The following is a 72,089-nucleotide window of genomic DNA, read 5'->3' as shown; positions in this document are numbered from 1 at the left end:
TACAGTAGACTATTCTGATAAAGTCCGCATTAGGCTATCACTTGCTCAAGCTGTTTGAAGTTGTACTTATTTGTCACATCATGACATTGGTTAAGCACTGGACATGAATCGTGACTCGCAATTTCGAAAACAAAATAGGTTAATGGATATCGAGCAACAAACTCAGCTGCAATGTTTACGTACACAATGCAGCATGGACAACGGATTTGTTTCTGCAACGCAAATCAAGAAAGTATGGATTATTAATGCTGTATGTCTACTTTGTTGCAAACGAATAGTTTCTGAACAAAATCTTGGATAAATTACATAGGCTCGTTTGCGTATTTGAGGTGAATAAAAAGTAATACAATTGGGAAATCAAATAGGAATTACTGTGCCAATCCATGGTCAGTTGTGTACTTTCCTCATCATAGCCTTGTTTTGAAATTGACTCTAGATGATATGTAATACTTGGACCCTTTCATCAATTGGGCATTCTAATAGAAATCGATGTTCAAAATATGAAAAAGATATATTCAACTTTAAAATGTCTGTTATTTATCCAGGATAAAATAAATGTTTTTCATGAGGTAAAAAGATCCCTTTTTTCATAGAAATTTAAGGTGCATGTAAATGATACACTGACAGTATACAAGTCAAACAAAAGGCCTTATGGGCCTGTATCATTCACTTGACATTTATCTCAGAAGTGGGTTTAAGGTGAAATGTTTATTTGTTAAATATCGTGAGTTCAGATTGTAAAGTGAAAGTCATTGATGATAGGTTGTCGTGGTGTTTATTTCCAGACATACTGTATATAGGATAACATGCATTGACGTTTGGTTTATAAGAAGAAATAGTTTTAAACATCTTACACTTCTGTGACCTTGAAAACACATTAAGGTTGTTCATTAGAATATCAACACCCACGGTTGGTAGGCAATCATTCCAGCATATCACAGACACTGGCTAAATGTCATCACTCTAAAGACTTTTGGCATGAGCTTTAAGAAGAACTTGTTTCATTGTTTTTAAAATATTTTACCCTTGTGATATGATTTAAGGTCATTCATTTGAACAAATCTGGTAGTTCGTCATCCAGGCATGGTACATATCCAACATAAAACCTCGATCTGGGCCTCTTGGTTATCAAGAAGACAGTTGAAGACTTAAGCACATTTGACCTCTGTGACCTTGGGCCTATTGGCTATTGAGAAGAAATTGTCTTAAAAAGTTTATTTTTTGCATATTTGACCACTGTGACCTTGAATGTAGGTCAAAGTAATTCATTTAACAATACGTGGTAACCCTTTACCACAGTATGCTACAGGCTCAATATCAGGTCTCTGGGCCTTTTGGTTATTGAGAAGAATTTGTTTTCAAGTTCTTTTGCAGATTTGACCCCTGTGACCTTGAATGTGGGTCAAGGTAATTTATTTGTAAAAAAACTTGGTACCCTTTACTCAAACATACTACAAACCCAATATCAGGTCTCTGGGCCTCTTGGGTTCTAGAAAAGAAATGATATGAATGAAAAGTTGACGGTGGTTGGGCGAAGGGACCATGGACAACAGAGAACGGATGCCGCACTACGACATAAACTCACATGGCCAAAAGGGCCAGGTGAGCTTAAGATGATGGACCTAACATATCTAAAGCAACCAAGTCTCATCACCATTTCTCAAATTAAACCATAATTTATTTACACAGTTTAGAAAATATTCTGATGGCAATCATAACAAATCTCACCTCTGGTTGCTTCCATCAATTAACAATTTTCGTTACCATAAACACAGACACTGCTTTCCTTGGAATGGTTTTTCTCTGATGGATTCTTACTTCCTTCACAAAAGCTAGGGTATAACAAGATTCCTGGTTTACCTTTTGGCACATATTGCAATCCTAGTGTTAGTAGCTGTTTTATTGATCCCAGAACAGGAATAAAGAAGTATACATGTATGTAGTAGTTTTGATGGTATGTGACAAAGTGTAGGGTCTGGGGAACGTTTGTCTGTGGTAGTATGTGACAAAGTGTGGTGTGGTCAGGGGGACATCTCTATGTGGTGGTATGTGACAATGTGTGGGGTGGTCAGGGGGACATCTCTATGTAGTGGTATGTGACAAAGTGTGGTGTGGTCAGGGGGACATCTCTATGTGGTGGTTATGACAATGTGTGGTGTGGTCAGGGGGACATCTCTATGTGGTGGTATGTGACAATGTGTGGTGTGATCAGGGGGACATCTCTATGTGGTGGTATGTGACAACGTGTGGGGTTGTCAGGGGGACATTTCTATGTGGTGGTATGCGACAAACTGTGGTGTGGTCAGGGGGACATTTCTATGTGGTGGTATGCGACAAACTGTGGTGTGGTCAGGGGGACATCTCTATGTGGTGGTATGTGACAAACTGTGGTGTGGTCAGGGGGACATCTCTATGTGGTGGTATGTGACAAAGTGTGGTGTGGTCAGGGGGACATTTCTATGTGGTGGTATGTGACAATGTGTGGTGTGGTCAGGGGGACATCTCTATGTGGTGGTATGTGACAATGTGTGGTGTGGTCAGGGGGACATCTCTATGTGGTGGTATGTGACAAACTGTGGTGTGGTCAGGGGGACATCTCTATGTGGTAGTATGTGACAATGTGTGGTGTGGTCAGGGGGACATCTCTATGTGGTAGTATGTGACAATGTGTGGTGTGGTCAGGGGGACATCTCTATGTGGTGGTATGTGACAAAGTGTGGGGTTGTCAGGGGGACATCTCTATGTAGTGGTATGTGACAAACTGTGGTGTGTCAGGGGGACATTTCTATGTGGTGGTATGTGACAATGTGTGGGGTGGTCAGGGGGACATCTCTATGTGGTGGTATGTGACAATGTGTGGGGTTGCCAGGGGGGACATCTCTATGTGGTGGTATGTGACAATGTGTGGCGTGGTCAAGGGGACATCTCTATGTGGTGGTATGTGACAATGTGTGGTGTGGTCGGGGGGGGGGGACATCTCTATGTGGTGGTATGTGACAATGTGTGGTGTGGTCAGGGGGACATTTCTATGTGGTGGTATGTGACAATGTGTGGTGTGGTCAGGGGGACATCTCTATGTGGTGGTATGTGACAATGTGTGGTGTGGTCAGGGGGACATCTCTATGTGGTGGTATGTTACAAACTGTGGTGTGGTCAGGGGGACATTTCTATGTGGTGGTATGCGACAAACTGTGGTGTGGTCAGGGGGACATCTCTATGTGGTGGTATGTGACAAAGTGTGGTGTGGTCAGGGGGACATTTCTATGTGGTGGTATGTGACAATGTGTGGGGTGGTCAGGGGGACATCTCTATGTGGTGGTATGTGACAATGTGTGGTGTGGTCAGGGGGACATCTCTATGTGGTGGTATGTGACAATGTGTGGTGTGGTCAGGGGGACATCTCTATGTGGTGGTATGTGACAATGTGTGGTGTGGTCAGGGGGACATCTCTATGTGGTGGTATGTGACAATGTGTGGGGTTGTCAGGGGGGACATCTCTATGTGGTGGTATGTGACAAAGTGTGGTGTGGTCAGGGGGGACATCTCTATGTGGTGGTATGTGACAAACTGTGGTGTGGTCAGGGAGACATCTCTATGTGGTGGTATGTGACAATGTGTGGGGTTGTCAGGGGGGACATCTCTATGTGGTGGTATGTGACAAAGTGTGGGGTTGTCGGGGGGACATCTCTATGTGGTGGTATGTGACAAACTGTGGTGTGGTCAGGGGGACATCTCTATGTGGTGGTATGTGACAATGTGTGGTGTGGTCAGGGGGACATCTCTGTGTGGTGGTATGTGACAATGTGTCGGCTAACGAGGGAAACATTTGTATATGAAAGTATGTGACAAAGTCCAGTTGCGTGCAAAACATTTATTTGTGGTAATATGTGACAAAGCGGGATGGGGAGAGGAACAATTTTTCCATAACAAGATCCTGCTTACTTAATGCACTGAGGAATGATTCTGTAGTGTATTTACTGAAAACCCAATGACATAATTCTAGTAGTGACTGGAATAGTTGAGAGTAAGAATCTATAAATAGACAGGATCAGCTGATCTGTATCTGATCAATAGATCCAGTCCCACCTGTTTGTACAGGTGAGTAATTAATGGTTTGTGGCGATGGTACATGCGTTATATTTAGATGGCTGCTGGCAGATCTTTGTATACTAAACTTCATCATGTCATTACAAAAAACCAATTGAGGAGAATTCCGATATTTTGTCTGAGAAAATGTGTTCACACCTAATGTTGCCCAGCTACAAATAAACATTTACTCTTACAATCTGAATCCGATCTGAATTCCACTGGTAACTATGTAAATTTCTTAACCATTCCAGACACAGCATACTGTTTATGATGGCAACTTTTCATTCAGGTGATATCACTTACCTTCAGAAAATTAAATGGAGAAAAGAAATTCTTTGCAAAACCTAAATGAATATTTTCGTATCACATATCCACAAATCTATATAGTAAATTTAGGACAAATAGGAGTCCATTGAATACTCCTTCCTTTTACCTCTTCATTTCATCATTGAATGACAAACATAAATGTAATGATTGTTTGCTGTTCAATGATGGAGTAAAAGGAAGGAGTATTCAAAAATACCCTGCCTCTGCTGGGACTCGAACTAGGGACCTTGCACTCTCTAAGCAGACATTCTGTACATCTATACTAAAGGAAAATTCACTTTATTTTCAGTCAGTAGTATGGCGACCTTATACTCTCCACTTTTGGAAACAAGTTTTACTGATGTTATTACCATAACAATTTCATGCATTAAATAAGTAAACTATAATAATGGTTTTTACTAAGAAATAAAAATCTGTCATGGTAAATCTCTCAATTTGATATCCAGAGGAAGGAGATCTCCTAGATCTCTAGAGAGGATAGCAACCCTGTACCTCTGTAACAGACATGCTATACCTGTAAAAGTACTACTATCTATATTACGTATCGGTGACATTAGCCCATCATTATAAAAGGACAAATCCCGAGTAAATAAGTCTGTCTGAAAGCCTGACATATTTGGAGAAATAACCATTACCTTACGCTGAAAAATATCTTATCAGGATTTATTCGAAACAGTCTCATAAGGGGGATAATATTCATACCCTGGGAGTTTCGCCAATTATCACTACAGTGGGTTCGGGTAAAATTTACAGGAAAAACACATTATCAGCCAATCACAGTGATGCAAATTGCCCCCAAACGTACATTTACATAAAAACAGGATTAGAATGACTTGGGAGTGTAGGAATACCAGAATTACCACTGATTCCATTTATCACCCACTATTGTGCAACCAGTACACATGGCGGAAAAAGAACGTCATCTGTGCTGGCAAAACGTCAGTGGAACTGGCCAATATTCTCAACAGCAATCACGACAACCACGTCAATCATAACTACTAAACACATTATGAAAGACACAAGCAGTCGCTGTCTATTAGCATGTGTTGTGTGTGATTTATCACGAATCACGCTTCATTTACAGGCATCGGAAAAAAGTTTTCGCATTATTGCATGGGTTAAAACAAACGTACCCGTGCAAATACCTGGGTCTGTAGCACGATTATGTTCTAATCCAACATATAAAACATGATATATTATTAAAGATAAAATCATGAATATCATATAAGGATAAAGTCATGGGATCTACAATATTCATGTGAAAAATATAAGTCCATTTTTTAGGAAAATGACTCTCATTAGGTGAATGAATAGATTTAGAACATACTTTACATTGTTTTATTTTTACTATCATAATCAAAGCTAAGAAGATACTGACGATTGCTTTCCGCCAAATCATTAATTTCGTACAGATAATTACTTACCGATTTTCAACATACAAAATTCGCATTTCTCACGTAATATTAAAAGTAAAAGAAAGTTTCATACATTTTTTCATTAAACAATACATGTATATATATAGTTATATAATTTAAAACCAGCAATGTTTTCTGTGAGGAAATGTCGGTCAGAGATATCCTATGCCTTTAAAAGTAGTTGTAAGACATTAATAGACTCAATAGATATATATTATATTTGTGACTCAACCTCAACAGCTGTTTCTGTACCATTATCATAGTAACTGATCTATACAGTTATGAACTGATACAGTCAAATTAGCCATACAATTACAGTAATTTACTGCAGACAATTAACCCTTTGTAATAAGATGACCCTACCCACCTAATATCATATCATCATCAATAACCCTATATTTATTGTATACTATCTGGTACTTGGTTGTAAACAGCTGTCATATTGTAAGTAAATACATCCAGCTTTAGAAATAGCTGAGTACCTTTGTAATGCCAATTATCACTTAACTAATCTATGTTCATGTTTCACATCTAAATAAAGCTTTGGTTGTTTTTTAAGGCCACAATTGTTTTGTTTTTTTATATATTTGAATCATAAGATTTAGTAATTAGTACTATTAATAATAAATATCCTTGTCCGCCTTCATGAGAGAGAGAGCTAGATTTTTGTCAAATCTTTGTTCAATTTGTTTGAGAACACAGTTTGATGCGCAAAACAGAATATCAGACCGGCAAGTAAGCAGATTAATTATGATCAACAAAGATGTGTAAAAACCAGTAAGTTTCTCCCCTTTATATATTTTATAAAAGTCGTGGCACGTAAAACTGCTGTGAATGAAGTATACTCTAGAAGTATCTGCACCGAAGAGATATATTTGTTCAGTAAGACATTCCTTTCTTATTTTTTTATTAGAGATTTAATCATAGCTCAGGGAGGATCAGACATTTGATCTGTGATCTTCACAATGAACTCTAATACCTATATCGTACCACAGTAAACATATCAATCCAAGTAAGAAATCAACAGGAAGAGGATCAGCCACAATAACACCCACACCACAGCCATCAACAAGTCAACTGACTGAATATCAGTCCGTCCATATATCAAAGTTTAATTGTCAGTTTCATGGGTTCATTTTGTTGCTACCATAATTTTTTTTGTCAGTATATCTTCAAAATACAAGGGTTAAGCTCTTTAAACACACCTTTGAATATGCAATAACAAAATGGGAGACATTGATTATACTCTTCCCTGTGATGATTCAGAATCATCATGTCAGGACAACAATGAATTTGAACATTAATTTTGATATTGGTGTTTGTCTTTCATCTTCAAATGATACCGATATCAACCAAATGTATTAATGGTCAGCTTCTTATGTCTGAAATCAAGTAGATTTTGGGTGTTCAATTTTGCCACAAAAAATTATCAACATTTCATGTGTACAAATTTAAGGGTCTGAATCCTTGTATTTTGAAGATATACCTTGGGTAGCTTTTGTAGTTTAAGAAACCTTCGGGTTTTTTGAAGATGTACGGTAGTACCTTTGGTAGTTTTTACACTTTATGGAACCCTTGGGTTTTGAAGATGTACCTTGAGAAAGTTTTGTAGGTTATAAAACCCTTGGGTAATGAACCTTGGGTAGCCTTTAAAGTTTATGAAACCCTCAGGTTTTGAAGATGTTCCTTGGGTAGCTTTTGTAATTGATGGAACCCTTCAGTTTTGTTTTGAAGATTTAACTTGGCTATCTTCTATACTTTATGGAACCCTCGGGTTTTAAAGATGTACCTTGGGTACCATTTGTAGTTTATCAGGACTGAAAATATATTTTGTAGTTTAGTAATACATACATGCATCATGAATATTGTGAGCTAACAAAAAAGGAATTGTATTGCAGTTCATTTTAAATACCACTTAATCTTTTATCAGCATTCACTGCCAAAGTTAATAGTACTTACACATGATGTTAAGTGCCCCCTTGCCAAGTCACCATACACAGATTAATCAGACACCAATATACAAACATGACAAGTAAACTAAAGCAGTCCTGTTTCAAACCTGGAACCTTTAAACCTTGATTGGACCATTACTAATCTATCTGGTCAGCAATACTCGACCTGAATAGTACATATAAACCTTTATATAAAACTTGTAAAAGTGCTTTAAACCTGAAGGCATAACCTTCACCAACACTAGCATAACATCATGAAATATTCAGTTCACAGTAGAGATTGTGAGAATAACTACAGTTTGGCATGCAATCTGGTGCCATGCCCCATGAATGGGTTACACTCGCATGTTGACCAATCTGGTGCCATATGCCCCATGAATGGGTTACACTCGCATGTTGACCAATCTGGTGCCATGCCCCATGAATGGGTTACACTCGCATGTTGACCAATCTGGTGCCATATGCCCCATGAATGGGTTACACTCGCATGTTGACCAATCTGGTGCCATGCCCCATGAATGGGTTACACTCGCATGTTGACCAATCTGGTGCCATGCCCCATGAATGGGTTACACTCGCATGTTGACCAATCTGATGCCCATTTGTCATCCCTCCTGTTGTTGTCTGAAATCTACCCAGATGTTTAAACCAATTAAAGTTGTCACAATTAGCTGCAGTCCCCCAACACTTAACTGACATCCAATATACAACACAGGTTCAGGTTCCTCGGCCATAGTGTCCAATATATTACTATAAGACTAGAGTTGGTCCCTAAGACCATCCCTTGTATTACTCAAACAGGAGATGGAAAATCCATGGTGCCAGATCTGGACTCGAACCCGAGACCTCCAACCATTAGACAGACACTCTACCTCACTATAACACATATACATATGGGATGAAGTCTTAAGGCAACGAAACAAATATTAGTGTATACAAATAAAAAAAAAAATTAAGAAAATGCCTAGGATGAAAGAAATTTACATAAAACAATTAAAGAAATCATGCAATGAACATCCTGGTTTATGTACCTGACAAAAGGATAGAAATGTGCCTTTGTTTTTATCTCATACATTATAAATACTTTAGACAAGAGTCCAACATGCTATACTTGGTTGGGAATACCTGTCTTTAATCTTTATATACCTTTCATAAGTTGTTTCCCCTATAATGTTAGAAAAGACAAAAGAAGTGTTTGTTGATTTGTTTACTGGGTTTTCTTGTCCAGTCAACAGCCAGGGTCATTTTCAGGCATAGCCTTTTCGTAGTAGCTGGTGGCTACCTCAGTGAACATCATACAGGAGACTCTATATGGACAGCTAACAAATATGCAACAGGAAAGCAAATAGTGTGCTTCCATCAAGGATGGAACCTGTGCCTGTGGATTTGCCAGTCCACTGTTCTAGTGACTGAACTAAAGGGAAATTCCCCCTAGAGCCAAACTAGACGGTGACTATATTACTAGGTACACTATTTACGATTAAAATCTGTCACACTTTTCTTACTTCTCAAATGTGTTTGGCCCCAAACACTCATCAACCAAGGTTCTATCTCCAACAAAGCCTCTCATTCAAGTAGTTTGCATTTGGTGTGGTCAAAAGCACTTAATGTGTTATGAAAGTGGGAAACCAGGGATCAATCTCAAATATATAATATGCAGGAGGGAGATTTAGAGAATTTCTCATCTTCAAAAAAAAGAAAAAATCTCATTGGAATTTGAAAAGTCTGTTCCATCTATCCCAAAAAACCTTGTTACTGGTAACGGAAAATTCACCTCCTTGTGACTTTGACTTGCCAGAGGTATAACCAAGCATTGTATTTAAGTAAAGTGATTAATATCCAAGTTCAACACGAGACCTGGTTTATCATTGACAGGTGCTAACAATATTCAGCTCTATATTCTTCAACACAGAATATGGTTCTAACTTCCAAAGTCATATTAAGGTCAGAGTATTTTACATCTGGTATACCAGTAACTCTATACAGACCTGGCACAAAAACTACGCACAAATCAATTCCTGATCCCGAGATACTCTGGTGAAGACCACTGAATGGCCAACCTGTATGAAACTGAACACAAGCAATGGCAACCAAGCCTCATAAATCTGATTTTTATTGATAATAATTAGGACTGCCAGGATAAGGACATGTTACCAAGTGATGAGGAGAAAATGATCCCATGTGGGTAAAGGATGATACACCATCCCTACAGGAAATACATCAAAGGGAAACTTGTGATCAGGGACTGATGCATACACTGTGCATTAGTGAAATATCCCACAGGGGCATGGAGCTCATAGGACTTTCTGTACTTATCAACTCCGGTGATTAGGATATTTACCATTTCTATCAGTTCTACAACATTCTTGTTTGGTAAAATTCTTGTATAGTTTGGACTTCACTCAATGCGCTACATATATACTTCACACAAACAGTATAACTAAACTGATCTATATTGTTCAAGTTGCGTTCAATTGGTTGCTCAAAAAGATCAGATGCAAAAATATGCCAAATGAGAAATTAAACCTATACAACAATAACACCATTGTTTTGCATGTATCAATTTCTTACACAAAATGAGACAGAATGGCCCCACTCCAATCTGTGGGGAAAAATCCCCTAGTATATAAGTTTTTTTGTTTCTATCAAGCATGCAGTTTTGGATAAGCAATTAATCTATCAGTGTACAGGTGCTCTGGAGAGCAAATCCTTCAGCGCTGCTGTTTGTGCAGTATGCAATAAGTTAGCCAAGTACATCTTGAACCTGAAAGATTGCTTGTAGCCACACCTTCTTAAGTATTAAACAGCTCTTAATTATTATGGTACAGTATCACCAGATTACTTTTGCCTGCAACCAGGGAAAAAAAAAAAATCCTCCGTCAAGCTAATAAACATGAACAAGCAATTTTGTAACGTCATGCATATTTCAAACGTTCTGATGATGCACAAGGCTCAGAAATGACCTTGAATCAGTTACGACCATGGTGCCGTGCTACTAATGAATATTGTCTCCATTGTCTTTGGCTGTCTTTGATTGCTCTTAAAATCTATCTATCAACAAATATATTACCGTGAAAAAAAGTATGAAACATGCAATATAAGTTTTTTCATGTTTGATTCATAAAGGTGACAAAACACTTGAAAAGAAATGGTAGGGTATATTTTCTTAGAATTTTTCTATACAGTATATAAATTGGAAATTAATTCATACTTGAAAGACTATGTATATATATCGATAACAATTTAATGTAGAAATGAAAACTTGCATCAAGTAAAATAGGATCAATATCAAAGAACCATTTATCAGCTATATCACATCTGCCTCTTTAAAAAAATTAAATGGTTTGGTAAATATGTAAGTATATACATGTTGACATGCCGTAGATCCATGCCTCCAGACAGCTGCTGACAATCAAATTTGTCCCCAGCCATCACCGAAAAGATTTACCAATCACGTCTGTCATCTATGCAGCGGAAATAGAAAAGTTGGATAGTTATTAATTCTTTAAAGGTTTTGTCTCCACGGATTTCCATGGAAAGCTTCTCATTGGGAACAAGCCAGAGTTTGTCCGACAGATTGTGACGTGGGTTCCAGCTGTACAAGGCCATCCGCTTGCCCAATACATCACAGATACATGTCCAACATTGGCTCTGTGACAGAGGACTGATGGAACAGACTTTGATTGACATGTGTTCTTCCGCAGTCAATAATCTCATACCACACAGAAAATAAACGTGTGTTAAATATTTATATCTAGCCAGCAATAAATTCCTTATAGAAATGTCAACCTTCAGATTACCAGCTAAATGTTACGTAATGCTTTCTCTGAATATTGCCTTTCTGTTAAAGACGAACATCTGAATAGGGAAAATCTTTAAGCCTCATTCAAAGATCCAGCATTATTTTTGAGGCACAGTATGATAACCTCACAAATTAACTTTCAGTTCCTTCATTATCTGCTTTTCTCCGATTGTGATGTGTCTTTGATATGTAAATTGAAATTGATTTGTCAACATTTTTATTCTTTATACAAACTTGGAAAATATTTCACAAATACTTGTATCAAAACAAACAATAACACAATTACAAATTCTTTCTTATTATCAGCAATCAAAAGATGGTTCCACTAATTACAAAATAGAATAATTATCATTTTTTAGTACCAGTGACAAAATCAAAGGATTCATTTTGGCAATGCAAGGTGTATTCTCACTTAATTTGTAACCAGAAACTATACATCTATTAAACCAACTAGACTGAATAAGTTTTATAATGAAAACCAAAATGATTCCTCTCTGAATTTCCTTTTCAAGTGATGTATATTGCTGTAATGTTATTGTTATACTGTAACATCTATAACATCTATTAAACCAACTAGACTGAATAAGTTTTATAATGAAAACCAAAATGATTCCTCTCTGAATTTCCTTTTCAAGTGATGTATATTGCTGTAATGTTATTGTTATACTGTCCCCCCCCCCCCCCCCCCCCCCCCCCCCCCCCCCCCCCCCAAACAACCAACAATAAACCCCCCCATTGACCCATCGAACCTCAACCACCTCCCCAAATTACAGAATACGGAAACCATGTACCTGTTGCCCCTAACAAGTTCAACCCAAAAACCTACATGTATATCATTTAATATCTTTTCCATTCAACATGACCACAAAACCACATCCGCCATCCATGCTCAACAAACAGCACCGAAATAAACTTGAGATCCCATCAGGAAAAATAATCAATCGTGAATGACAAAGTCGGTGCTTTTAAGACAGTTATTTTTCCAAATTGTGTTAATTAATTTTACAAGGCTATTTTACAAGGTTGCTGCTTTTAAATACCAATTTCAAATTTTATAGCAGTTTGTCTTAATTTGGGGCTTCATCCATCAAACATATTTTATTGCAGATGGTGACAAACTGAATCATGAAGAAGCCAATTGGTGCACGAAACAGATCGAGGCGCCATCCTAGCACACAAAGCAGATCGAGGCCCCATCCTAGCTAGCACACAAAGAAGATCGAGGCCCCATCCTAGTACACGGAAGCGGATCGGGGCCCCATCCTAGCACACAAAGAAGATCGAGGCTCCATCCTAGCACACAAAGCAGATCGGGGTGCCATCCTAGAACACAAAGCAGATCGAGGCCCCATCCTAGAACACAAAGCAGATCGAGGCCCCATATCCTAGCACACAAAGCAGATCGGGGTGCCATCCTAGAACACAAAGCAGATTGAGGCCCCATCCTAGAACACAAAGCAGATCGAGGCCCCATATCCTAGCACACAAAGCAGATCGGGGTGCCATCCTAGAACACAAAGCAGATTGAGGCCCAATATCCTAGCACACAAAGTAGATCAGGGTGCCATCCTAGAACACAAAGCAGATCGAGGCCCCATCCTAGAACACAAAGCAGATCAAGGCCCCATCCCAGAACACAAAGCAGATCGAGGCCCCATCCTAGAACACAAAGCAGATCAAGGCTCCATCCCAGAACACAAAGCAGATCAAGGCTCCATCCTAGAACACAAAGCAGATCGAGGCCCCATCCCAGAACACAAAGCAGATTGAGGCCCCATCCTAGAACACAAAGCAGATCGAGGCCCCATCCCAGAACACAAAGCAGATCAAGGCCCAATCCTAGAACACAAAGCAGATCGAGGCCCCATCCCAGAAAACAAAGCAGATCGAGGCCCCATCCCAGAACACAAAGCAGATCAAGACCGCATCCTAGAACACAAAGCAGATCGAGGCCCCATCCCAGAACACAAAGCAGATCAAGGCCCCATCCTAGAACACAAAGCAGATCAAGGCCCCATCCTAGAACACAAAGCAGATCAAGGCTCCATCCTAGAACACAAAGCAGATCGAGGCCCCATCCTAGAACACAAAGCAGATCGAGGCCCCATCCCAGAACACAAAGCAGATCAAGGCCCCATCCTAGAACACAAAGCAGATCGAGGCCCCATCCCAGAACACAAAGCAGATCAAGGCCGCATCCTAGAACACAAAGCAGATCGAGGCCCCATCCCAGAACACAAAGCAGATCAAGGCCCCATCCCAGAACACAAAGCAGATCGAGGCCCCATCCCAGAACACAAAGCAGATCGAGGCCCCATCCCAGAACACAAAGCAGATCGAGGCCCCATCCCAGAACACAAAGCAGATCAAGGCCCCATCCTAGAACACAAAGCAGATCAAGGCTCCATCCTAGGCACCATCATGGCACACAAAGCAGACTGAGGTGCAATCCTAGCAAAACTACTTTTAAATTTTTCATTGACACAAATTTTATTTTGCATCACATGCTTATCATTATCAAAAGCATTAAAAACTTCACACATTAATAATATCTTATGCATTTTTACATCACTTTTACCTGTGTGATCAGATCATGACATCTCTGGTATAAAATTACTTTAAATATTATTCGACAAATACAAAAAGTGTTTTGTCTTGACAGAGTTAATAGTTTTATGAACCCCTGTGAACACAAGTTAGAACATAGTACATTGCAAACCACATATATGTATATAAACTGTTCACAAACTAGGTACATCAACATCAACATGTGCATATCTGAAGGCTGGGTATAACCTGCTGTTTTACACTCCTAACTGTGGGCTTGAAGCACTATAAAACCCACATTTATGATATTGGATACTGTTGACACAACATGTGACAAGAATTTATTTCTTAAAATTTACCGATCCTTTGACATAAGCAGATTGCTATAAATTAATTCTTAACAGCAATTTTCCCATGCATATTTGCTGACAGGATACGATTTTTTAATGAGTGCTTATCACAGTAGTGGAATGAAACTGAAGACCATCACCATGCAACACTGTGCCATATCAATACTGATGCCTCTCTAGTTTTCATCAAAAGAGCAAAATTTATTTGGAATGTTGAAAACCTACACCACTAAATGTAAGCATTAAACTTTTGTAACAAAATTTTGGTACATTGTCTTTCAAAGAAACTTCAGCTTATCACATTGGAAATAAATTATTTCTGGTTATTTCACAATTCATTTCAAAGTAATTTAATTGTATATCTTGTGTACTGTATTCTGTAAAAACCATTTCCTGGGAACTGTCTCTAAATACTTTATAATTTCTTTTGTAATTTTGAAATATTAAAGCACAATCATTTTTTAGGTCAAGGTCAATGTATTCAAGGAAACTTCAATGTATAGCACTCTAGTCTATCCTAGATACTTGCTGACTAAATACACTGTTTCTACATGCCCTTAAATTCAGTGTCTGACTTATCAATCTAGAGAATATTCTCAAATCTTTTTGTTTAGTATTGGCTTAAGTTATCAAGTTAACCTTTGACCTAGAAGACAAATACTTAATTTTGACCTCTGACCTGAACTGAAAAATGAAGAAAATATCACAAAAATGGTCTAACCAGATATAAACCCTAAATCTGAAAGTTGTTGTTTATAAAATATTTGACCTGTTACTATTTAAGTAGGTCAAGGACATTTATATGAAGAAACTTCTGTCAGTCTTCTAACTTCTACCTGTTCACAGTGAAAGGTTGTTGACCGGACAACAGAAGATGAAGGATGATGCACCATACCGTAAGTTCAGTGGCTCTTTGTGCCATGTGAGCTAATAATCAATTAACAACCAGCATCTGACATCACAATATCGGAGTGAGTGAGAAAAATCTCAAGGTTCCTGTCACATCATGCCAGCCTGGTATTACTGTTACTGCCAGGCTGTCATGTTGCCAGGGAATCAGCTTTTAATTGGCTGATCATAGGCCACTGGATGTGTGTCTGACAATCATAACCTTGACTACTCACAGCCATCTTCACCATGTTCATGTCTTGGAACCATGATGTAGTCCTCGAGCAAATTTTGAATGTTGACCTCATGAAATAGACTATGTTTATGTTAGATACATACATGCTTTAAATGGCTATAAAATTCAAACCTGATATTGAATTTCCAATTAAAACAGCATTTATATTTCGGACCAACTCTTATATATTTTTTATTATTCCTTGGCCTGATTAGAGCTTGAGGATGCTTTACACAATGTTACTGGGAGGCTTGAGTATTTCTTGATCTCTAAGAAGGTAAGAGAACCGACATTCCTTAAGATCACAAAAATCAGTCTTCTTGGATGGATACGTTAAAGTATTCAATAGAAATCATTTTTATGTGGTTGACATTGACATAACATTTAGAAATAAACGTTTCTCAACATCCATGAACAGGTATCTTTTTTCTTCTGGTCTAGATATCACTGACATGTTTCAACTGCAAGGTGACTGGGCCTTTACACCTATCAACTGTGACCATCGATCTTGAGCTGCCATAGTAATTCAGGGCACGCGCAGGGCTCGAACTTAAAGGTAGTCCCGATAGTCTGGGACTAGTAGATTTTCTACCCGGGCTAGTGGTTTGAAATTCTGGTAGCCCGACTGACTAGTGGAAATCTTGTAGAACTTTATTTGATTAAAATGTCGGGCTAGTAAAAATCACAGTGTCACATGCCCGACAATATTTCAATAAACAACTCACATACCTATGTGTATTATTAATATTTATTCGTATGTTCGCTGGAAAAACGATCCTCCACTTTCCGTTTTCACTCGACATGTTGCCGTGTGTATACATTAGTAAGCGCCCGAGAGTTCCGAAAGCATTATGATCACAATGAAGTCCGAGGATTACAATGTTGAGCACATGGTAAGTCTTGGTCATGTTTGCGTTTGTATCGAAAGAATTATAAACGGCACACTCAGGTTCGTTTTTGACAGCTTGTTTTTTGACACATGGTAAAAGCGTTCGTAGTAACTGATGATGGACCGCGGCTACATTCAACGTCTTAGGAAACAGAAAGTGGGTGATCGTGATTCTGATGATAATGAGGATGAAAGCAATAAAAAAGAGAAAAAGATCACAAACGAGAACGGAAGTTCAAAGAACAGCGGCAACAAGAATGTCCCGTGGGTCGAAATAAGACACCACAGGACAATCCATGGTATGCAAGGCCTATCCAGAGATAAGTGATCGTAAGAGTGCCTTTGTAAAGGGTTGTTTTAATATGAGAAAAGGCATACTAACTTCTTATGCATTGACAGTTCAATGTCTGACAAACGGGGTCAAAAGTTAAATCCTACTGTAAGTGCGTTCTATGTTGCAAAGCATGGTCGACCATATTCTGCCGTTTCTCCAAATTCCAAAACTCCTTTATTTATTTTATTAATTTAAGTTATGATGTTATTAATATCACAGTTTAAATCCTGATTATTATCACAACAGATTAGTTAAGTATTTACTGCTGATCTGTTACACATGAGGACACATACATGTACAATATCATGAAATACATGATAATAAATATGTCACAATTTCACATCGATATTCATTGTTATATTTCCAATATTTTCGGGCTAGCAACTTTCAATTTTACTAGCCCGACTGGGCTAGTGAAATTTACATTTGGACTAGTAAAATTTGGAATGGCTAGCCCGACTGTCTAGTGGTTTTGAAAATAAAGTTCTAGCCCTGATGCGAAATTCTGGTTCTATGCTTTAATATGTGACCGGGTGTGGTGTCCTGCTGGATGTCTCTAACAGTAAGCTTCAGTGAGGTAGCACTATAAAGTCAGCATCAGTTCCGCACTATCATTGGCCAAAAAGAGTAACATACTGCAGTCTCTCAAAACACCTCTCACACACAACCGAGGCCATCCTTGAACGACCTTAGCTGTTGATAGGACTTAAACAATATTCTACACCAAACCAAACTATCTTAATTGAAGCTAACAGGGCACCTGACCTTGACCCATTTTACATTTTTCTGATGTCATCACAATATAAACCGTCAACCATCAGGTTCAGGCCTGTTCTGTATGGAAAACCACACAAACTGGTGTTTTGTTATTTATGGACAAAAGAGAAATTTTTACAATGGTTTGATGAAGGCAAAAAACAGCAACAGATTTATACCACCCTTCAAATGAAATGCCAATGCTGACATTGAAGCTAATTAATACTGAAGCTCTCTCTTCATCCTGTGGTGCATTTTGACCAGCTCTAAATATAAAGAACATTGATCACTAGATAAATAATCCAAGGCAAGCCAGAATGTTATTATCAAAGGGCACAGAAAACATCTTGATAATATTAATTCCTAAACACTCTGTCATTAATTACTGGCTTGACTTTGATGCAGATTTACACCAAAGGAATTAGTAGCACTTTCACCTTTGATTAGCCCAATTAGAGCAGAGCACAGACAAAACACTTTAGACTACAGTAAAAGTTTTACTGACCCTGGAATGCATCCAATACTCTAATACAAGGTCACTAATACACTACACAATGCTGTACCTGTCATTCCAATCACCTCAATGCTCTAGATCAGCCGGGTTTGAAAGTCAAATAACATCATAACACATAACCTTGACCACAAATCACCTAAAAAACTTGAAAATGTCTGTAAGACATAAATTTCATGGCGGGGGCATAAAAATAGGCATGACCTTGACCTTATATCTAAAAGAAATACTTCACTAAATAACAGTACCAATTTGTATATTATGCTAATACTAGCATTCTTTACTCAATACAACTGTATTAACCGACTATTTCAATATATGTATCAAATATATGTTGTATATTACAGTAAGGAACTAATGACCTCTTTGCTCTCTTAGCAAACACAACAGTCTGAAAGGCAATTTCTAACCTGTCAAAACTACGATAGATCTATCTATACTAGGAGGACTTGTAATCTCATCTTTTCATCATTTACACTATTCCCTTTTTCTCAAAGAAGTTTTATACCCCCAAGACAACCACATGTGAGATTCTTCAGCTTCAACAAATCCTCCCAATAGACTATTGTTGAAGTAAATATGGCACCAAATCCTCCCTCATCCAAGACCATGATAGAGGAAAGCAATGATTTATGAAAAAGAATATCCTGCCCGCAATGGGACTTGTGATTTCTCAATCTTTTTGTTAACATCTTACCACACATTGGCTAAAGGGAAATTCCCTCCTTCCAAAAAATAGGCTAAAGGGAAATTCCCTCCTTCCAAAAAGTAAGATAAGTCGTATTCTCAATTTTACACATAAACCTATGCATGTATACTAGCACTGTGGAGTGAATAAAAAGTTTTCACTAACTACCAAAATCACTGTCTATAGATCACATTTTCCTTTCACATTCTTTTAGAAAATTCCTAATGTTAAATTATGTCTGGTTAATGCCTCAAATACAAAAAATGAAAAATAATAATCATAGAATCAATCAAAATTCCCGACTGTACAATATATGATGGTTGATTCTCTGAAGTTGTTTAGACAAGATTGCAATGCTTAAAGTACAACCAGGTTCTGATAAGATAAGAAAAGAACTGTACCCTAGCGAGCTTGTATTACTCTCTCACTGATGCTACAATCTACCATCTACCATAGCCAAAAGCATCAGAGTTTTATTTTTCACAGACAGACATTTTGAAGCTGATAACGGACCCCATTCCCAATTAAAATTGATAGCTATGCTTATGTTAATTTCATAAAAAAAAATACTTTTCAATTGGATCAATTTCTTCCAAGAATAATTTGGAGAAACAGAAAGTGGCCTACTGTACATCAATGGATATGACTGTACACCATCAACAGCCAATATCATGTCTTAAAAAGATATGTATTGTCGATGTATTGATTTTCCATATACATTTATATATGCACGTTTTTAACTTCTAAAAAGATATAATCCTGACGATCATGAATTAATATTTAATTTGTTTCTCGGAAACCTCTCACGGAATAACAATAGGAGACATATTGACAATACGATTGGAACAATGATGTCATCTTCCTATTGTTGAAAATGACACTAAATCTATAACTCATTGTTATTTCTCATCATTATTGAATGGCAATCAGGAAGATCCAGTAAAAAAGGTATTCTGATACTAGCTTTGTGGTACAATGTTCTTTACCATACACACAAGCACACATGTGATTAAGGTCTACATCATTTGGACAGGAAATACATGTTGAAGATTTATTTTGATTCCATGGGAACAATTTGTCACAACAAAACAAAGTGTTTCTCTTTCATGGAAATGAAATAGAATTCTTTAACTCTTCCATCTTAAGTATGTTTTAGATTCTGATCACAGGCAAAAATAATATGAACATTGGTGATGTACACCAACACCTGTACCTTAATTACGAAAGCTAGAGTATTTTATCTCATTTATTCATTTACAAAAATCGCGAAGCAAAACAAGTTATACCATGTGATGCTAATTGCTGATGTTGGCATGGATCAAAGTGCACAACGAGACTAACCGAAAAAATCGGGAGTAAGCGGAGAAAGCCAGTCGAGTCACATAGTCACATCCGATTGGGGAATCGAACCCCGGTCACCTAGGTTAGAGGCAAGTTCTTTACCACTGTGATCACATATATAGGTGTAATGTAATATTGATATGGCTTAAAGGTGTACATGTTAAGTCTTTATTTACATGTAGGAGATGTAGAATGACATCTGAACCCTTCCTAGGTGTAATATTTGTACAACAATCATTAGACCAAGTCAACATTACAGAGAAATTGATTGCTGGCCAATATGACTAATCGACTATGTGCTGCTGGTCACCTGTTATCCAGAAAGTCCACCTATTAATTAGGGCACCATTAGTAGGACATTTATCAAAGTACCAGCAGTAATTATTGGTATGTTAATCAAAGTACCATTAGTAAGTCATTTATCAAAGTATCACAAGCTTTATATAATATAATACCTTCCTAAGCTTGATATCATTGTCCTATATTACCATCATAACAGTCAGTAAGTGTTGAAAATAATCAATATTCCCCAACCTACTGCTGTTTGCTTGTTTGTTTGTTTGCTGGGTTGATATTGACAGCCTTTTGAATAACCAGGGCCATTTTTAGACATTGCCTTCTTGTTGAAGCTGGTGACTACCTCACTGAAAATGATATATGTGGCCTATCATATGCTGTCTTGAGAAATTGAGATAAAGTGCCTAACTGCTCAAGGATAGAAGCAGGAACTGCTCAAGGTCAGAACAGGGACCTGCTCAAGGACAGAACCAGGACCAGCTCAAGGACAGAACCAGGACCTGCACAAGGTCAAAACCAGGACCTGCTCAAGGACAGAGCCAGGACCTGCTCAAGGACAGAGCCAGGACCTTCTCAAGGACAGAACCAGGACATCCTCAAGGACAGAACCAGGACATGCTCAAGGACAGAACCAGGACCAGCTCAAGGACAGAATCAGGACCTGCACAAGGTCAAAACCAGGACCTGCTCAAGGACAGAACCAGGACATCCTCAAGGACAGAACCAGGACATCCTCAAGGACAGAATCAGGACATCCTCAAGGACAGAACCAGGACCTTCTCAAGGATAGAACCAGGACCTGCTCAAGGACAGAACCAGGAACTGCTCAAGGACTAAACTATGACCTGCTCAAGGACAGAACCAGGACCTGCTCAAGGACAGAACCAGGACATGCTCAAGGACAGAACCAGGACATGCTCAAGGACAGAACTAGGACATGCTCAAGGACAGAACTAGGACACGCTCAAGGACAGAACCAAGACCTGCACAAGGAATGAACCAGAACAGCAAGGGACCATCTGCGATCCCATCTTCACCAGAACTACACACTGTTCTAGGTAGAGACTGAACCCCACACATCTGATTTTCACCTGTTCATGAATAGGCCCAATGTTCTACCCAGTGAACTACTGCAAATCTGGCCAAAACCTTGGTATCAAAAAGTAAGACATGTATGAAAGTATTTACTCATTTACTCAATATCGTAGAAATAAACATGTACTGAAATAGTTTAAAAGTACCAACATCAACATTTCTACTGAAATACTTGTTTTATAATTCTAACAAGAAAATTTCTGATCTTCTGAAATAGTTTTATAGTTCTGTTATGAGCATTGCCCATTAAATAGTTTTATAGTTCTAACATGAACATTTCCCCTGAAGGACCAGTCTATGTGCAGAGTTAACTAGAAGAGCTGTAGCTATACCCACACCTGTTGCCAGTCGTAGGAAGATACATTAAAACCATCTCCTTTAGAAAGCTCCAGACTTCAAAACATAACCCACTTCATATTTGATTACAATTATGCATATGTTGGAGTAAATCAAAAAACTTTTCTCATCATTAACGACAAAACTTACTTAAAACAAGGATGTTCCATCTGCATTTGAAGACTCTGTACAAGGCCTTCAGTTAGGAAGCCTAATCCAAGACACTTAACGAAATATGAATGTGATACCCTTAAGTGGCAGAGATCAATTCAGCTCTACAACTGCATGGTTTCTTCTTTCAGATACATATGTTTAACTTTTCTGAAGATGGTTTCTTTCCCATCATATTTTAAACAAAAACATCTTGCATGAAAACTAAGAAATTAATTGTTCTTTCCATCACAAAAATAACTCTCTGCAAGAAGATTTGTTTTCATGAACAAAATATAATAACAATAAAGATATCGACCTTGAGGAAAACCTTTATTGTGACCAGATTAACAGTATACAATTACACTTAGCTACTGACAGAGATGCAGTGATTTTCACCAAATTATTTGTCCATGAAAATTTACAACCAAGCTGACAAGATTCATTAAAACAGTGTACATATAATTGTCCTTTGTCCTGCAGAAGTCAACACTAGTGGTAACTTTTGTAGTGTTCTTCAGGCAAGCCGAGTCATCATTTTCACAACATTCAATGGACTATATATCATATTGCATTCAATGGACTATTAACCCAATTGCATTCAATGGACTATAAACCCAATTCAATGGACTTGTTAACACAATTTTATCATTTTTACCCAATATCTCCTACCTTGTGTAATGCATAATGGGTAAATATTTAGTATTGCATAGCTGATTATCAAACATCAATAAACATTACTTATTTATACAGCAGTTCAGGTTAATACGGGAACAATATATGTCCCTACATATACTGGTTACACACAAAGCTGATTATCAAACATCAGTGTATTTGAAATACACAGTGAAATGTTTGAATGAAGTATTTGTGTTGTAGGTGAGGCTGGGTACACTAAAATTGATTTTTAGATTCTCTCACCTGTATTAACATGTCTCATCAATACTGAAAACAAATGTAAACCAGTACATCCGCTGATTTCTCAAACAACGCCACAACTGGAAAGCCAACGTCTCAAGTCAGGTATTATGTCCCGAACATGTAAACTGTATTAGCCATCAACCTAACACAATTACTGTGCCAACATCTCAAACACTGTGTACACGGACCCAGTTAATATTTGCACTTGTGATAACAGTCTTACCACATCAGCAGTATTTCCCACGTGACCATTGTTAAACATTCTCATGGAACCATTGTTTAAATAATATGTGCAAACAAATTTATAATGTGACAGTCAACATTAAAAGTCAACCATGACCCATGCAAACTTCAACAAAGATGAAGACAATAAGATTTAATAGGATCACAGTTACTTCCCTTTTTACCATTAAGTTTTCATCTTTCATTTTGATGTTGTGCTTTTATAATTCCCAGGAGAAAATGTCAAGATGAGGGGTTTGTAGTGTATAGTTTCCCATGTTTGATTCCTGTACTTTATGTTTATCTTATATATATATCACAAATGAAAAAAGAAGAAAATTTTAAGAAGAAATCAGAATGAACTCTTTGGAAACCTGGAACCAGGAGTTAAAACTCCTTATTCCAGGTTTCCAAAAAGTATATCCTAATTTCTTCTTTTACACCTAGGTTTCAACATATTTCAGTTTTAGGCAGGCAACCAGCAGTAGTAGAAGTTAGAAAGAGTTCCACCTCTTCTTTTCAATTTGTTTAAAATGGACTTTATTTGAGTGCTTTGTATATACATTGTATAAACCGTGCGATAACTTAGTCTGTAAGAGGGTCGGCCATGCCACATTAATTTTTTTAAGTCATCCAAAACTGGTCAACCATGACATTTTTGCCAATTGCTTCAAAGTGAATCTGAGTGACCCAGGTGGTCAGCCCTGCATCAATATCTACCACAAATGTACATGTGGTCATGTAAACCTAAATCTATTGCCAGTAACCCAAAATAGTCAAAAGTTGTCTCGATAATTATTCTTTGTGACATCTGAAAAATCAGACTGTGCTTTTAATACGTTAACCAGAGCAAGGCCAACCAACATTGAGTATATAACATCTCAATGCCAGACAGACTATCAACCTAATTTTCAGCATCCCAATTGCAATCAGGGGGCCAGGATATAAACTTGGCTGAAATCAGGTGTTGAGCTAATTGCAGGGAATGGCATTTGTTAGTATTTTCACTGAACTGCAACAGTAATGGTAACTTCTCCCCACTCCCCGGCCCCCTACCACCAACTTCGAAGCAATAAATCCCCCTCCACAACTTCACAGCCCTCCCCCTCTCCAAACTTCATAGTATAAATCCCCCACCCCAACCCCCCACAACTTCACAGCCCCCCCCCCCCAACTTCACAGCATACACACACAATGTATCCTCCACCTCCAACTCTTCACAGCTGATTTAAATAATCACACCATCTCTGCACTCCCTAACCTATTGAAAACCCATCCTGGTTTGTTGATATCAACAAATACATACAGAGTCAATCTAAACATAAGGTGGGATCTGTACATATAACATATGGTAGCAAACGTGCAATAGTATTAATACATCAGACATCAGGTGCACTATTATATACATGACTAATTATAGATGGGCATAAATAGTTTCATATAGCACAAACTGTGTGTCCGAATGTATATAAAACTTGTAACTCAGAGTATTTAGCAATAAACTGTATAGATCTGCATTATGAACATGTACTTTTGTTAGAAATTTCATCAAAATGACTTATACATAATCAAAAGTACTGATGACAGCAACTCTGCAGAAGAGACAATTAAAATCACCACTATCATCAGTATTGATGACACCAGCTCCACAGTAAAGACAACTCAAATCACCACTATCACACAGTAAAGACAACTCAAATCACCACTATCACACAGTAAAGACAACTCAAATCACCATTATCATCAGTATTGATGACACCAGCTCCACAGTAAAGACAACTCAAATCACCACTATCACACAGTAAAGACAACTCAAATCACCACTATCACACAGTAAAGACAACTCAAATCACCACTATCATTAGTATTGATGACACCAGCTCCACATTAGAGACAACTCAAATCACCGCTATCATCAGCAATGATGACACCAGCTCCACAGTAGAGACAACTCAAATCAACACTATCATCATGATCAGTATTGATGACACCAGCTCCACAGTAGAGACAACTCAAATCAACACTATCTGATGACACCAGCTCCACAGTAGAGACAACTCAAATCACCACTATCTTATGACACCAGCTCCACAGTAGAGACAACTACAGCTCCACAGTAGAGACAACTCAAATCACCACTATCATCAGTATTGATGACACCAGCTCCACAGTAAAGACAACTCAAATCACCACTATCACTAATGCTAATGACGCCAGGTCCAGAGTAGAATCAATTTATGGCTAAGGATCAGGTTTCTTGAAAAATGGCAAATTGCCAAAATAAACTAAACAGAACTGCAACAACATAAAGATGCAAAAATTGGAAAAACAAATTTTGATGTAACAAAGATGTAACAGAGATGTCAAAGCTAAGATAGACTGACAGTCCTATCAGGTCTCTATGAAGAAAACAATACAGCATGTACACTACACACAAAACCTCATTTTACCTGACCATTTCAATTAACATTTATTTCAATTAATTAAAATTCAAGAATCCTCCAGAACTCAGATCAATCTAACGACATAGCTATAGCTATCACAAGGCATATTAAGGGGAAAAAAAACAATGCAAAATATGGTAGGCTAGCCCTCAGTAGTATTTGGACATATGTCAGAAACTAAGTCAAAGATTATTTGGAAGTGGTTACCGGAAATAAATCTACGCCCCAATTTTAATTTTAGCTCTCTAATTTTTCAAAGGGATTATTTTAGGATGACTATGGTATGTTCGGTACATCTGTAATAACATTTACTTTTTATTTTATTCAGTATTTTCAAACTCAGATGAGTCTGACATTTGTGTTAAGATTCATATCAGTTGAAAACTACCAATTATTTTACAGTTGCACAAAATCTTTACTTCCCGAGTCGTAACAAGATTTTTACTGTATACTCAGCACGTAATACTACCAATAATGAAACTTCAAATGTTTCTTCCTTTTCACAGCATTTTATAGTGCATATATTATAGAGGAAAAACTTAAGACATTATGAGAAATATTGTCAATGCTCATATGAACACAGCACCTTTGAAAATGAATGTACATTATAGTAATAGATACAGTATTTGCCAAATAAATTACAGAACCGCAGCTAGGACTTGTTGGTGATGCTGGAGGGCCAAAAGTGTAAAAATCCAGCATAAACCTCAGAAAAACTAAAGGGACCTGGATATAAATGTTAAAATATTAAGAAGTAGTGGTGCATATGTCTATGAAGTTTATATAGAACATCCCCTCCATGGACAACAACGCCGCAAACATTTTTTATGTACTTTACCAGTAATTTGGGATGTTGAATGAGGGAGATCTTCGTTTTTTTTGCCGTTTCAGAAGTTGGCTGACATGTAGGATTTTATCAAGATCACTGAAACCCTAAAGGATTTGTCATACTAATTTAGTATGACAAATCCTGTAGGGTTTCAGTGAAAATTAGTATGACAAATCCTTTAGGGTTTCAGTGATCTTTCGGTTCCTTGAAATCACTAATATCAGTTATCTTAATCTAGGTTGTTTTTTTCCAATTTGACAACGTTAACCATAACCACAACAAAAGTTAACATAGGTTTTACAAAATCATTACTTTCATCCAAACAAACTTGAAAGTTATTGTATACATGTTACAAAACAATCCATAAACTAACAATTAAAACAACAAACTATGATAATATTGAACACATCCACTTTGACAATCTTGAATATGAACACAAACCGACTTAACTAACTTAGCTGTGTTACAAAGCCGTCTCAAATTTGTTCACAAATTATTATCTACAGTAATATGGCCTTTAGCCACCAACTAATATCTCCCTCAAGAGCATGCAGTCGGAGCTGCTAATTTCGGCTAACAGCTTTAATTTACACATGACATTTTAAAGCAGGGTCGACTGGAACACAACAGAGTAAAGTATCTTGTTCAAGGATACAACACAGCGCCCCTTGCCAGGACTCAAACTAGTGACCTTTCAGTCACGTAGCCCTGCATCCTACCACTAAACCACTGTGTCTCAATAATGCACCGCAGCTCCACACTTTTTTCCTGCTGAAGCTGGAATAAAACTTGACCAAACTCAGCACAGTAATGTATAAAGGTAAGTGACCTACCTTTTTGTAAACCAGGTAGTTGGGGTTATCCTCAGGGTTCGCCTGCCCATTCCCAAACATTGCACTAGACAATGTGTTGGGCAGGCTCTCCGTCCTCGGTTTGTATTTAGGAGTGAGCGCCATTCCTGAGAAGATATAACAAAAACATTTTCTACAATGCATAAATAGGTAACATCAGAATACTTGACATAAACCATGCCAATAACAAAATCAACCATGATATAAAAGATAAAATCAAAAATTGATGATCCTATGAGTAAATTTAAGTCCTATATGATTCTCCAAACCAAACTACCAGGTAAGCTCCCTTTACCTACAGGTATATTGTAGGAGACACCATTGTCAGATTTATCATAGTTTTCCCTACTAGACCTGACCCTCTGTCACAAGGGAGGTAACACCCCTCATTTACATATTTTGCTGGCCCTGATTTTATAAAACATTAAGTCACCGTGGACCACCACCAATGCTGACCTGACCAAATTCAGTCCAACTTCCTTCAACTTTTCTAGACCAGTAGCATTTTAAATGAATAGTGGAGTCAGTCAGGGTTTTCAAGGTAATTTTGTTATGCAGGGTCCCAGGGGAGTCCCATTTTGAAATCCAGGAGTCCCATGACATCTTAAAATTTGAAAAAATCATGGTAAAGCAGTTCCAGCATCCAAGCTGGTCATCAGGTATTACAATGTTGCCTAAAGTAATCAAATGCAAGCATAATGAAATACTAGTGTCAATTGAAATCAACTGTTATTTCTTTATTGTATGGCAGATTTTGGAATTACAATGCATCCCATGGATGCACAGACATTTAGTTTGGGAGTCCTAGATATTTTTTTCTGCATCTAAGACACAGGAACAGGAAACTTGCGTCAGGGAAAACCCTGGTCAGTAACAGGAAGGAGACACTGTTCTACGACATATATATCTTTGTCAACAAGGTCATTTGGGTCAAGTCATCTACAATGCTTCCATCTCTATGTGCAGCTAAAAATATAAACAATTCGTTCACTGAAAGTGATTTTTTGTATCAGCAATAATTCACTAAAAACTAAAATTTAAATTCTTAAGGAAAATTATTGGTACTCTCTTAAGCACAGTTATTGTCATATCAAAAGGAATATTCTCTGCTGAACAAGAAATAAATCTTTGCACTTACTGAGGATCATTTTAACATTAACATAAACCTATGTAGAAGCAAACCCTAAAAGATGTGGAGATATAGTAATTCAAACACTTACAAATAAGATTTGTGAAGCAATATCCGAAATAAAATCTCTTTAGAAATGAACGCGACTCGCGGTACCATATCTGAACTATTCAATTCACTTGGCATGGACTGACTTAAGCAGAGCTCTCTCTTCATTAACAAACATGCAAGCAAGCACCGGAAGGTGAACGGCCTGTGCTACATCTGTTTAGGAGCAGTCAGCCTGCCTGAAGATTTTGTTTAGTCAAATGACTGATATATGTCTTGCCTATCAGATTTCTGTTACATGTGTAACAGTTTTATAAATTTTATATTTAAACATTGTTACACAATTTGAATGTGTGCCCTAATGAACATCAATAAAATCACATCATTAAAATTTCAACATCGGGTACAATATACAATATATTTTAGCTAATGTTTTCTTCCTGGATTTTCAGTGGTAAATGTCTTATGATTTGTACAGAATAGTATAAGGATTTCTGATAATATCTCATGCTCAATCTATGTAAACAAAGAGTCTTCATTCTTAAGTTTAAAGTAATTTTCTAGACATTCCATATCATTCATCAATCTCTTTCCTAGCAAATGCATTCTACAAATGGTGATTGATTAGTAGTAAGTACTGTTGAACAAAATGTCAAGGATCATGGGCTATGAAAACAATATAATCAATCACTTTTAAATTCTTTTTTCTTCAAAGTATATTGTAGGCATGTTATTTTTTCCTATAAAAATATATGTGTTTCTTATTGAATATTTGTAATGAGTGTTTAAACGTATAGTACATCAATATGTACTACAGTAATAGATGTGTAATAACAGTGTAATGTATTGTAATGTATTGTATTGTTTCAAGTCAATGAACAATGTTGTACAATGTTCATATATATTTAAAGCAATGATAATGTATAACAATTCTGTACAAAATATATAAACTCAGATTATTTTGTACAGATTTTATGACAATGTAAAACAAGCTATAGCTAATAATGGCATTGTTTCAGCACCACCTAAAACAATGTCTATAACAAGAGCACTTATAAAAGATGGATGTAATTTATATATATAAGAGTGCATGAATGTCTTTTTATCAGAGGGCTAATCACATCATCATTGTACTCCTACCACAGTGCTTCCTGTATAAGGACACCCCAGGGACAAATACTAAACTCGCCATATTATCCATCAAATATGTATACTTATTACTAAAGACTGATTACTGGACATGCAAACAATATCAGTCATATATAATTCACACAGACTAGCGCTCTTTTCTGGGCAACATTAATTAGAGCGAGCACTTTTCTAAATCCTTCCAATAAATACTGTAAAATTTGCTGAATTCTAACATATCTTGGATACCAATTCATCAAGAATAGATTTTTTGGGTTTGAACATGCTTTAAAACATTGCAACACCTAATGTTGACAAATACATGATGCACGTACATGCCCCTGCTATTTCCCTAAATTATCTTTGGCTTACCTATCTATATTTAATAAGAAAAGAAAGTGTTGAAATTCTAAAATCTGTATTAACTGTTAATAGTGTTATTGTTTAAGATAAAGTTTTTGTCCAAAATGTGAATCAAATAGCCATGCATAATCCAAGTCAATTTTGGGAATCTCCGGAATAAAATTAAACAGTTAATTGAGTCACACATATGCATCAACTATATAATTAATAGGAAGACTGTACCACAGGGTAGGTCTGGAAACAATTCAAACATTTTTTCCAGATGGTTATCTACAATTGTTATTTGTTATGAAGATAATGATTGTCACAATACTTACAAAATTAACCTAATGCTTGTTTCTGAGGAAACTTTTACAATTTGTTCAACTGTTCTCTATTAAAATTCTCCCATGCTAAATTTTGTTCATTTGTTAAAAAGAAAATGGGACATATCTCAATTTCTGTATCATTTTCTTTTTAAACTATCAGCTAAATACATAACAAGCATCATTGGATTAGGGATTGTGTAGAAAATGTGTGAAACGTGAAAGTCTTCATGACATAATGTTGTCAATGGAGATATATATAGTGAGAATGTCAAATGTCGTCATAATACTACAGGTGGTGGAGGGTGTGGAGAACCAGGTGGATAAGACTTCAATTACATACGCTAGTCTTGTAAATACAAGATAACTGACATTATTTGTTGGATTACATACACTGTCATTAACTTTTTAAAATACTATTTTATTTAATCTATTTATTTAATTTTTCCTAACTGTATGATCACATTACTATATGATCAGTTTAGTTGTATAGAACATCATTGTTTATAAAGCCTTGTAATTATAGAACTATAGAAGTAAAACATTTATATATGTCAGACTTGGAAGTGAAATTCTGTCATTGTCACCGATTTGGAGTGAAACTGTGTCAGTGTCACCAAATGATGTAATTTTGGGGAAAAAATGGAAAATATTGTGCACATCAATTGCTGAAATTGTAACTATTCCATAATTAAATGTAACTAAACTCTAATTACATTTTTACATATTCTAATGAAAGTTAAAAGATCCACTGATTAGCAATTAAGTTTTACTGATGTTAATAAAATAATTGTATGAAGTACGTCTGAGGAATGATCAATTTAGGAGTTCATATCATATGTAGTACTTCAATACACAGCTGCAAAATATACACAGGCATGAAATGTTTGGGCAAGCATGCATGTAAACAAAGAATTGAAGCTCCAGATTATCAGATATACATCTATAGAATTGCTCTCTGCTACAAAGCAACACACATATAATTACATCAAACCTTACATTGCATGCAGCTACCGTTTTAAATGGTTTAAAGTGTGTGCTATAGGGAAGTAAAAAGCGACTATTATTGACTTAGGAACCCAGATTCTTCACCAAACTGTCTATGCTGATATATTGTCTGTTTCTACTTAATTCAATGAATTTGGCCATTCTCCACTTACATTGGCCATATAAAAAAGGCAATAAATTATCTAAAATCACTCTGAAAAGCTACCAAACATTAATTACTAATAGCATTTCACCTTTTAGAGGGAAGCCATCTCCACAAAATACCCTTCCCTTCTCACTGCTTCAACACAGGGTAGGTTGGTAGTGCTGCTCCTAGGTCAGTCTACTATAGGAAAAAATCAAACCGTCGACATCGTGGCTAGGAATTATCCCTAGCTTGGGAACACGGAGCTCCTTACAAAACTTTAAAAAAAAAAAAAAAACACAGGAGGCGCTCTTGCTGCTCGTCAATCCGCTGATGATTATATGCGAGTACTTGTAAAATATTCACGGCTGTACATTAAACATATTCCTCCTCTTTGTTTCCCGTATTGAGGAAATACATCCATCACATACTTTTAAACCCGAGAACAACAAAATTCCCCGCTACAGATCGCCAGACAGACTACATATTGTCAGTAGTAGGCTGTTAGCAATGTTGCCATCTGCATCGGAGTTTAAATTCCAAACAAAATAGATGGGTATAGTCTTGAGTCTTGGAGCAACAATAACATAACCATAGTATAAGACTATTGTACGAGCTCCGCCGTCCTGCCGATCAATCACGGTAACATTCGAATTCAGCGTCTGCTTTCCTCTGCTGCTACAGCCGCTGCTGATGCTGCTGGGTACTATTATCTCATAGTCTCCTCAGACACAGCGATGTGGAAACTATATATGTTTCGTAGGTCTAACCATTATTTACAAAATATATGCAAACCCATCTACATCAATCTGATATTAAACATTTTCAATATTTCCGAGGCGTCTTCTGTGCGTTTTCATTAATCTTTAAATGCCCAGGCACATGCAAAGTTACTGAAGCGCCATTTTGAATATTGAAATCAATACTGGTGTTTGATTGGTTGAACGGCTGTAAGGAAATGCAGGTGCGTTCGCATATAGCTGCGTGTAGGAATAAAAACAAAAAAATATGCAATACTAAATTTCATTTTAAAGCGCACAAAATTAATTAGATACTTACCATCTACATTATCCCTGATAAGGACATGGCTGCAGCTTCTAAATCGCATACATGACAACATAGCTCCAGTGTTGAAAACAGGACAATGCTTCGATTGATTTTTTCGTCTGTGTGAGATCGATATTGTGGACTGGTTGTGAAGCGCTTGTCTGCTCCAACAACACCACTACCGAGTGAGATGATACGACTAGGCCAGATACTTCCAAGATTTTATTACATTTTGCTGCATTGCTTTGATTATAACCGTGCTCTACAGATCACAGACTACCAAACCTAATAATTATGCAGTATATTCAATATACACGACAATTGTGGTGTTGATATTCAAAGTACCGTATGCTGTGAATGCAAGTCACATCTTTCCGTGTTTTTTATTCGCGCGATAAGGTGTTACAGCTACCTGTCATTATGCATTGATATGGGCTAAATATTGACCCATCTAAGGAACCGATTCAAGAAAAAAATACCCAAGCTTCTGATCATTTTCTTATCTACATTGGTTTGTACAGACATGGTAATAACATCACAAAATAACTTCAATGGTCTCGTGTCCAGATTCCAGAGTCGTGGAAATATATTATTATTGTATCTGATTACAAATTGTAATTATCTGGGACAACGAAATACTCATTTTACCGATTCTGGATCGATATATAGAAGATGAACCCGAGAGAGACATTCATAGCGCATAAACTTGGTATCCATGCTGTAAAAAAAAAGAATAAAAGAAAACATCAACATGTTAACAAAGAAAAACAAACACTAGGCCTAAATACTTTGTCATCGCGACAGCGCGAAAAAAACAAGCCACAAAGGGAAAGTACCCGGTACAACGCTAATCTGTTTCGCTTGAAATCTCGCCGCAAAAATCCACGTTTCGATGCTTTTTTTTTTTAAACGAAACTTTTCATTGACATTGAATCTTTCGCTTTTGACATCGGATTTAAACATACATAATATTCTAATATTACAAAAACAATGGCACTTGTCAAAAAAGCCATCTTTTTCTTAAATTGCACAATGTGTGCATTTTAATAACCGTCGCATTGTTACGTCCATTATAAAGCACCGATGTTTAATAAAAGTCGCAAATCATCGTCGTTTAGAAGTTTTCTCTACACAATATACGAAGTTTTATCACGGATCGAAGTGCTATTTAATGAGATTTCGCGTTATTTTGATATTTTTCAAAAATATTTTATATCAAATCCAAAAACATTTTTGATTTTGTTAATATTTCAACTCATAAACGCTGGCGATATAGCAACTCTTTTCGTTTATTTGATGTGACAATAATACATGCACGTGCAATCGTAGGGCATTTATTGTACGCTGCCGAACAAAGTTTACGCGTACAGGATATCCACGTAAATTGGACTCATTAATTGTGATCACTGACAGCAGAATGTAGACCTCAGGGACTTGACAGGAATTCCCGACCCATATTACTTATATGTATGTATTTATATTTATATGGACAGTAAATAAGGAATTCGCGCCAAGTCCCTGTGGTCCAAAGTTTTAATATTTCACACATAGGTTGAAACCAAATGCGCCCCCAGATGAATAAATTAATATGCACAAATTAATATGCGCTATTAGATTTTTAAAGGGATTATATGGTTAAAAAACACTATGAGAAAAGGATGTAAAACGTTATATTTTCTATGAGTATGTTTAAAAACACATTCTGTTAATTACAAAAATTAAAAGTCACTGCAACCATTTATGATAGATATCTAAAAAATAAAGAATGTAAACATTGCGGTCTCATTTTTATTTTTCATTCTGTAAGGAAGATAAATGCCGACATAGGTAGGTTTTTTGAAGTGTGAAGTTGTGGATGCTGTATGAAAGTTACTGTTACCTTTGCATCAGGAAATTCATTCAGACATAGACACAATATATGTACGACATACAAGTTTGACCGTTATAGAGTTTCTGGACCGTATAGGACTTACAAGTAAACCCGTATCAGTTAGTGTGCACAATATTATGGCAAGCCAAGTTGTTATATATTCATAGAGCAACGCTGATCCAGTATTTAATCAAATTATATAATATATCTTATATCTTTAAGATAGTTTATGTATTATATAAGATATGAGTCTCATAAACCTTTCTTTATAAGATATCTTGTATCTTACATAAGATATCATATAAACGAACTACATGTATATAAGATATCTCATTTAATTTTCTTTGTAAGATATCTTATATGATAAATAAGATATCTTATATATTCTATTATACATTTACTATATAAGATATCATATAAAGAAAAGTATATATCTTAAATAATTTGGTTGATTACTGGATCAACATTGCCCCATGAATAAATGATGACTTGACTTGCCATATTGCACTACAGGTCGACACAGAGTGAACTACGTTTATTCAATTTAAAGGGACAATTTGTGCATGACTCCTTCAACATTGATCGATAGACAATATTTAGACAAGCCCCTATGTTGGAACCTTTGCTAAACGAAACACAACACCGTGTGATAGAGGCTTTAGGACTTTGAACGAATATTGCATAGGGATTCGGCACGAATTCCCAACCCACAGTCTATATTACATGTATTATATAATACATATATATGGACCGTGAGTTGGAAATTCGTGACGAGTCCCTATGATAGAGGCGGTCGGCTCCGTAAGATACTTTAATTAGTCTCTGATGCAGGTTAGAGTCGTTGCAATTCGATAGGTGACTGATGGTGAACTCCACTTCTACTATATCTATATATATATAGATAATATACAGCAAAACTTACACCCGTCAGTGATCTATATATAGATCGAATTGAACTTCGGGATGGGTGTCATTTTTACCGATCAAACATCTTAAAAGGTGTTTTATATACATACACTTAGACCGTGACAAATTCTAATCACAATCACGTGGGCACTCTCTCATACATGGTACACATTTACATTGCTGGTGTGCTTGAATTTTAATTTTATGTGTTTTCTCATATGTAAAATACATTGTACCTATAATGTAACTTTACTACATTAGTCTCTTATTGTGCGTTGTATATTTATTTGTATGTAATTATGAAAACATGAACAGTACTCGGACAGTAATATTATTGTTTAACGTCAGCATTCCCATGATCACTCTACTTTATATCTATGTCTATCATTAATAAGGAGATGGTTTTACATAAGCTCTAAGCTTGTTACCAAATCCTCTTGTATACTTTTGATTTATTGTACTGTATTACTTATTCTCAAATAAATATTGTTTAAATTAATGTTATTGTTAATTAATTACCGGCCTCGTCAATCCACGGTATGTCGAAAGAAATGAAACAGATTGCGTTAATATACATTGTATGAATAAAGAAAGGATTGTTGTATGGTTATTTTTACAGAGTCAAAAACGTTCGGAGCTTTCCATAATTATCACAGATAGAAATAAATTAAACAGATAAGAGTCTATATATTAAAAAATAATAGTTTTCGCTCTTAGACCAAACCGAACAGTAGTTGCGCTTCCCGATTCGCGAACAATCAAGTCTTTCAACCCCGACTCTGAAAAAAATATCATACCAGTTTTAAACGAGATCGTGATGTTTTGTACCCAGCTTCAAATCACAGAAAGTTTTTTTAGATGATTATCTCATATTCCTACTCTGTTAACATAATTGTCTAATAGATAATCAGCTTCCAGTCAGGAAAAGGTCAAGGATACGAGAACTAAAAACTAAACTTCACAGTTCATTACAATTATCACGAGTATAGTATCTTAAAAACAATAGAACTGACTTCAGATACGCTTTTTGTTCTTCAAACATTATTGACTAAATACTCACAGTTCAAAAACAGAGTACTTATGTGTATGCTTCTTACGTGGAGTTTGACAAAGCGTTTGATTGATAGTTTTTGGAGAAATGGATCACTGTGCAAGCTTGCTCAACATGGTGTTGTTTTTTTACCCTAACAAGAATAATGAGTATAGCTAAAGCAATACATGTCCTCTTCCTACCTTACCAGAAGCAGACGTCTGTGAAATGAGTAACGATGACTTTGATGACCTTCACCTAACAACCTTGAAACTCAAACTTGTTTGATATACGTGTATAATGTTCCTATCTAATTGATTGAAGTTTGATCGCTACAAAGCTGACAAGGGATTTTCTAAAAATAGTGACGATGACCTTGACCTTGACCCAACAACCCTGAAACTCGAACTTGTCCGAGATATTATGGTCCTTTGTAATCGTATGAAGTTTTATATTTTTAAAAAATCCTTCAAGGAATAAAGGCACCTATTCAGAGTATCTCCCGCGCTTTCTTAAGGAGATGAAAACTAGAACCTATCGCAGCCCTCCAAAACACACATGTATTCAACACACGTTTGTATCTCACATACGGGGGAGGCCGCCCTTGAAGAAATTACCTCAGATGTCGAAGGGACGTTAAACAATACTAATCTAAACTAAACTGGAACTAAAGTGAATTTCTGTCTAGCCGAAAGGTATATTGCGAATAGTACTTTACCAGGCCCCCATCAATGATAAACAAAATTGCCATGAAAATGAGACATGCTTAAAACGGTAATAATATTATACTGTTTGTAAAAAAATAAATGCAGAATTTAAAAAGTACTTCTTGACCAAATGTAGGGTAGTAACATATAAACAACATAGAAAAAATATGAAGGAGAGCTACTTATCTCTACCTCGATTTGAATATAGAAAATCCCTGGCAACAGTGAGACCAATCAACCATAACTTGGAGTTTGAAGTGGATGGAACTAAAAATAATCCGCGACAACTCTTTCAAGTAACTCTACTTTGGTTGATGAAGTTAATTTAATTTAATTCATTAATGTAAAATCAATTCTACTGCAAGGGCAGCTTTTCTAGCAAAATATATAGTATCCAACATTGAGCTGTCTTAATTCTAATTACCTCAACTTTTGCATGCCACGAGCCTTTCAAATAAAACAAAGTCAACTGAACTGAGGAGGGCATGTCTGCAGATGCATGGATGGTAGATTTCGTCTTTTGGTAATACAGAGTTATCTGCTCTTGTGATGAGGTATTGTTTGCTATGTCGCTAGTTTGTGAGAGTAAGTTACTCTCACAAACAAGCGACATAACTAACGTTATTTATTTGAGTGAGAACAACGTAATTTTCTTACTCAAATAAATGACGTAATTCAATTAATACCTTCTCACAAGAGCAGATAACTCTGCATGACGGAAATACGGAATAACGTGTCATAACGTACATTTTGTGTGCTAATTTATCGCTTCTATTGTTTGACAAAACAATGTAATGCAAGTTGATTGATTTATTACTATTAAGACAAGTTTGGTCCGATTGTTACGTGTTAAGGATCAAATGAAACCGAACATCTAGTATGTGGAGTAAGGTATAAATGAATAAATGTATTTCTTAAATTGAAACTGAAAAAAAAAATCCTTTTTATTTTATTTTTTCCTCATCCAGTGAGTCGCTCGGACAAAACGTCAATTACATATGGATTCACATGACATGCAACTAAACGTACATATCTTCATAACATTTCAGGACAACTTACTATATCATTATTTATGAACGAAATTCGGACAGGAAGCTGAGGTTCATCACTAGTTCTGGTCCCCTCAAATTGAGATACGCCTCAATCATCAATAGGCCTATGGCACGCCTTTTTAATATAATGGACCTTTTTTCATCCGTTAAGACGAATAGAATTATATCACTTAAACATTATTTCAATATATTGTAACACACTGCTAAAAGATACTTTATCATGTTACCTGCAGATAAAAAGAATATTTCAATTAGTGAAATAAACTTCGAGTGCATATACATGACTAATTAAATTTCAATGCGGTTAAAATTATTTTTGTCATCTTCAATACAGAGAGGTCAGGCTCACATCACTTAAACGACAAAAGTGTTATTACTAAATTGGAATAAATAGTAAAACGGTCCCCATAGGCCATGACCATCCGTACATAAAATCTATTTCATAAAATGTTCAAACATGTACATGTATTAAGAGAAATACGGAATATAACTTTGAAATGCTGTCATATACCACTATAGGAATGCTCTGCTTTAAAATATCATCTTTTCTTCATTTTGTTACTATTTTTCATTAGAAGTTATAAATCAAGGACTTCATAAAGAAATTTGTACATGAAGAGCAATATGTGATCAGTGACCTCTCTAATAGCATTGCAGTATCAATACTGTATATTGATTTCATTGTTTAAAAAAAATATGAAAAATATCAAAGACAGGCCGACCTTACATCCTTATCAGCCCACAACGTATACTGGTTCAGGTTGAACATTTAAAAAAAGCATTTCTAGTTTCTAGAATATTTCTACTTATTTTCTTTAAAAGATCACAGACTTTATTTATTTATTTATTTTATTTATTTTTTTTTACAAAACGCGCGTAAATAAATTCGGACAGGTTACCTCCCTTTGGATGCATCTTTTATGTCATGAGATCATTGTTATTACTTCCGGGCGAAGACCTCGGTGGAAAGTGAAAATTAGTTGAAGGGGTAAATTTAGCCTTTGCTTTGGAAGGTTCGGAACTCTTTTGATAACTTTATGTTGAATTATCATATGATGTAACTGGACGTCAGGAACCATGCAGAGTTTAAGACATAACAACAGATGACTAAAGATTATTTTTCGTCGCTGTGACTAACTTTTTCACAGGACCTGGATTTGATCCGAGACTTCCTTGTGTTGAACTGGTAAAAAAAAGTATTCCGGTCTTCTAATTGATTAATATTTATCTTGCTGATATATTCACCGATGTACAAGTGAACTAAACAATCTTAATACCATTTCGACTGTATGAGTAGAGAAGTGAACGATTCCGACTCCGCCGATTCAGTCGGTGAAACCAGACCACTGATGTCTACCGGGGCAGCATACCAGGGTGCGAGAAGTCAGCCCGTCACCAGGGATGAGTATGAGGACTTAGGTGAACGCCGGAACAGAGAAAACCGGGAAAATGGCATAGGAATGGTACACAACGAATTTGATAAATCCAAAAATATTTTCTGCAAAAACTATTGATGACTCATATAGATCACAATCCAAAAATACGTTTATAAATGTCCTAGTTTCGTATTCTTCAAGTATGAGCTCCATTTGAACCATTTCTGTTAAATTACCTTATAAGATATTTCTATTTTGGAAAAAAAGTTATATAAGAATTTATTTCATCTAATTATATAATATATGTTAACTTAAGAATACTAGAAAACAATTGACAATTTTTCAGTTGTCATATAGATAATTTCATTTCAACAAATTTTATTGCTATAAAACAAATGGATTGGGCAACAGGCAAGCCTATATAAGTCATCTCCAAAGGTACCACATATATACACAGTAAAGCTTTTAATTTTCATATAGATCTAGGTATTATATTTCTAGTCAACACATCAAATAAATGGAAACCAGCAAATTACAAGTTACTGTGTTACCAGTCCATTTTCACCAACATTCATTAACTTAAGAAAATCCTTTATCCTAGCAATATCAATAGGAAACAGTATTTCAGAATTAAAGGAATTTTCTTTTTAAGATTTTCCCCTTAATTCCTATCCATGGAATCTTTTAAAGTTATGGAATGTTGATGAAACCAACATCAATTTAACTGAATAAGCAATGATAAACAAGTTAAGACATTAAATCTTATAAAAGCATATTCATTTCTAAGATTTAGTTATTTGTGAATATGTCTTAAATATACTTTGCTATTTTTAGCTCACATCAAGTGACTTAATATATCTATATCAATCACCTTTTGTTCGTCTTCATCCTTTGTCCGTCTGTAGAAATATAAAGTATATATTTTCAACTTCTTTCAATAAGCAAGATGCATGCCTAGGGTTATGATTTTGGTCAGAGTGGTCAAATGTGTTCATATCTTTAAAAGACTTCTTCTCAATTCTCAAACGACACATGGTCATGATATTGGGCCAGTAGTATACTGGGATGAAGGGCTACCAAAAATGCAATAAGTTTGTTAAAATGAATGACCTTGATCTAAACTTTCAAGGTCCAATTAAGGGGTCAAATCTGTTAAAATTTGGTTGAAATGCAAAACATCATCTGTCAGTGTTCATATCATGATCAGAACTCGTGTGGCTGCTAATTAAAGCCCCTGGCCTTGATGGTTAGTTTTAAATACATCTGTATATTGCTTTTCTGCCTATTATACGTAATTTATTTAACTGCAGAGGCTTGGTATACACATTTGTATTCCCAATTTTGATATTCTACATAAAAATAATTAATTCATTATTAATTACATTATAGGATTCTATGTCATATTGAATTTGAACAGGACGTAAATCATGAGGATCAAACAGATGAAACCAGAACAGAAATACGTCCTTCGCGTCAGCCTCAGAGAAGGCGTGGCACCAGTGGTGATGCAGAAGAAGATGAAGAGGAGGTGATGCTGTATGGGGCTAAACATGTCATCATGTTATTTGCACCAGTTACACTGTGTATGATAGTTGTAGTGGCTTCCATCAGCTCGGTGACCTTCTACACAAAGAAGTCGGGCTATTTGTAAGTTTACAATGCGATTCCTGATATACATAGACAATTTTTAGTTTGAATTTATTTCCTATCATTTGCCAATTTACGCAAAGCTGTTGATGTAACAAAGACGCATCAGTATTATATACATGTACTAGCATCCCAATTATTGACCATGTCAACAGACACCATAGACAGATCATATTTCTCATGCTGCATCTGGCATATCACAGTACATGTAATATCTTTTCAAAATGCATTTTAATTTAAGATGATGTATTCAAGCATTGAACTGCTTTCTATGGACATTCAAATGGGTTGTGATTGCCAATGCAAGAGGAAAGAAATTCATATCTTAAATCAATTAACCATTATTCATAATATTCAAAATAATTTTATCACTTAAAATACTCCATTCTTTAAAGAAAATTATGCGCTTAAAATATATATAGCATAATTTTACAAATACATCTGTATGTGCTGAATAGGTTATACATGGTTATTATTCTGTCAAATCTCTTTTTAAACTTTCTAAGTTTTACTGTTAAAAAATTAATGAGCTTTTAACTTCGAGGAAGGCTATAGATTAAAATCAGCTCTTGGCTATATTAGAATCTAGCTGCTTATGCATTCTTCTTTTTTTTTTTTTTTTATTAAACTTTGATTAAAATTCATGAATATGTTGTAAAATCAAATTAAACTCAGAAAGTATGGATTATATGAAATAAGATGAGTTATAATTACCTGATGTGAATTTTGCAGAATCTATACTCCATTCCATGATGGTGACAAAGCTGACTCCACAACAGGAACAAAAGTATGGCAATCATTAGCTAATGCGATGATTCTCTTGGGGGTTGTGATTGTCATGACGACATTCCTGCTCTTACTCTACAAATTTAGGTGCTACAAGGTCATACACGGATGGCTGGTGGGATCGTCTCTCATGCTCTTGTTTCTATTCTCCTACCTATACATTGAGTAAGTATTTATAAAAAAGTAAAAACTGCTGATCTTATTTAGTTGATTAATTAATCCCCTACAGGTGAAACCAGGGAGACAATAGGTTTCCTCCCTGTCTGTCCGTCTGTCCACTCAGTTTTTCACACTTTTCTCAGCCATGCTTCAAGATATGTTGGTCAAAGTTTGTATGTAACTTCAGTATGAGTAGTTTCAGATTAAGTTAAAGTTTCAGGGTTTTTGGGTCAAGGTCACTGTTACTATTTTGAGCAGTGGCCAGTAGGGAACATGTATTGCTTCAGCAATACTCTCAGAATGCTTGTTTATACCATTTTTAAACAAACACTTTAAAAATCATTTAAATAATTTCAGTTAGACAATTGTGTATGTGTTGCTGTGCTCCAACATTTAAAACAGTTACTCATCCTAAGTTCAGCTTTAGTATATACTTGTCAAGTTGTCAGAATTCTCAATCGGGAGAAAAGTGTGCGAGCCACATATTCAATTAGACAACACTCATTAAACGAAACAAAAATCCAAGATATTTTTTGTGAGAGATGATTTGCTACAAAAGTTACTTCCTTTCCAGATATTACTTACTCCTTTATGTAAAACAAATATACAACTAAAAATATGTTTGTAAAACAGGACATTTGTATGTCCAATTCTCACTTTGAAAATGGAGCTAAATGCAAATTTAGATAAAATTAATTGAAAAAATATCCAGTTTGAGGGCATATTTGTCTCCTCCGCCCCAAAAAAAAGCCATTAATATTTAATAAATGAAAAAAGGTATTCCTGCAGCTAGATTAACCACATCTACCTCATAACTTGGTATATGTGGAAAGTGTATTTATATCCGGACATGAACCTAGCATATAAAAAACAGGACTTGAGTTGATGATGTAACTGTCCTCATTATTACAGAGTGGTGCTGCAGGCGTACAATGTACCTATAGACTACATCACAGTGGCCTTGCTGATCTGGAACTTTGGTGTGATGGGGATGATATGTATTCACTGGAAGGGTCCCCTCATCCTCCAGCAGGCCTACCTCATCATCATCTCCGCTCTCATGTCTCTCATCTTCATCAAGTACCTTCCTGATTGGACCACCTGGGTCCTTCTAGGGGTGATGGTCATCTGGGGTAAGTACCTTCCTAGGTCTAATGGTTAGACAGTCAGGTTTTAGGTATAATGGTCATATTGAATAAGTAGCATGTGCTTTGTGAGTGGTAACAACCATTTAGGGTTAAATAATTGATGTATGTATCTGGTATAAATGAAGGGCTAAGTGCTTGATCTTGTCTAAGTATTAGTCTTATTAGAGTTAATGGTCATCTTGTATATATGCATTAAACTTACTAAATGTAATTGTAATATGGGGCAAGTACAATACGTTCTAAGCATGAGTACAATAGCTTCTTGGGATGAGCACAGTATTTTCTAAGGGTGAGTACAATACTTCCTCAGGGTGTGTACAGTACTTTTCTAATGGCGAGTACTGTACTTTCTTAAGGCAAGTACTGTACTTTTCTTAGGGTGAGTACTGTACTTTTCTAAGGGTGAGTAAAGTACTTTTCTAAGGGCGAGTACTGTACTTTCTAAGGGTGAGTACAATACTTTTCTAAGGGCGAGTACTGTACTTTCTTAAGGCAAGTACTGTACTTTTCTAAAGGCGAGTACAGTACTGTCTAAGGGTGAATACTGTACTTTCTAAGGGTGAGTACTGTATTGTCTAAGGGTGAGTACTGTACTGTCTAAGGGTGAGTACAGTACTGTCTAAGGGTGAGTACACTACTGTCTAAGGGTGAGTACTGTACTGTCTAAGGGTGAGTACAGTACTGTCTAAGGGTGAGTACACTACTGTCTAAGGGTGAGTACTGTACTGTCTAAGGGTGAGTACTGTACTGTCTAAGGGTGAGTACTGTACTGTCTAAGGGTGAGTACTGTACTGTCTAAGGGTGAGTACACTACTGTCTAAGGGTGAGTACAGTACTGTCTAAGGGTGAGTACAGTACTGTCTAAGGGTGAGTACTGTACTGTCTAAGGGTGAGTACAGTACTGTCTAAGGGTGAGTACAGTACTGTCTAAGGGTGAGTACACTACTGTCTAAGGGTGAGTACTGTACTGTCTAAGGGTGAGTACAGTACTGTCTAAGGGTGAGTACAGTACTGTCTAAGGGTGAGTACTGTACTGTCTAAGGGTGAGTACTGTACTGTCTAAGGGTGAGTACAGTACTGTCTAAGGGTGAGTACTGTACTGTCTAAGGGTGAGTACAGTACTGTCTAAGGGTGAGTACAGTACTGTCTAAGGGTGAGTACTGTACTGTCTAAGGGTGAGTGCTGTACTTTCTAAGGGTGAGTACACTACTGTCTAAAGGTGAGTACTGTACTGTCTAAGGGTGAGTACAGTACTGTCTAAGGGTGAGTACACTACTGTCTAAGGGTGAGTACTGTACTGTCTAAGGGTGAGTACTGTACTTTCTAAGGGTGAGTACTGTACTTTCTAAGGGTGAGTACACTACTGTCTAAAGGTGAGTACTGTACTGTCTAAGGGTGAGTACTGTACTGTCTAAGGGTGAGTACACTACTGTCTAAGAGTGAGTACTGTACTTTCTAAGGGTGAGTACAGTACTGTCTAAGGGTGAGTACTGTACTGTCTAAGGGTGAGTACTGTACTGTCTAAGGGTGAGTACTGTACTGTCTAAAGGTGAGTACAGTACTGTCTAAGGGTGAGTACAGTACTGTCTAAGGGTGAGTAAAGTACTTTTCTTAGGGCGAGTACTGTACTTTTCTAAGGGTGAGTACAGTACTTTTCTAAGGGCGAGTACTGTACTTTCTAAGGGTGAGTACAATACTTTTCTAAGGGCGAGTACTGTACTTTCTTAAGGCAAGTACTGTACTTTTCTAAAGGTGAGTACAGTACTGTCTAAGGGTGAATACTGTACTTTCTAAGGGTGAGTACTGTATTGTCTAAGGGTGAGTACTGTACTGTCTAAGGGTGAGTACAGTACTGTCTAAGGGTGAGTACACTACTGTCTAAGGGTGAGTACTGTACTGTCTAAGGGTGAGTACAGTACTGTCTAAGGGTGAGTACACTACTGTCTAAGGGTGAGTACTGTACTGTCTAAGGGTGAGTACACTACTGTCTAAGGGTGAGTACAGTACTGTCTAAGGGTGAGTACTGTACTTTCTAAGGGTGAGTACTGTACTGTCTAAAGGTGAGTACAGTACTGTCTAAGGGTGAGTACTGTACTGTCTAAGGGTGAGTACACTACTGTCTAAGAGTGAGTACTGTACTTTCTAAGGGTGAGTACAGTACTTTCTAAGGGTGAGTACTGTACTGTCTAAGGGTGAGTACTGTACTGTCTAAGGGTGAGTACTGTACTGTCTAAAGGTGAGTACAGTACTGTCTAAGGGTGAGTACAGTACTGTCTAAGGGTGAGTACAGTACTGTCTAAGGGTGAGTACAGTACTGTCTAAGGGTGAGTACGGTACTGTCTAAGGGTGAGTACAGTACTGTCTAAGGGTGAGTACAGTACTGTCTAAGGGTGAGTACTGTACTGTCTAAGGGTGAGTACAGTACTGTCTAAGGGTGAGTACACTACTGTCTAAGGGTGAGTACAGTACTGTCTAAGGGTGAGTACTGTACTGTCTAAGGGTGAGTACAGTACTGTCTAAGGGTGAGTACAGTACTGTCTAAGGGTGAGTACACTACTGTCTAAGGGTGAGTACACTACTGTCTAAGGGTGAGTACTGTACTGTCTAAGGGTGAGTACAGTACTGTCTAAGGGTGAGTACACTACTGTCTAAGGGTGAGTACAGTACTGTCTAAGGGTGAGTACTGTACTGTCTAAGGGTGAGTACAGTACTGTCTAAGGGTGAGTACACTACTGTCTAAGGGTGAGTACTGTACTGTCTAAGGGTGAGTACAGTACTGTCTAAGGGTGAGTACGGTACTGTCTAAGGGTGAGTACTGTACTGTCTAAGGGTGAGTACAGTACTGTCTAAGGGTGAGTACTGTACTGTCTAAGGGTGAGTACAGTACTGTCTAAGGGTGAGTACGGTACTGTCTAAGGGTGAGTACTGTACTGTCTAAGGGCGAGTACAGTACTTTCTAAGGGTGAGTGCTGTACTTTCTAAGGGTGAGTACTGTACTGTCTAAGGGTGAGTACAGTACTGTCTAAGGGTGAGTACACTACTGTCTAAGGGTGAGTACTGTACATTCTAAGGGTGAGTACTGTACATTCTAAGGGTGAGTACTGTACTTTCTAAGGGTGAGCACAGTACTTTCTAAGGGTGAGTACTGTACATTCTAAGGGTGAGTACTGTACATTCTAAGGGTGAGTACTGTACTTTCTTAGGGCGAGTACTGTACCTGTGGAGTCCCAGTATTTAATGATCCTATAATGTTAGGAAGTCATTTGTCCTATTGATGCTTGTATTGGACATTTTTGGGTTGATGACATCTGGATTAATTGCCTTTCAAAATGAATGTGTTGATTTTGCTAGAAATTAAAATTATCTGTGGTGATAGCTATTTGTTTCCAAATTATATTAAACATACATCAGACATATGAATAGGCCACTTTGCTTCAGGATATTGTATTTTCATTTCAGACTTAGTGGCAGTTCTTTGCCCCAAGGGACCACTGAGGATGTTGGTGGAGACGGCCCAAAAGAGGAATGAACCCATATTTCCTGCCCTTATATACTCATGTAGGTACCATGCACATATATCTGTTATTCATTGTTCCATGTTAATTTTTGTGTCGCTGACGAGAGATGTTGGAAAGGCGGCATATAGATGCTTTTCCAATGGCAGCTTAGGTGGCATCAACAATGTTAAAGTTTTGCATTTAGCTCTTTTTCAGAAAAAGCTAGACAAACTAAACCTATATCATAGATGTAGCATGGGTAGTAGAGCCTACTATGCCAAAATATTTCATGGATTTCTGCATTTTTTGGGTAAAAGTCTAAATTTCTGGAAAATTAATGTTAAGGTTTTGTATTTAGCTCTGGCATATTAGGCTGTTTCTGACAAGCTTGAAAAGCTAGAACAGCCAAACTTGGGTTATAGGTGTATCGTGGGATGTATAGCTAGATACACTACACTCTTAACTAGCATTTCTGCAAGTTTCTGGACTTAAAAAAAAACTAATGTTAAGGTTTAGGGTTTTTTAAGTTTGTTTCTGACAAAGTATAATAGCTAAACCAGCCACACCTTGGTCATAGATATATCATAGGTAGAAGAGCCTACTACACTAAAACATTTTTAAAAATTTTCAATAAGTTTTATAATATTGACAAAGCGGGACTCGAGACACATATGATTATACATAATTCTTGCTAGATGTAAGATACCATTTGAAACAGTGAATCAATTATATGGTAATATTGGAGTTATGACCTCCTGATCTTGGTGAACTGGTTTGTTTGCTACATTGGAGTTATGTCCCTTTGATTTTGGTTAATCAGGGGCCTGTTTATTTATGCAAACACCGGTTTGTTATATTTCAACTGTAACATGTCGAACATAAATTTTGGTGGACATGCAGATATTAATACAGACTTTGAAGTGTTTGTCTAAGCTCATGAAAAAATAACAAAATCACTAGATCAAAATAGCCCTGTTCTTTTGTAAAAAAAAAAATTTGGAGTTATGTCTTCCTGAATTCGATTTGGAGTTATGTCTTCCTGATTTCTGATTTTAATTTAGAGTTATGTCCCCCTGATTATGGTTTACTAGTGAGTTTGTTAAACACTCCTTTAATATTTTTCTTTGCTCCTGATGCATTTCATTTAGCTCTACAAAAGTTATGATTTACACTTGATTTCACAGAAGTGTAAGTCTATATTTTCTCAAACAGCCACTATGATCTGGACCGTGGGTATTGGTATGGCAGAAGGAAATTCTAAAAAGAAGAAATCAAAGAAATCAAAGAAAGACACACAAAATTCAGGTAGATTGTTATATTGTTCTTGTTTAGTTTCATGAGGACATTTAATGCAACATGTAATGATGTTTTAAATTAATCATTCAAAAAATTGTGAAATCAAACTTTTTTATTCCAAATTCATGGATCAGCTGTAAAAATATTTGTGCATAAATGTAATGTGTTCATCATCATTTTTTTTTTTCATTTTATTTATCCGTTCTATGCTGTAGCATCCATTCTCTATCAACAGGAACTTTTCATTTAATATGCTGATAGTCCAAAATGCAGGTGTGGTTTTAAACAGAAAATTTTTAATGTTTCTGATTTATTTGAGATTAAAGACAATATAATGATTTTTGTGAATGAATAATGTGTTTTACAGCAGCTACAGGAGGGGCTGGCCTAGCTACAAACAATACATCTGATGATGAGGAAGGTGGATTCACTGGAAATCCTTCACGTGAACAGATTCTAGCCCGAAATAGTACAGATTCTGCAGAGGTAATATACAAATTGATTGCGATTGCCAGATAGCTGTTTTTTCATTTTTGCAGGATTTCTTTCAGTTAGATCTTTAAGATAGAGTTGCTTACCCATTTACTTTGATAGAGATCATTTACTCTGATAAAGACAATTCACTCTTATAAAGACCATTTACTCTGATAAAGACCATTCACTCTGGTAAAAACCATAAAATTTGGTAAAGAGATGCATAGATATATATATATTTATTTGAACTTCTCTTTTTACAATTAAATCATTAAGACAATTTAAAAATCCAATACAGCTCTTGATATTTTAACTCTTTTCATAAATCTTTTGTCATACATGGGTATGGAGGAAGGTTAAATCATGTAAATCATTCAGGCAAATATTTCAATATCTACTCTTGAAAAGCGATGCTCTATAATATTTTGGGTATAAGTGATAAAACATTTCCATCATACCTGTGTGTCTCCTACTGCCTTCTGTACTTACAGTGTTCCGTACCAGGTTTTACTGAGCATATAAAATGTCAGACATGACCTGACAATTTTGTAAATAAACAAAGTTTGATGCTCAGAAGATAATTTTTGCCTCAGCATCTGTAACAGTTTGTGATAGATATAAATTGATTCTTTGACACTTTATTATGCTGTGAACTGTGAAATACAAAATAATTGATGATTTCTGATTGAAATGGAAGACAGTCTTCTATTGTGAATGTATACTTGTCACTATATTCAACTATATTTTTGGCTGTTTTGGTACAGTATTTATGAAAATATGAACTTTAATTACAAACCTGAGATTAATTGTCGTACTTCGGTCAGGCGCGGAATGCTGTGGCAGCTCTAGGCGATAGACCAAGACCGACAACTACCACTCGGCCACCACGACCAACAAGTGACTCGCGGGAATCACAGTCCTCAGCTCAACAGGATGAGGAACGTAAGTCTACCACTAGTGGTAATAGGTCATCGTATCATAGATACAATGTAACTAGCTAATCTCAGGAACTGCTGATGCAATTTTCACCAAACTGTGTTTCGTGATGTCAAGTGGCAGTGGGGGCATCTATGTGTTACTGACATTTTCTAGTTTTTACAAGTTTATCCCAAGTTGTGTGTCTGAAGTTTACAAGTTTGTCTCATATTCTAGATCTGTGTAAGTGATGTAGGAGCGTCATCCAATTTCATATTTGTAGTTGATATGAAAATAAAAAAATTTCATATTCTATTTTAGAAATATAACATATTCATAAAACAATAAGAAGTTGTATTGTTTGATTGTGTTTCAGGGGGAATAAAGCTTGGTCTTGGAGACTTCATCTTCTACAGTGTGTTGGTGGGGAAGGCCTCATCGTACGGTGACTGGAACACCACGCTGGCCTGTTTTGTTGCCATTCTTATTGTAAGTATTAAAATGAAGCTTTTAACAAGTAGGAAATGTTGTGTAAAGTTTCTGTGATTATTCTGTGAAAATTTGTATGCTATAGTGTGAGGTTCAATACATTCCACATGATATTAATAGAAATGTTGGATTCTATTGATCATATAAGTCATATTCATGGTAAAATAAGCGCAATCTAATTACAATCTATTTCCCTGTGAAACATGGAATTTCAATTCAAGTGGAAATTTTTGTGTGACATCATCCATTTGTGATTTCAAAAGAGTGGTTTTACCTGTGTGTCTAATGATATTTATGACATGGACATATTACATGTTTTGTTGGAAAAACCAGTTTCATGATGAATGTTTACACACACAAAACTTATATAGTAAAACTCCACTTACTCAAACCCACATTACAGGAATACACTATATTCGGCAGACTGTTTCCATGGTCATGACTGCGTTATAACAATATCTTTGTATGCTAAACCTTGGAAAACTCAAATCGCTATTCATCAAATACCCCACATTCCTCGAACTAAATGGAATGGTGTTATTAAGTGAATTAACACAATATATTCTTTATGAGTTTGAAGGGACTGATTAAAGAGCTTATTTTGATATCATACTTATTGTGGTCGCTTCATTTTCTATTTTAAAGTATATATGAAAGCTTTCGTATATTTTGTTGTAATTTTATAAATGAATTAACTGAGAAACTAATGTACTTGCATGGAGGAAATTAAGGCAAGATTTTTCAGTTTTGGACATTTATGGTAATTCTTTAAACTGACTGGCTACTGTGCAGTTTGTATATCTTATTAAAATAATTCATTGTTTCAAGTTTTGTATGTCTTCCTTTCAATACTATGCATTTAAAATCATTATAGATCAGAGCTATCGACAAAGTTTACTGTACAGCATAACATTAAGATTAACTTGTTGTCAACATTGCGTAAGATCATTATGCCTTCCTTGCGATCTAATACTAAGCTCTGATAACTCAAATGTCTTGTATTAAATGAGCTATTGAGGGCATTTCCAGTAAGATATCTACCCCATCCCAGGACTCCATGTTATGTTAAGGGGTACCACCCATAGAATTTATTTAATAAATTACATAGACGTAATAGGAAGGCAATCCAACCATGTATAGAAGTGATTTAATGTGGAGTCCTGGGGTCAGGTAGATATTTTAATGGAATAGCCCTGTCATAGTTCCTTGGAGTTTGAGTTAGCAGGGTTTTACTGTTTTATCATGAAGCTAGTTCTTATCTCTTAAATGTGACCCATGCCATTCCTTTATAATGATTTAAGGTACAATGCTGTTAAAAATGTTCTACCAGATAGATGTTCATTATATCAGACTAATTGGTTCGTTCTCTCTCTTGTAGGGGCTGTGTTTTACTCTCCTCTTGCTGGCGATATTTAAGAAAGCTCTTCCAGCCCTACCTATATCCATCACCTTTGGACTGATATTCAATTTTGCAACAAGTGAAATTGTAGCACCATTTATGGACCGTCTCGCTTCAGGACAGGTGTATGTATAGTGCCGATTACTTGCCTGTAGCTAGGTGTCTCTGCAGAGTCAATCTCCTACATGTAAGCACATATATACCTGTAGGTATGTATGACCTGGGATACCTACCTGTAGGTATATATACGACCTAGGGTACCTACCTGTAGGTATGTATGATCCAGAGTACCTACCTGTAGGTATGTATGACCTGGGGTACCTACCTGTAGGTATGTATGACCTAGGGTGCCTACCTGTAGGTATGGACGACCTAGGGTGCCTACCTGTAGGTATGTATGATCCAGAGTACCTACCTGTAGGTATGTATGACCTGGGGTACCTACCTGTAGGTATGTATGACCTAGGGTGCCTACCTGTAGGTATGGACGACCTAGGGTGCCTACCTGTAGGTATGTATGATCCGGGGTACCTACCTGTAGGTATGTATGATCTGGGGTACCTACCTGTAGGTATGTATGACCTAGGGTACCTACCTGTAGGTATATATACGACCTAGGGTACCTACCTGTAGGTATGTATGATCCGGGGTACCTACCTGTAGGTATGTATGATCTGGGGTACCTACCTGTAGGTATGTATGACCTAGGGTACCTACCTGTAGGTATGTATGATCTGGGGTACCTACCTGTAGGTATGTATGATCTGGGGTACCTACCTTTAGGTATGTATGATCCAGGGTACCTACCTGTAGGTATGTATGATCTGGGGTACCTACCTGTAGGTGTGTATGATCTGGGTACCTACCTGTAGGTGTGTATGATCCGGGGTACCTACCTGTAGGTGTGTATGATCCGGGGTACCTACCTGTAGGTATGTATGATCTGGGGTACCTACCTGTAGGTGTGTATGATCCGGGGTACCTACCTGTAGGTATGTATGATCTGGGGTACCTACCTGTAGGTATGTATGATCCGGGGTACCTACCTGTAGGTGTATGGACGACCTTGGGTACCTACCTGTAGGTATGTATGATCCAGGGTACCTACCTGTAAGTATGTATGACCTAGGGTACCTACCTGTAGGTATGTATGATCCGGGGTACCTACCTGTAAGTATGTATGATCCAGGGTACCTACCTGTAGGTATGTATGATCCAGGGTACCTACCTGTAGGTGTGTATGATCCAGGGTACCTACCTGTAGGTATGTATGATCCAGGGTACCTACCTGTAGGTATGTATGACCTAGGGTACCTACCTGTAGGTAAATATACAACCTAGAGTTCCTACCTACAGGAATGTAAGATCCGTGGTACCTACCTGTACATGTAGGTATGTATGATACTTGTAAGTAGGTAGGTACGGCCCTGAATATTTATCTAGGTACTTGTGCTTAGCACAGAGTGTGTAGAATAAATTCTAATTACATGCGGGACCATGTATGTTTTGTAGATTTAACATAAATACAAAAATTTCTATTTTTGTTTAGTTTTGATGAATCAATGTAAAAGTTTGTCTTTTCAGCCTTGTGCTCTGTAAGACTATTATGTTGTACTGTTTTTCAGATTGCGATTGTTGTCACTATGTAAACTAAAATGAGCTAGATTTGTTTGACAGGATCAGCTAGAATTTTGCTCATCAATGTTGTAGATTCCTTCTATTGGGTTAAAAGTGCATGTGAAATTTAGAAGATGTTTGAAAATCTGTTGAAAAATTGGGTAATTATTTTTTGATAAGTTCATGGATAATTCTTATAAACCCTTGACATTTCCCCATGAATATCTCATTGTTTATCATATGTCTGTCTGTGTAATTAATGTTAATGTTGTACTCTTTAACTGTACTGAACCATGATTGCTTTCCTTAGGTGCTCTAGAGATAGGCAGTCAGTCATCCATATGAGATTGTTAAATTGCTCTTGAATTTAATATTTTGTCTGAACGGGTCTATATAGTGATCCTGACAATATGAATAATGATGTGTACAATATTGTAAGTGCTTCTGGTATTACTATGTCAAAAAACCTATTAATTTTCATTATTTATGATAAAACTTTGTGGTTTGTGAATGTAGAGTAAAGAATAAGTATTTGTCAATTTGTGATGCGATTTCTCCACATAACCAGTAATAACCATCGCAATTTGTATGCATCATTGCATATACATGTACATTACGGATGGCTGGTATTTTACAAAAAAAAAACAACACTAGTCAGTTATACATTTAATAAGAAATTTATTGCTGAAGTGGCAAAGATAAATATGCACTGATTAATGTTTAAAAATTGATTCAAAAGCTTCATGTAAATCCAGTAATTTATACATTTATAACAAATTTGTTTTATTTACCTTTATCATATAGAACAATATAAATTTAGATCAATATCTCGATTTTTCGTGTCTTTGTCAATTGTGCAACATGATCACGATCAGAAATGTTCTGAACGATATTATGATCATTCTTGCAGGTTGGGTTTGTTGTCTCCTAGAAAAACATAAAATCTCAAAATAAAGATCATGTAAAATTGCTTATAGTCGAAGAACCGCATGACATGTATGGCCTTCTATTACAAGTTTTTGTAATTTGCTGCTTAAATGATATTTTGCTGATAGATTTGATAATCCCTGTATAGATTTTGGTGAATATGTATCATTACATGACATTGAGTATGTTTATCGTGTATTTAGATGTACCTTTGTTTCCGAAGGTTTATACATGTGTTAAAAATTGTTATTAAGACCAGGAGACGTTTGCCAATGTTCATCATTGTATCACGTGGCATTAGGAATTTCATTTATTAGTGATCATGATCACTTCATATGGAATAGTGTCATTATAAACATCACCTGAAACTGAACTTCCTGTTGCAAGTATTGCATTTTATTACATTTTTACCATTGAATTATTGAAAATGATATTTTTCAAAAATATAACTTTTTCTGATATTTTTCACTAGTTTCTTGTGAATTTAATTTAATTTAAGCAATGTTTTTACCAAAAAAAACCAACATGAAAATATCACCTTTTTTTATTTGACCAATCAAAACACTGCTTTCAAATGACAATGGGGATAATTAAAAGCTGACCCGTTATATTTTGCTATAAAAATGTAATAAACAGAATATCCTTAAGTATCTTCAGTGATACCAAATATCCTTTACTTGTATGGCTAAGTATTTTGATATTTTTCACTTGTGCTGTGCACTTGTGCAAAATATTAAAATATCGGCGCCACTTGTGAAATATACAGGTATTTGGTATTACTGAAGACACTGTTAGATATCCTCTATGTATTTTCGGTATTGACAATGAGGAGATTGTTGATATAGAACAATAAGATGACATTTAGTTAAGAAATAACAAGTATTTGCTGTGGTAAATGCAACAACAAAAATAAAAATAACACATCATATTTCATTCATTATCAAATCATGCGAATAAAATTAAAATAAATATCAAAGTCTCAAACCACTGTTTGTTGTAATTGAAGAATTTGGGGACAGGTTTGGGGACTTCTTTATAGGCAATTAAAAACAAGAAAATTATACAATGCTTTTGTTGAGTTGAAGTATTTATATAATATCAATAGGGAATATTTATGTGTTACATTCACATACATGATCTGAATATGACAAGAAAATATAGAAATTGAAAATATAATTTTCTTGTTCGTAACTGCTTAGTATTCTCCGTCCTTGATTGTATTGTTTTAAAAATAGAATATAAGGCGTTTTCCAAATGCTTAGTGTCATTTTCGATACATGTATTGACGCTCTAACCATTGAGGATTGTGTCGGACTGCCCGATATGTCCATTCTGTGATCGTCACACTGGGTAGTAAGTACACATTGAGGAAATGGTTATCTCCCTTCAAACATATACTCCCTCATGGCAATCATTGTCGCTCTCTGTCACACACACACACGCACGCACGCACGCACATGTCAAAACACGCATGTCCACAATCACAAATGAAAATAATACACACTATGTCCTGTTTACAGAATAATTTACAGTATGCTTCAAATAATTTGGTTCTATAATTCTTGCACAGCCAAGAATCAACATTTTTTTCGTTGAATAATTGTCCCATAAATCACCATAGTTACAAAATTTTCATTCAATTGGTCGCAACTGTTCTCGATATTAATGCATTGCTAATGACCATTATCTACTTTTTATTACAACCAAAATCAATTTATTCGACCAACAACAAAAATATCCGTATACAACATACAAATCTATTTACATATTATTTTCATAATATTGGTTCACTGGGCAATTTAGTAAAAATGCAGTCGTTGTAAGGTAAGATTACAATGCACATGGAAATTCTAGAGTAATACACTTCGTGTTATGGAAGTGTTATATGCAAATGGATTTATTCGCTTTGTAAAATTATGAGATCGTATGGAAGTTAGGTGATCATTCCTAAATCAGTCCGGCATGAACTTGGTAACTTCCCTTAGAGTGGACTGAGCTGACCCCACTGTGAATACAATAACGGAGAAATGCTTCTTTACTACATTCCACCTCTGTTCACGGTCAGCAGGCGGTGCTTTCTCTATCTCAAATAGTGCGTCCACCAGACCTGGGAAACTGCTACCAGAGTAGCTGTCCACACTGCTCTCGGCAAACAGAATGTGTCTGGGGAAAGTAAAATAGTTTCCATTAATTACCATCACCGACTCAGATGAGTCAAAACTGAAAATATTTACATATACAAGGTATGTTTTTCATTATACATCAGCGTACGATCTGTTCTTCATAATACTTAAACTTCAATAATAGTTGTAACTCGTATGTTACCTGGCTTCAAATGATTCGTAAAAACGCAGTTGTATTTTGCATTACAGACCAAATAGAATTTCAATGGTTTCATGATTTGGTAACGAGTATACTACTTTTTTTTGTTATCTCAGATTAATACTTTACCTTTCACCTAAATTAATTACAGCAAATAGTCACTGATGATTACGATTATTTATTTTCCTCAAGAGTAACATTTCAAGTGTTTACGGAGCATACACATTGAAGTTAGTATCAGGATTTTCAGGATAAACGCGCCCTATTCAATAATTAACTACTTTCTACCTTTCTGAATTTAATATGAAGAAATTAACGACAATCGTGTATCTTGATATTTTTCTTTTTGATCGGAATTGGAAATATTGAAATACCTAGTGAGTGGCCTCCCCGGGAGTCCAGCGGGGTCCATGAAGGCTCTTTCCAGTTGGATCAACTGGTCATTGATTTGTCGAATGGCAAATGGGCTAGAAATTAAAGATTTAATTCTTTCATCACATAGAATATAAACAGTGTAACGACTAATGGACTTCATTGTTAAATACAATAAAGATTGTAAATCTTCTATAAAATGATAAAAGATGTACCCATTGAATGACTTGCGATGTTCCTCTATCTTAAATAACTGACTGGATTCTTCATTGGCTTTGACAGAGAAGTTTCCAAAACTCAAGATTGCCAGAAAGAAAAAAAGCAATTCAAACGAAGATGACACAAACGACAAGGAGAGTTCCTTGATGAGAGCGTTCATGTTTTCGAATTGGTAATTTTACTGTCAAAAATTTGAGTGCAGAAAACGAAAATGACACTTACTTGTTTCTATTGACGTTGTCTACTAAACCTTTGAATTTTTCGGCTTCAGCTGTGAAGTTATGAACTGCTTGTTGGAGCCACTCTTTAAAAAAGCAATGTCATTAATCAGTTACCAAATCGTAGTAGTAATGGAAAATGTTATAAGTTTTAAGAACAAACCACTACTTCAAACTCGAAAATACTCGATCAATGTATCGCATCTTCGGTAATTGTGAATATTGCCAGGTCACTTTCACAAGGATTACACGTTGAATAAATGTCCTTAAACGAACAATGTTCTGACTGCAAACCGTGTATCATAAGATTTAATGGATTTTGAGCTCTTGAAAGCTCTTTGATAAAATATTTCAACTCCGTTTCTGAAAACGTCTCTTATATCAAATACCATTTCACACAATATAAACTACACACCCATTCCAGAATTAATACTTTCTTCTCTCGCTAAGAAGAGTTTGAAGAAAGGCTGCGACAACACAAGTTTATTGTTATGAATTTTCTTGGATCTTTGACATCACCATTGGCCGACTTATTTTTGTTTTCATATACAAGAATGTGTTTAATCGAAGAACTTATCAGAACAAACAACACAGACCAAGTCTTATTTCTGTTTTAGACAAGCATGGACTTTCTTGACCAAGTCGATTGGATACACCCTCCATAACATAGTCAATGAAATATAACGTACCAGACTTGAACTGTTATTGCCATCACTAAGCTTTTAATAAACACACTATATTCACACGGTTCCAGTCATTAACTATTTCAACACATACATTTACAAAATGTCACAATGCATACCAAACTGAACGCCATTGTCTCTGAGTAGTTTGCCATAATCTTTGTCCAGACTAAGGACCAGTTTGCCGAGTTGGTTTGCAAAATCAATGACATCGAAAGGCACGATGAGGCTGTCCGCTAAATTACGACATATTTCTGACACCACTTGTCCAATGGCCACATGGCGCTGTGAACGGGAGAAAATTACAGTATACAGTTTACAGTATACTAGTGGCTATGGTCACATTTAGTATACCATTATAAAAATTAGGCGTTACATAAGCAGCTTTGTGCAAAAATAGCCATCAACATATATTACACAAGGCGATATATCGTTAGTACGAAGGAATAGATATTCCTCTATGGGTTTTTTTCTTCTTCTACAATTTGTACTGTTACAACTGATTTGTAAGACTGCCCATTCAAGATATAAGGTGTAAAGTGTTGGCGAATACCCCTTCGAAAGCTCGAGATGGTATTAGTTGATACCGTGCAATAAAACATGAGTAAGTTACGGAATTTTAATATAAACATGTAATGATATCTCTGAGCATGTCTGCTACGATTTTGTTATGGTGTATGTAGTTGACCATTTCTAAAGCTGGGGTTACCTTGAATCCTCTGTCTATGAGCTCGTCCATGGCGTAGAAGGTCTCGTACACAGAGTGGTATAGTGGATAAGACCCAAGGTGATACTTTTTCTGCAAAATATGGATAGGAGTTCAATGTAATATGTTTGGTTTGGTTTGGTTTATTTTGTTTAAGGTCCTATTAACAGCTAAGGTCATTTAAGGACGGCCTCCCTTGCGTGCGACATGCATGCGTGTGGCGAGTGCGTATGCGTGTTTTGGGAGGCTGCGGTAATGTAATATGTTAACGTTTAGAGTAGTACTGTGGGTATGACCGTATGAACCTAGCTAGTTGACCTTTTTTCAAGACACAGGACGGCCTCAAAGGTTCTATCTGATACGTTTACGTAAGACACCTGCTTGAAATATTTTTCTAACTTTAGAAAGTTGTTGATTTTTCAGCATCTTCCATGCCACTGAATTATAAATCCTGTTAAGAGGATATTATTTCATATGATCACGAATGTCAAATAGTAAGAAACCGCAAGAAGGAAAATATGCAGTATAAGTAACGTGGGTAGCATATAATGTTTGGTTCACTCAACATGACCCATGGGACTCTGCTCCGTCGTTTTAGTCCGGCCTCAAACCACAGAGCAGTCTCGTGGGACCGACAATGTGTAAATGTAAGGATATTATTCACCATTCAAAAATACAAAACAGGATCCACAGGCTAATTACGTTTTGCCAAAGTCGCCGAGATTCCCAGTGAAATAATAACATATTGTATTAAATATAACTTCGATAGTACTTACTTCATCGTACGCATGCCATATGTCGGCACAGGGAAGTCCCGCAAACTGCACAAACCTGGCATAATCGCTTCCGGCTCCAAGTGAAGGTATACTGTCAAGAAGACATTAGATGGTGCATGAGGTATATATCTATAAAATCATAATCATTATGCAGGCATGGGTTATAGGAAAATTCAGGTGGAGAATTTATTTGTGATCAAAACCTTGGTATAACAGAATTTTAATATTCTCTCTACATAACGATTCACTAATTTCATTTTACTCTTCGGGAATTTGAAAGACGATGACTTAACAAAACAACAAGAAATGGTAGATCTTTCTGAAAACGTTGAAATTAATATATACATTTGTACATTTAGAGCAGAGATTAATATACTTTCCAAAAGTTTCTAAGGATATTCCGACATTTATTTTTATTTCGATAATGCCAAACGCCGACAATATTTTGGCAATAAATCAAAATTGGTAATTCAATCATGTCATACTGTATACACAAATGGAATGACGTCATGTTTGAGAACGTCATTCAATAGACAGAAAGAATGAATAGTTTTCGAAGTGAAGGCCGGTTATTTTGTTCTTCCGTAAACAATCTTTCACAACATTATATGTGACGTCACCTCTGGGTTAGAAAGACTTTTTTTTAGCACAAGGTGAATGTACATATCCCGATCAGTTTGACAAAAAGGTTATGCTTTTATGGTTATGTCGACATACTAGCTGTTGTATTGATATGACGACCCAAAAAGATCATCATAATGACATATTATTATTTTGTATGGTTATGAGGCTAAATGCAATCTTATCACTATTTCTTTATAATAGAGCCAACACATAAATATACATCCAAATTACTATTGCACGCATAGTTGTTACTGTGACGTACTTGGGTTTGGAAGAGCCGTTTACAGCACTGGTATTGACCCATTTATCATACACTGTCGGCAGGCCTTTGGCAATGTCCTCTGGATTAGGGTTTTTTACCTTGAAATATAACCATTGCAGTGTATATCAAGACAAGTAATTATTATATGTACGAAGTTTGAATTAAACCTGTTGCTTTATTATATGAGAGCAAGGTCATTCTTCATCATCATGCTTTTCCGTTTGATGACATGTTTGTATACAGAGGAAATCGACATATGAAAAATATGAGGGAAAAATTCAACCAGTGCAGGTAACAACAGGAGTAGTTTTCTCACTATCGCGATGGAACTTCATCTGAGGGTGAACAATTCCTTTAGTGATAAAAAATGAACCGTAATGCCTTCATTAGAAAGAGTTTCTGAGTAGCAACATCCTGGAATTGGACACTCGTAGTCGCAACTAATACGCTTTTAACGACAGTGAATTGTCTCCTCGCCTAGTTCATCTAAACACATTCAGGCTATACTAAGATAGGACTCCTCTAAGAGTTGTGCGAAGGTCACTCGTGTGTTATTGAAATGCTAAGAGCAAAGAAAACACGTGATACGGACAGGAGTAGCTGGTATTGTATATAATGTGCCCATTTAGTTAAATAATACTAATATTTCTTTTGTTATAATTGGGAAAAAAATATAAAAAAATAAAACTACTAGGACATAAACTCGAAACTTAAAACAATACCTTTTTGGTGGCGTCGTACAGACTCCGATACATGAGGGGAGTTCCTTCTATAGCTATGGTGTGGTTTCCTGAGACAATAAAACACAAACAATTATTTTCAGTGAAACGTACAACTTGTATCAAATCATTACAGGTACATCAACATACTTGTAGCAATTTCTAAACCATGATTGATTTTCGATATTTGTATGCTTCAGTAAAACCTGAACTCAAGACAATGCCTGTTTTCTGCAGATTTCTTGCTAATATTGTTAACTCCTTAAATTTGGAAAATGGGAAGATTTTTACAAAACGATCAAATACTTTGAACAATGTTGGATCACTTATACGTTGTATACAATTATTTGCAATGCTAGATTCTACAATCGGGGATTTTGTGGGATAACGTAGACTGCTCTGGGATAAGGCCTCCTGCAATCTTCAATTCTGTTCGTGATGTATTCAACTCTATTTAACATTTAATTGAACTATTTTGAATTTATATACTTTAAACATACGCGTGTTTAGCGCTCTCAAATTAAAGTGCACTATCAGGTTTAAACCGATAAGCGCAAGGCATTGGCGCATCGGGATACTACAAATAACACTTAAACGTTAAGATGTTTAAAATCATTACTCTCTTGAATCTTTCCAAAAAGTAATACGGACAAAGATTGATTAATTTGTCATCTGGACTAGGAGTAGGACTTACGTATACGTATACAAATTGTTTTACTTTTGTTTATGGGATGCTGATGAACACTGCTACATGTGCTGTATCCAATGCATGTATCTCATGCTCATAATTGCTGCCATAATTTGTACCCCAACTTTTCTGCTACACATTATATTAGGTAAATACAGTGTTTTTCGATATCATCAAACATTTTTTTTCACTTTGAATAATTGTGGTATTGCTGACTCGCATGAGTTTATCAGTTATTCAATTAATGACCTTTTAACAACAATATTGCTTTTATTTGTCAATGCAAGTCAACCTATTGCAACAAACGAGCTTCAGTCTCTGAAAATGCACCAGGCTTACACAAACTGCTTGTTTTACAATTGCCATCTGGATGTGGACATTTCAAAAAGATATTTCAAACGAAACTAGGTATTACTTGTTCCTAAATTTCAGTTTGGGTTAATTTCATGACAATTTTCCAATGCATGCTTACATTTGCCTATTTATTGTTTAGGAACTAGGTATGTATATAACTTTTCATCTAACTTATTTGCGAACAGACCTTCAACAGCTATGTCAACGTTGATGTAAGCAAGGGAACGAGCTGCTAGGTTCTTCACGTATTCCTGTGTATAAATGTATGTGAAGGTCATATAACAGTCATTGTGATTACTTTTAAACACAAGTGGAGAGTTAGAAAACATAAAGACAGACATGAAGTATTCAGCGAGGCGATGGAGGAACTAAGAAAATGTAGAAAGTGATATCAAAATCTATCTGTGGAGGTGCAATAGTCCCTTAATTCAATAAATGTCATAATGTTCAATATTTATATCAATATGTATACGCTAGTGGTAATGTTTGCTGTATCATTTTGGCGGAGAAAAGAAATGTAGGACGATATTGATAGGGGTTTTGAAACGAAAAATGTATAACTTATCTATTGTATCTAAATGCACAATTATTTCATTACGTCGCTATTTGTGCAGGTTAATTTTGAAAATTGGTTTTAAAATCTTTCGTTAGATTCAGTTTTCATGCATGTATCATAAAGAATAATGACACGAAAATAGTCCACTACCTCTATCCACTCATTGGAACCAATTAGTCCGTATTCCTCCGCGCCCCAGCTACAAAATATGATGGTTCGTCGTGGTCGCCATTTTCCTATAAATATACAACGTACCATAGATCACTGAAAATAACCACGATAAGATGCAATTGCAATGTTTTTTTTAAAATATATTTTGATCTGATACAAAGTAATTAAATCGGGAATCACAGAAGGGAGGATTTTCCATCGAGACATATTTAAACGTTATATCACTATTAAGGTATCGTACTTAAATATGAACATTAAATATGATAAACAAAACCATAGGAAAGCTAGTTTTCAGATTACACAAATTACTTTTCGATATATGTATATGTTATTTATAAATTGTTTTGGCTAATTAAGATATGTGCTTAACGTGGGATGATATTCTTTACATTACCAAAATATTCATTCGCCATTCATCATTTTTCAAATTTATTCTTAAATCAAACCTAAAATATTACTGATCTGAGTAACGTAAACTGTTTTTGTACATCACCCAAAACATTCATTCGCCATTCAATAATCTTTATTTTATTTTAAAATCAAAAACTTAAATATTAATGCTGTGCGCACCATAAACTGGCTTTGGAGATTAATTATTTCTCAATTCACCACATAGCCTCAAAGATAATTGATACGTAACATATGTAGCCAGTCGATAGCCGTAGAACTATCGATCACGTGATCACAGACGGTCACCATTCTGCTTATTGTTGTCAGGATTACCGCTGTTCCGATTGGTAATGAATATCGTATGAACAACCACGCATCTATCATGCCAATCACGTAGCCTATAGCTTTGTCTTTCTTTGGGAGACACATAATAGAGTATATTTCCATTTGCTCTGCGTTGTCACATCATAACCTTACCGAACCAAATAGAATGTTAACAGATCATAATTCTCACATACTTCCCATCGGTGTAGTTATAAGAAAAACATATTCGTGACGTAGTCTTCAATATTAGGTTACTTTTGACGTCACGGAAGTTCGTGGTATCGGATTAAAGAATCCGACTGATCAATGTAACTCGCAAGAATGTATGTACATGTGGTGATGTTATATATAAATTGAATTTCACCATGGCAGAACATTGATTAAAATGTCGAAAATAAATTGATAATTTTGTGTTTATTTCTATGAACTATATTTTTGCCGGGAACGGTCGCGTTTACTCATGTCGTCATAAGAACAAGTCTCATTGACAGCTCGAATCTTGACTTACACACAGGCTAGAGTATATTATGTGGCATACAACCTGAATACCAAACCAAACACAGACTAGAGTTGTATCGGGCACAGTCCTTCGATACTGAATAGTGTTCATTTCATTGACCTTTTTCAACAGATTTGAGTAGGTCAATTTGTCATATTTAGCGTTGTACTTTCATTAGATTTAATTTCGACCGTAATAGACAGTTCAATCCTGATTGATTGATGGCTTTAGATTCATAGCAAGTGAGATTTTATTTTGATAAATGGTCGATATATCATCGATGAACAATGCCGTATATATTCCAGTGTATCGCCAAGGAGAGGATCACAGCACTGTTTGTTCGTCTTTACGGGAACGAAAGATCGCCATAGAAAAGTAGTCATTCTGCAAGTAGCAGAAAGATAGTGTTGTAGTTATAGTAGAAACCCGCCACGTAGGTCTATGAACGGTGTTCGTTTTTTCCATCAGATTGCTGAGTTGGCCTTTTACGGGGTTTAACGTCCTCGCAACAGCAAGGTCATATGAGGACGGGTGTCGAGGAGACACCAACAGCCAGGGTCATATGAGGACGGGTGTCGAGGAGACACCAACAGACAGGGTTATATGAGGACGGGTGGCGAGGAGACACCAACAGCCAGGGCAATATATGGACGGGTGTCGAGGTGACACCAACAGCAGGGTCATATGAGGACGGGTGTCGATGAGACACCAACAGCAAGGCTCATATGAGGACGGGTGTCGAGGAGACACCAACAGCCAGGGTCATATGAGGACGGGTGTCGAGGAGACACCAACAGACAGGGTTATATGAGGACGGGTGTCGAGGAGACACCAACAGCCAGGGCAATATATGGACGGGTGTCGAGGTGACACCAACAGCAGGGTCATATGAGGACGGGTGTCGAGGAGACACCAACAGCAAGGCTCATATGAGGACGGGTGTCGAGGTGACACCAACAGCCAGGGTCATATGAGGACGGGTGTCGAGAGGACACCAACAGTCAGGGTCATATGAGGATGGGTGTCGAGGAGACACCAACAGTAAGAGTCATATGAGGACGGGTGTCGAGGAGACACCAACAGTCAGGGTCATATGTGGACGGGTGTCGAGGAGACACCAACAGACAGGGTCATACGAGGACGGGTGTCGAGAAGACAGCAACAGCTAGGGTCATGTGAGGACGGGTGTCGAGGAGACACCAACAGACAGGGTCATACGAGGACGGGTGTCGAGGAGACACCAACAGTCAGGGTCATATGAGGACGGGTGTCGAGGAGACACCAACAGCAAGGGTCATACGAGGACGGAATCATACCGCTGAAAACGATGGAGTCGCGTGATAGTCGCAACCTTAGCACCATGTTAATTACCATGGCTATGTTTGTTATATATATTGACCATTTGTTTTCATCGCCATGACCACTAATAACAAGAGTTCCTAAATTACTACGCGTTGTTTCAACACACAGACTCACCTTGTTTTACAAGATTTCCCATTACTCTTGAAACTTCTTTCATGACGGCCGTACCACTTGATGGGTCAATAGCGCCAAATACCCACGCGTCTCTATGGTTACCCATCAACACGTACCGGTCTGAAAATCAATTTAGCCTTGGAAAGATGTAACAATGCATATACATTTCTAGCCACTCAAATTAGATAACTATGACAGTTTTTCCGTATTGATCCAACTACCTACCTTACCGTTCGAAACGGCATTGAACGCAAGGCTACATTAATAATTAAATTTTACACCAATAGTTTTTCATCGGTGGATAACATGCTTTGTTTCTGTATAAAAATGCATTATCATTGACAGCCTGACTATTAATGTTAAATATTTTCGAAAATTTACATTTCTGTTTTGGAAATAGGATTCAAGTTGATTCATTCTACACGTAAACAATGATCATATTACCGGGACATGTCATTTACTGGATCATTAAATATTCATTGAGGGACCATTGAAAAAAAATGATCGTACCTGGTTCTATAGCTCCCCGGATAATACCAAATACGTTATATGTCCTACGCATTTCATTCTGAGTAGAAATGAACATCCGAATCTTCCTGTAAAAGTGATTACAAAGTAGAATGTATTACATTGTGCATTACATGTTATATATGTACATTGTATATTGTATTACACATCAATTTTATAGTTGGAAAAAAACATTGGTACAAAGGTATCAAGTAATCTTACTTATTTCGCATGAAATAATTAATGTTTACAGTAAATAAATTATAAAAACATGAAACATTTATGTTGCCCGGATGTCGCACAAATGAGGACATACCATCCAGTCTCCTTCATTTCACCGCCATATCTGTACGTAAGGTTAAGCTTTCCTTGCCAATCCGCCGGGACCTCATCACCAGACATCTGTCTGTACAATAAAAAAGTGTATAACTTCATATCGAATTAACTTGGATGATTGATATCCCAGATAAATCAGAATATGATGAATTTGCTATGACTGAGGTCAGTAGTAATAGATATACATCTCCTGATCGTCATCTTTTTCATAAAAACATAAATCCGCTCACTCGAGGATCTTCTGGGCAATTCCATACCCGATGGGATGAACTGGAATAGTGGGCAGCCCAGCCTCTGGACTGTCGGCTTGGATTCGGAACGCCGTCTCTGGAAAAATAGTAATTGAACTGGCGCACATGACTTGTCAATGGTTAGAGAAGTGTGCTATATCTAATTCTGAAGCTACTGATACGTTTATGATAATATTTCCAGATAGGTGATACAATGATACCAGATGTTAAGCTTTAATACCAGATTGTCAGCAAATGTTGTTGACACCGCGACTGTCTTTCAACTTTTTCAGTTAATATCACCAATAGAATCTAAGCATAACAAAGTCATGCACATCTTTAAATGATATATCTTTTGTCAACGAACCTATTGCAGGATAGCCTGGAGTCAAAGGATCGCCATTCTTCAGATATGTTGTACCACGTTGTGCCCCCGATGGAGGGAGCCACCAGTCATTTGGATAAACACGTGACGTATCTCCATCCAATGTGTAGTCAGCTGGATCAGAGAAGATAATTATGCCAATGGCTCCACGTAGGGCTGCTTGTTTGACCTATATTAAACAAAGAGTATACAGTATTGAACTCATGCTGAAAAATGAACGCAATTCTTTATAACCCTAATGTAAGAACAACAAACTGACAAACAAAAAGCAAAAGGAGCACTGCCTGCAACTGAACTTCAAACTTCACCTACTGTGACCTTGCTATACCCTTGCATAATCAAGAACGTTGGTATACCACCATTGAATGTGTTTTTCTGTTATACATACCTTGTCGCCCCTAAAAATCTTGCCGTACCGAGCTATGACAATACTTCCGTTGATATTTTGGGAGATGTTGGTACTTAAAGCATTGTAGTCCTCTACTCTACCGTAGTTCACATAGAAGAGACGCTCCTGAGAGGATACAATGGAATGTATGTCTGCATTATTCATATGGATATAAATATATATAGATAAACCGATGCCTAATTTTGGCGTTTGGTATTTATAAAACACTCGGCTTTATATACTGAATAAATGAAGTTAATTCCTCCGCAAATAAAGGCATGACTTGTACTTAAGTAGAAATTTTCTAAGTAAATAGCCATGACCAGGAAATTTTAATATATCAATAATATTTGTAAATATGACCTAACGATATGCGTCGACATGGTTGGACCAGCTTACATTTACGGACGACAGCAGTATTGATACAAGTATTTGTATACGATATTTGTTTCTAAAACTCAAGACTTCATCGACAAGACTTCTGCTTACCGATAATATATCTCCTGGGAGGGAATAGGCATTGAATGGTGGGACCACGCCACTCTTGTTCTCGCTCGGGCGAAGGATTGCTTCCCTTAGTGGAGATTGGTATACTATACCACCGGTGGCGTTGAGCAACTCTATCCGGTTCATCATGTCGTCATCAGTGACGTTCGGGTAGGACAACAAGACGTCATACGGTGTGACGTAGACCTCGTCCAGTCCCTCTTGTCTCCAGAAGTCGTGTAGCTGTTTCGCCTGGCGGAAGTCAGCATCCGTCCCCGCCAGGTGAGGTAACTCAGACAGGTCTCTGTAAAGCAGATGTTCAATGAACTTAAATTTCAAATACATTTTAGAAAGGTTCGTTGAGGAAGGCTATTTCTGTATATTATACTGAAACGAAAAAGAAACGCAACATGGAAAATTGTGATTAATTTTGTATTAAATATACATATCTGTATAAAAATCGCGGAAATAAACATGCACCCTGCCTAACACCCATACCAATCTTCAAAATCACCCAAGTGTGACTAGAGACCTATGCACTTCCGGCGTGGTAAAAACATCAAAAACCGTGCCTGTACAAACATATGCGTTCTTTTTTCATTCAAACCAGTATCAATTCATCACTAACATTGAGCCACATCATCGCCAATACTTTTGCAAACAATAATTCCTTTTACAATTATGCCACGGTTATCAAAGGTTGATAGAGGACGTGCTATAGCGATGCTTCTGGCAGGGAACACGCAACTTCACGTCGCTCGACAATTCAGAGTTCACAAATCGACTATTAGTCGATTAGTTTCACGTCTTAACGCAACAGGAAGAGTCGATGACCAGCCGAGATCAGGACGTCCACGCGTAACGTCGCGACGTCAAGACCGGGTTCTTAGGTTGGCACACCTGCGTAACAGGAGATTAACGGCCGCTGAAACGGCAAGGAATACGATTGGTAATCATAACCGTCGAATTCATCCCCAAACAGTGATCAACAGACTGCGTGAGGCTAATTTGCGTGCAAGGCGACAGTACGTTGGTTTACCACTAACACCGCAACGTCGAGCACGTCGTATGCAATGGGCAACGGCACATATGCCCAGACGTTTTCCTATGAGACGTTGGAGGTCTATGCTCTTCACCGATGAATCTCGATTCACGTTATTTCGAGCAGATGGCCGTCAACGTGTGTACCGGCGTCGAGGCGAACGTTTTGCTGACGCCTGTGTTTTGGAACACGACCGTTAGGCAGCATCATCTAACCTTTCAGCAAGATAACGCGAGACCACACGTTGCAAGAGTCTGTAGAGACTTTCTTGCGACACAGAACATTGTTCCTATAGATTGGCCTCCATATAGCCCCGACCTGTCCCCAATCGAGCATTTGTGGGATGAATTAGACAGAAGAATTCGAAATCGCCGTAACCCCCCAAATACCCTCCCTCAGTTAGCAAATGCACTCGTCCAAGAATGGAATAACATTCCAATACGGAAAGTCAATGCCCTGATGAACTCAATGCAACAAAGAATTAGAGATGTGATAACTGTTCGAGGAGGACACACACGATATTAGGGCACGGTTTCAAAACTGCTGCCATTTCAACTTGGATTCACGTAGGGTACTACCAATCATGACCTTCTAGCAAAGTGACCTGTTCTTAAAAATCTCTAAACATTTAAAGGATGTTACATCAATATTCAATATTAACTATTACATATGAAATTTAAACATAATGCTCACAAGTATTATTTTATTAAACCTACAATTTGAAGTTGCGTTTCTTTTTCGTTTCAGTATATTACAAAAGTATACATATAGTTTCCCTTTATTTTTATTGATATAGAAGTACCGAGATCATGTAGTTAGGTTTCTACAATATGTTTTCCATTGAGGCTGGTTACATATTCAGTAACTTCCCGCTGTTTATCAGATTTCGTGCTCCGTAATTAAATCCATTATTTCTCTATGGCGATTTCATAAATTCTCAACAGTTACCCTTTCCACGTATCTAATTAGAGATAATAAAAAATGACAACAGTTTCAGTGACTTTTGAAACAGTTTATTTTAGTATACAAAAAAAAGTATTAAACTATTCCAAACTACTACGACTTTTCCTTTCGTGCTTGTGCTTTTGTATTTATGATAAAACCGGAATCGAAGCCTTTCCACTTAGGGTTTGACCATCAATGTTGGCGGGAGTCTGTATATGCCCTTTGACACTCTGCCTACCAGTTATGTCTAACAGTTCGGAATCTCAGGAACCATTTTATGACTATTCCTTTGAATTGTTCAGATATTGGTACCCGTAGCGTTGTCAAATGTTGCTTCATATGCCGAGAATAAAATCGTTAATACTGAGCAAATGTTACCAAATTTCATTGGCTTAGACATCAATTATCGATAGATAAAGGCATATACATTTTGCATATAATATATTCAAGGAATTATCTTTTCATATAGAAAATTTTGAAATACTGTGACTTCACGATCATTTTTAGCATTTCTTGACAAAGCCATCTATATTTGTGTACTAAAATAAAACATACTGTTAGAGTATCGTGTAGGTATGTTTGAAGCGCCTAAAATGCCTATGTCTGAGCCGTATCTGGTTAGATAAGGATATCCCACTGATTGTCATATGCACACAAACCCGACTTACTATGTCCTCGACCCTTTATTTGCATTCCGTGTACATATGTTAATTTGATCTTCACCTATGTCTACATTAAAAGCCAATAACAGCTACATAGCCAGTCGGTGTAAACCATAGACTGTGTTTACAACGGGTGAAGTGCATACCCTGCTTACACATAATTATGTCCAATATGCTCACTGTTTATACACAGAACTATACATAGCTTACAATTTACCTGTATGTTATATCACCTTAGGTAGGTAGAAATAGAGCATAGTGAAGATCACGTTCGAGACAGGATTCCTACATTTTACCTACAACTAGTGATCAGGGTTTACAGTCACATATAGGTAAATATATATGCATATAGAAATGTTTTAAACATCGCAATAAGCCTGTCTAGAGGTATCGGATAGATCTTCATAGCTTAAAGAACTATCATGTTCCACTATATGGCAACACAAATTCACCCACATTTTAGTACGTTTTCCCCTATGAGTGTTCCATTGTCTCTTTGTCATTGTTATATTTAGCTGGGTTTTATTTAATTAATAAAAGAAATTCAGCTTACTATCTAGATTACCTTAAACCAGAATGACATATTATAATAAATCGGATAAAGACAAATTAATGACAAATTGTCTGTTTTGATATACTCGAATGTTCCAGATTTCCAATACAGCTATCATACTTACTTGAGATATTGCCTGATGTTTTCACTGCTGATGCTATTGATGAGAAGATCACTAATCGATGGGTCGCCATCTTGGATGATCTGTTTTGAAACACCGGGTAGGAATACTCCATCTTTCTGTGTGGCAGATGCTGGTTCGTTATCCGGACACAGCCCAAAGCGACCGATCAGAAGACCAAAAACGAGTCCCAGTACCAGGGCGACAAGTCCACAGATAAGTAGAGGTCTCCGAGGGTTACCGTACCGCGCCTTGGTGAGGATATGGTCGGTATCTGTCAGTTCGTACATCATCGTGAGTAGTGGAGTAGGGACTGAGTTGTCAATAATGCAGTGACGGGTAAGCAACTGGTCGAACGTACTCAGGTGTGCGCCGCAGCCATTCTATATATGGTAGAATAATATTAAACAAGGCCCCGTGGTAATGTTCTCTCGGTACACGCTTACAATTCACATAGCCTTATCACAGCGGTGTACTATCAGCGGTAATGACCATATGGAACGGGCTATATACGAGTCCTACCATAGCACTGTAGGTATGTGACAGTGGACATTACGGTTATACCATGAATGACACCTGTAAAATATATATACCAGGTATGTTTGTTTCAGCTGGAAAGGGTAAGCATTTATATATATTAAGAATTTATATAGGCTTGCCTGTTATTCGATCCAATTGATATTAACATCATGTCAATAAAATTTGTTGAAATGAGAAAAGGGTAAGCAAACTACAGGTAAGGATTTTTATCTAGGAGCAGAAATGGAGACTATCTTTATTTTTCGACTGTTTGAGAATCCTTATAGAAGATAAATAGTTGGGGGAAAAAACACAAAATAATAATAAAAAAAACCCCACAAAATGTCCATGCAAAAACTGGGACTAATAAACATTTGTATAGTTTTGTACCTGACACCGAAGATAGGGCAAGTAAATAATGTAGTCCGTTGTCTTTAAGAAGCGACATAATTGAACATTTCATTTTATTGAAAATAAGTTAATGAGATGCTAAGTGCTATCCCCATGAAAAAATGATATATAGTTACCTTATATAATGCATCTTCCTGAGATGTACATACACCAGATGTAATACTATACTTCTGTCAATATGTATGATATTTACTGAAGAGTTAGAATCTTTCCTTCTGTTTGAAATACACTGAAGTGGTAAATAAATGTCAATCCTATGAAAGGTGATCAGTAGGTAGTTATAGCTGTGACGTAAAAAAGATACTGTAATTATTGATTGGATGTATGTTTCTTATACACTAATATTGTCCGTAGAATCCCAGGCTACCTACCCTTCCCTTGGTCCTATACAAACTATGTAAAACAATAATTATATTTTCTGATTTCCTT

The 72,089-nt window shown here is 36.6% G+C and overlaps 3 protein-coding genes and 1 long non-coding RNA gene across 7 annotated transcripts in view; 2 read left to right on the top strand and 2 right to left on the bottom strand.

The window, feature by feature from the left end:
* LOC117323361 (regulator of G-protein signaling 7-like) overlaps positions 1 to 32,269 on the bottom strand; it is an 83,041-nt gene extending 50,772 nt beyond the window's left edge. For both annotated transcript variants that reach the window (XM_033878537.1, XM_033878536.1), the window contains exons 1-2: positions 31,484 to 32,269; positions 27,252 to 27,376 (exon numbers count right to left, since the gene is read on the bottom strand). In XM_033878537.1, the coding sequence (XP_033734428.1) occupies positions 27,252 to 27,374 (123 nt within the window). In that variant the 5' untranslated portion in view covers positions 27,375 to 27,376; positions 31,484 to 32,269. The remainder of the gene's footprint in view (positions 1 to 27,251; positions 27,377 to 31,483) is intronic.
* A 6,662-nt stretch (positions 32,270 to 38,931) lies between these two features.
* LOC117323359 (presenilin-1-like) lies at positions 38,932 to 51,784 on the top strand. Of its 2 annotated transcripts, none has more exons than XM_033878535.1 (10): positions 38,932 to 39,449; positions 40,780 to 41,009; positions 41,742 to 41,960; positions 42,867 to 43,087; positions 46,562 to 46,660; positions 47,812 to 47,904; positions 48,266 to 48,381; positions 49,194 to 49,311; positions 49,661 to 49,773; positions 51,152 to 51,784. In XM_033878535.1, exons 1-10 carry the CDS (start codon positions 39,276 to 39,278, stop codon positions 51,305 to 51,307), a joined length of 1,539 nt encoding a protein of 512 aa, XP_033734426.1. In that variant the 5' UTR covers positions 38,932 to 39,275; the 3' UTR covers positions 51,308 to 51,784. The 2 variants fall into 2 exon arrangements, with proteins under 2 accessions (XP_033734426.1, XP_033734425.1); XM_033878534.1 differs by having other exon boundaries at positions 48,263 to 48,381.
* A 32-nt stretch (positions 51,785 to 51,816) lies between these two features.
* LOC117323360 lies at positions 51,817 to 54,700 on the top strand. Of its 2 annotated transcripts, none has more exons than XR_004531713.1 (2): positions 51,817 to 52,015; positions 52,195 to 54,700. It is a non-coding gene; the product is annotated as an uncharacterized LOC117323360 (long non-coding RNA). The 2 variants fall into 2 exon arrangements; XR_004531714.1 differs by having other exon boundaries at positions 51,818 to 52,015; positions 52,225 to 54,700.
* LOC117323358 (N-acetylated-alpha-linked acidic dipeptidase 2-like) lies at positions 54,531 to 71,167 on the bottom strand. Its single transcript, XM_033878533.1, has 18 exons — positions 70,734 to 71,167; positions 67,411 to 67,711; positions 66,922 to 67,047; positions 66,516 to 66,702; positions 66,149 to 66,245; positions 65,899 to 65,988; positions 65,586 to 65,671; positions 65,076 to 65,195; positions 62,366 to 62,451; positions 61,847 to 61,910; positions 60,621 to 60,688; positions 59,899 to 59,996; positions 59,013 to 59,103; positions 58,240 to 58,329; positions 57,650 to 57,815; positions 56,852 to 56,933; positions 56,413 to 56,505; positions 54,531 to 55,879 (listed from the first exon to the last, which is right to left on the bottom strand). Exons 1-18 carry the CDS (start codon positions 71,021 to 71,023, stop codon positions 55,669 to 55,671), a joined length of 2,346 nt encoding a protein of 781 aa, XP_033734424.1. The 5' UTR covers positions 71,024 to 71,167; the 3' UTR covers positions 54,531 to 55,668.
* Positions 71,168 to 72,089: the final 922 nt, after the last annotated feature.

The sequence above is a fragment of the Pecten maximus genome, chromosome 3 (genome assembly GCF_902652985.1).
Source record: "Pecten maximus chromosome 3, xPecMax1.1, whole genome shotgun sequence".
In the NCBI taxonomy this organism is placed as follows: domain Eukaryota; kingdom Metazoa; phylum Mollusca; class Bivalvia; order Pectinida; family Pectinidae; genus Pecten; species Pecten maximus.
The sequence above is the reverse complement of the archived record's forward strand: the minus strand, read 5'-3'. Positions and strand labels throughout refer to the sequence as shown.

Bases quoted from the DNA above. Each gene is read 5' to 3' on its own strand.
- LOC117323359 (XM_033878534.1), top strand. From the start codon at position 39,276: ATGAGTAGAGAAGTGAACGATTCCGACTCCGCCGATTCAGTCGGTGAA. The intron at 41,961-42,866 runs GTAAGTATTTAT...TCATTATTACAG, and splicing joins TTCTCCTACCTATACATTGA to AGTGGTGCTGCAGGCGTACA. The intron at 43,088-46,561 runs GTAAGTACCTTC...TTTTCATTTCAG, and splicing joins AGGGGTGATGGTCATCTGGG to ACTTAGTGGCAGTTCTTTGC.
- LOC117323358 (XM_033878533.1), bottom strand. From the start codon at position 71,023: ATGATGTACGAACTGACAGATACCGACCATATCCTCACCAAGGCGCGG. The intron at 60,689-61,846 runs GTCTGTTCGCAA...TTATTGTCTCAG, and splicing joins CGTTGACATAGCTGTTGAAG to GAAACCACACCATAGCTATA. The intron at 56,506-56,851 runs GTAAGTGTCATT...TTTAATTTCTAG, and splicing joins GACAACGTCAATAGAAACAA to CCCATTTGCCATTCGACAAA.